Source organism: Talpa europaea, assembly GCF_964194135.1.
Source record: "Talpa europaea genome assembly, chromosome: 14".
Taxonomy (NCBI): Eukaryota; Metazoa; Chordata; class Mammalia; order Eulipotyphla; family Talpidae; genus Talpa; species Talpa europaea.
In genome coordinates, this window is record NC_140082.1 from 90,181,156 (window position 1) to 90,250,751 (window position 69,596).

The 69,596-nt window shown below is 57.5% G+C and overlaps 2 protein-coding genes across 3 annotated transcripts; one reads left to right on the forward strand and one right to left on the reverse strand.

Annotated features, from left to right (window-relative positions):
- Positions 1-22,118: 22,118 nt before the first annotated feature.
- On the forward strand, positions 22,119-50,004 carry ACAN (aggrecan; the record flags this gene model as incomplete). Of its 2 annotated transcripts, XM_084253057.1 has the most annotated exons (18): positions 22,119-22,188; positions 23,958-24,341; positions 25,146-25,320; positions 25,435-25,562; positions 26,561-26,854; positions 27,305-27,703; positions 29,162-29,336; positions 29,771-29,898; positions 30,698-30,991; positions 32,572-32,790; positions 33,388-37,263; positions 38,029-38,163; positions 44,733-44,846; positions 47,521-47,679; positions 47,980-48,062; positions 48,844-48,988; positions 49,416-49,598; positions 49,928-50,004. In XM_084253057.1, the coding sequence occupies 18 exons, from the start codon at positions 22,119-22,121 to the stop codon at positions 50,002-50,004; spliced, it is 7,038 nt and encodes a 2,345-aa protein (XP_084109183.1). The 2 variants fall into 2 exon arrangements, with proteins under 2 accessions (XP_084109183.1, XP_084109184.1); XM_084253058.1 differs by lacking the exon at positions 38,029-38,163.
- Positions 50,005-55,677: 5,673 nt separating this feature from the next.
- On the reverse strand, positions 55,678-63,693 carry HAPLN3 (hyaluronan and proteoglycan link protein 3; the record flags this gene model as incomplete). Its single annotated transcript, XM_084254076.1, is given in 6 exon segments — positions 55,678-55,964; positions 56,551-56,853; positions 57,336-57,591; positions 57,593-57,705; positions 58,444-58,600; positions 63,685-63,693. Coding segments are annotated over 6 exon segments (1,125 nt in total).
- Between the last annotated feature and the right edge of the window lie 5,903 nt (positions 63,694-69,596).

A 69,596-nucleotide genomic window follows, 5' to 3' on the forward strand; every position in this document is an offset into this window, starting at 1 on the left:
AAGAGATGATCTGCTGCTGAGAGGAAGAGCAAACACAACAAAAGACAGACCCAGGATCCAAGGAGGAGTGAGCTGAATTTAGGAGGGTAATCTTTAAGAGAGGCCAAGATAAAGTCCTGGCTTGGATTAGAATGACCTACTGTGCCAAGACAAGCCATGGGTGACACTGGGCCCCAGCAGCATATACAGATGGAAAGATCTGAGCTGGCTACACGTTCAGAATGAGCCACATTGCTGCTGCCAGAAAAGCACATAAATATAGGTTGCATTAACAGAAGTATAGCACCCTGACAAAGGAGGTGAGCTCACCCCAGGGCTGAGCACACTAATAGGAGTACTGTGTTCAGTTCAGAATGAGTCTTTACATAAGACACAGGCCCTCCAAACCTGCCCGAGGCAGAATGGGAGTGGACAGAGGTCTGCTGATGGAGACAGACGAAGGACAGAGTAGGGTGGGGATGCCTGGGCACCAAGGAGGAGAGGGGTGGACACGGGCAACATGATCACTGACTCCAAACACACAAAGATCTGTCCCATAACGGGTGTTTCAGGAGACAAGACCAAGAGGTGGGAAGGAGCCTGTTCTGTTCCCGCTGGACCCTGAGTGACACTCACCAGCAGGGGCTTCTATAAAGTCACAGAGCTGCCTGAATGCTACAAACACAGAAAAATGGGGTGTGGCCTCAGACAGGAGCCAAGCCATTGTCTGCTATTCTTCTCAGGGACACTCAAGGAGGGAACTGACCTATCCCTGTGAGAGCAGTTCTCCCCATGCCTGAGGCTCCCAGCTCTGAGATGCTCGCATTCTGTATTCTGTGCAGGAACGAGCTTCTCAGACTTTACACCGGAGCATCTTACTCCAATGCAGGTTCCAAGTCGGGGGGAGAGGGCCTGGGGAACCTGAGATTCTGCATTTCCTGCATGCTCCCAGCTGACGCTGCCAGTTTATAAACCACGCTTGAGCAGCAAGGGCTTTAGAACTTTCTTCTGGCCGTGGATGGGCTCAGGCAGCCTGGAAAGGTTGAGAATCAGGACAGAGGGCTGTCAGACCAGAGAGCCCACACAACCAGCAGACACCAGAGCCAATTGGGGGGTCCACATGCCACCGAGGGCTGTATCTTCCCAACCCCCTTCAATTTTCAGCGCCTTGGTGTGTAAACTGGCAACAGCAGCCACCTGGCAGGCAGCTGTACCAAACATGGGCTCATGGCACCTTCCATACCCTGGTTACAGAGCTTCATTGCCGAGATGGCCGGCCTGGTTCCTCTTTGTCCTTGAATGGACTTGTGCTTCCTGGTCCGGGATATATGGCAGACAGGGCCCCACTTTACAGGGGAGGGTGCAGTGTGTTCTCACCTAGGGCATAAGGCAAACAATGGCATGGGAATCTGTGACCTCACCTGCTGGAATTTTAAGACCTGGTCTTTTCTAGAAGGGTCATTTCCCCTGGTCCAGCCATCGAGATCAGTAACTAACATGACTTCACCCCGTTTCTCTGAGAGGGAAGATGCTCTTCTCCACGAGGGGCTTGCCAGCAGGTCAGCAGTGCCCAAAGTGGCCTGAATTTAGAAACCAACAGAGTGGGTAGAAAAGGGGGGAGCCAAGAACCACCAGCACTGGGACAGGGCAGTCAGGGAGGTTCCGGAACTGGTGGGCGGGGTGCTCCCCGCCCCTCCCCAGTGCAGGGAAGGGGGAGCTCCCCAGTGCAGGGAAGGCCAGACCTAACCCTGCCCACAAGCAGAGATGCCGGTAAAATACCCACACAAATCCAGAGCGGGTCCCCCAGGGAAACTGAGGCATCAGTGCCTTTAACCATGGAGAAGCTGGGTGCCTGGTCTCCCTAACAGGCAGCCCACAGAGGTGTCGCTTCTTGCTCTTCGTCCAGTCCTTGACCAAGGAGGCACCAAGCGGGTCCTGCCTGAGTCACTGGATCTTTGCATGAAGCACCACCCCTGTCCCCCAGAAGGGCCTCCAAAGGCCACCAGGCAGCCAGGACCCCTGAAAAGTGGCCCAGCTGAAGCAGCAGCCTGTGCAGCGAGACCCAGGGTGTGAATTCAAACCCACCTTGGGGGAGTGGGGCCGTAAAATTTACCCCATTGGGATCTGAGAAAATTAAATGAGAAATTCATGTACGGTCAGTAGGAGGCTCACAGAGGGCTTGCAAAAGTCGGGGTTTTTTCCTTTTTTTTCTTTTTTATTCTTTTGCCTGGAAACACTCACTCAGGAGGGCTGTCTCTGGCGCGAAGGTACCGGGACGTCCTGCTTCCTTTGCGATGTCCTTGGTCTCGCCCTGGTTTTGATGACCCCATCCTTTGGTCCCGGGGCTGCCAGCCCCCAGCGCACCTCCGCGGGGTCCCCTTACCCCCTTCTCCCCTCGCCCCCCCTTGCTGTCCCGGCGCACCCCATCCCCAAAAACTTTGGGTCAGCTCCTCGGGAGGGTCCTTCCACGGCGCGGCCGGGAGCAGGGGCCGCGGCCTCGTCTCCTCCCGCGGGTGTCGGCTGCGGGCCCCGCGCCGCGCCGGGGAGCCGGGTCCGCCGCGGGCGCTCCGGGGCGGCCGCTCGCGTGGCTCCGGGGCGCAGCCCGCCCGGGCCTCTCCGCTGCGGAGCCGCCGACCGCAATGCAGACGCGGGCCCTCCAGCCCGGCTCGCGCCGCCCTCCTGCCGCGGGCCCCGGGGCGGCCGGCGCGCCCCTCTCGCGCCCTGCGCGCCGGGCGGCTTCCCCGGGCGCGCGGGTCCCGAGCCAGGGTCCGGCGCGCCCCGGCCGCGCCCGCCTCCCCTCCCCCTGCCGCCGCCCCCCGGGCCCCCCGGGGGTGGGGTTTGCAGCGGCGCGGGCCCCCGCCCGCCCCCGCCCGCCCCGCGCCCTCCCCGCCCCCGCCCGCCCCTATGTATGTGTCACCGCGCGCCATGCCCGCCCACCTACCTCCCCGCCGCTCAGAAGGGGCTCGCGGAGCTGGGGACGCGCGCGCCGCGGCTCAAGGTCTCGCTCTCCGCACCCTCCGACCGGCCCCTGAAGCGGGCGCCAGCGGGTGCCAGGGCGCCTTCCCTCCGCCAGCCGCGACCCCGCAACCCGGCCGCTGCCGCTGCGGCCACCGCCGAAGGGGACCTGCGGACAGGACACCCGCAGGAGGAGGGGTGCGCAGCGCCCGCGCAGAGCGTCTCCCCCGCGGCGCCCCGAGACCCGGGCCTCCCGGCCCCAGGAGCCCCGGCGGCCTCGCCAGGTGTAAGGGACTGAAGTTCTTGGAGAAGGGAGCGCAACTCTTCAAGGTAACTGTCCCCGCGCGGCGGGGGCGCCCGGGCAGCCCGCGCGGCGATGGGGCTGCTCCCCTGTCCCGGGGCTGCGCTGCCTGGCTGCCTCCCCGGGACGTGCTGCAGGGGGCTCCCCACACCCACCAGCATCCGCAGTGAACTTGGGCAAACTTTCTGGCTGTTGCAGACTCACTGACTGGGGAAGGACACTGAGGGGTGCCTGCGCCTGTCCCCCACATTCAGTACAGCACTGGCGCCTCTGCTCCAGCTGCCCTTCCTGTGGTCCAAGCCCGGTCTGGGACCAGCCCTGCTTGCAGGTGGCCACTTCAGCGGCAGGGGATGTGGGTTCAAGTCCCGCCGAATCCACTTCTGAACCGGAGGAGCTGCTTCTCTCCATGCGCCTTGCCGGCGGGCCCCAGGTGCAGCAGCCTCCTGGGCAGGGTGAGGGCCAGTGCCAAAAACGTGTGCCCCGAGGCTCAGGTAGCAGCAGGTGTGGAAGCAGAGGTGAGGGAAGGCAGGGTGGGCGCCCTTGGCTGCTTGGTCAGCTCCAGGAGCCACGGGGCACCCCAAACGGTGGCCAAGAAGTCCAGAGGAACCAGCAGAACCCAGGACAGGGCTGCTGCGCCAGGGCTGAGCGCAGTGCCACCAAGAGGGGCATTCTCGGGCAAGAGAGGGAGTCGAGGACACGTGTCTGCAGACAGTTTCACTCTGGGTTGCGCAGCAGATGCCGTCAGTGATGGAGCAGGAGCCCCTTCTAACCCTGGGGCCGGGAGGACGGTTGTCAGTGTCGAGGCCACGGCCATGGAGGCCAGAGCCAACTGTGGGGTGAAGGGTGTCTCCTGTTGGCCTTCAGGGGCCAACCCAAACTTTTCCATCGCTGCCCTGCTTGGAGTTGTGGGAGGGTTGATGGCCTCCTCGGGCTTCGCCGCTATGGAGCCGGACCCTGCATTTTGATTAATGCTTAGATTCCAGCTCTGGGGCGCGGTTTCTGGAGGACGGGGGGAAGATGCCAAGGGGTGTTGTGGGGCTTCTGGTTCTGGAAGCTGCGGTGGGTGGCCATCCGACTGTTTGGGGGAACCCTGGACCTTGGAAACACCCGTCTCAGCTCAAGTTGAGGGAGAGTGAACTGGGAAGGTGCGGTGACTTTCTAAAGGTCGCACGGAGACTTCGGGCCAGGGATGGGACTGGACCCCGCTCCGCTGATTTCAGAGCCTGGAAGTCTGGGCTCGAATTCTCCCCTCTCTTGCTTGTCTTCTGGGTTTTTTTCCCCTGTTTCAGGGGAAAAAGGGCAATCGGGGGGCTTGCACCCCTGGACAAGGCAGTTTAGGAGGCTCAGTAAAGATCCATGTAGGTGTGTTGGAATGGACGGGCACTGGGGGAGAAAACCCCAAACCTTGTCGGGAGTGGGAGCAGTGTTGGGGTGACTCTAACCCCCCAAAATTACAGAACATAAGGTCCCCGCAGTTTAAAAGCTTTGGGATGAAGGAATTGTCAGAAAGAAGAAAAGCTTGCTCAGAAAAATGCTGGAATTTCCAGGTTCGTGGGGCTGTGCTGAAATCAGATGCGCATGTATGCCGTTTCCAGCCGCGAGGGTCGCCCCTAACCCCGCAGACCTGCTGAGCGGCCCGGGCGCCCCGCTCTGTCTGTGCTCAGTTGGGGCTGGGTGGGCAGCGACCATGGTGGAGGGGTCCCTGTGCCGGCCTGAGGCAAGCTCCCTGACGTAAGCCTGTTACTGACTTGCTCATTTTAGTAGGAAGTAGTTTTTCTTTTCCTAAACATTTCAATGAAAATCATCAAATTGAGTCTCTTTATTATCTGGTCAATGCGGAGCAAAACAGTCCCGAGGCTGAAATGAAGGAAATGTTACTTATCTGGGGGGGGGGGGTCTGGGTGCCTGAGTGGTGAAGTCCTGTCCCCACACTTTTCCTCACCCCCTCACCCCCCTATCCCAGGCAGCCTGCACCCCACCACACGGAGCTGGCAGAGCCCCAAGAGAAAGCTGGCTCCTGGGATGGTGAGGAAAGGGGTGCCAGGCCGCCCCCTGAATGCTCTACCCCTCTGGAGGGGTTTCTGGCTGCCCAGCTGCAGGCAGGCACCCTCAGCTCCTCTCTGCTAAGGGTTTCCAGGCCCCCTGGGGGTCACACACTGTAAGCTCAGGACAGTACCAGTTTCCACTGTTCTCTTAGCAAACGCCGTTCCTGCAGCTCTGGGTGTGGGTTTTTTGAATGATGCCTTCCAGAACCAGTTCTGCCTACGACACAGGCCCTTGCTTACGTCACCAGTCCCTCTGTCCTGTGGGCCCCCAACCCAGGACTTGAACAGCTGCAGGCTGTGAAGCCAGTTTAGTGGGGAGTTAATGACACAGGCAGGAACGAGCTCCTTGTGCCGCCGTGGAGTGGGCATGAGCCTCCTTCTAGATGCGTCCACGTGTTAGGTACATTGCAGTCCTGCGGAGTGCGGGTTTCCAGCATATACAGACACGCGCAGCCATGTGCGCCCTTGACATCGGGCCGTGCGCTACTTACAAAGAAGCTGGACAGACCCGACTCAATGCTCCTTCCACCCCAGAAGGCCCTGGCTACAGCCCGAGGCGCAGGCGAGGGCGCCCCCACTGGTAGGAACCGGACCTTAGCGTCTCCGCAGAGAAGGCGCGAGGCTGGCAGGGGCTGCTGGAGCAGGAGCAGGGACAGGCCTACAGGCAGTGGCCCGGCTTGAGATGTTGCCCTGGGCCAGGGGCCTGTGGGAAGAGCCCATCCTGGAACAGGGGCCCCTCCTACCATCATGGGGCAGGGGGAGTCCTCAAGGGCCTGCCCTGGACCCCAAGGGAGCTTCACTGCTGTGATCCTTCCTTCGGGAAGCCCCCTTCAGAGGGCGAAAGGGGAGCCCTCGCTGCGCCTTCTTCCCTGGGGGCGGCTGTTCTCCCCCCCAAAGCCTACTGGATACCCCTAGCCCTGGATGGAGTGGAGACAGCAGGGGGAGGCGGGCAAAGGTAGGGCTGGGGCAGGCGTGCAGCAAGGGGAGGACAGAGAGGGGGATTTGCAGGGAGAACGGTGAAACAGCTCCTTTTTTCAAAAGTTGAACCCAGGGCAAGAACGGAAACTGTGGAGTTTACTTTTAAAATCTCAGAGCGTCCTTGTAAGCAGGGGGGAGAGAGAGAGAGAGAGACTGTGTGTGTGTGTGTGTGTGTGTGTGTGTGTGTGTGTGTAGGGCGGCCCTGCGGCCGGCCTGGGTGTGTGAGAGGCCACAGCTCCCCCCTCTCAATGGGCTTACAGTGTCCCCTAAAGAAGTTTTTTGTTAAGCTCATGAATAGGTGGATTTGGGGGGTGTGATGCTGGGCATCACGAGTTGGGTATTTGGTTACCCTTGAGGTTATGTGTTTTTCCTTTCAAGACACACACCCAGAAAAGGAGCCAGCTCCCCGGACTGGGGCTTGCGTGGGGCGGGGGGCCATCTCTCCGTGATCCAGTGGACTTGAGGGGGAGGACAAGATGGGAGCTCAGGCCTGAGCAGCGTCCAGCCTGGGGACAACTGCTCCATAGCCCTTAGATGCACACCTCTGAGGTGACACGTGGCGGCTGCCAGGCCAGGACATCCGTGGCTGACAGGGCTATGATGACCGCACGTAAGTGATGGCGGATGGGACCAGGCCCAGAGGGGAAGGCGCATGCCCCCCATCAGCCCAGATCTGGACAGAAAGCTGGGCCTTCAGGCCCCGTCCTGATACACAGCATGTCTACTCAGCCATCCACCCAGCCATCCACCCGTCATCCACCCGCCATGCATCCTCCCGTCTACCCACCATCATCCATCCATCCATCCATCATCTACCCTCCCATCCATCCATCCATCCGTCATCCATCCATCATCCATCCTCCTTTCAACAGCACTCCCTACATGCCAGGCACTCTTCGTGCCCTCCAGCTGCTCCTCATCTAACAGGGGACACAGGCTATAATCCACTTGACCCTGATCCCCAAGTCTATGAAGAGTGGGTCTCAATGGGAGAGCTAGTTTTCCCCCCCAGGGAACATTTGATCATGTCTGGGGCATTTTGGGTTGTCACCAGAGGAGCCCGGTGATGCTATGGCATTAGCAGGTAGCGGCCTGGGGTGCTGCTCCCCACTGTGTGAGCCAGGACTGCGCCTGCCCCCAGCGGCAGAGAACTGCCCAACCCAAAGCCATCAATGCCAGGACTGAGGCCTCCGCTGCAGGCCAACACCAAGCCACTGGCCAGGCCCCACCCTGCGCACAGTCGGAGACGGGGGCAGAGGGCGGTGGAGAGGGACAGGCTGGTAGCGAGGAGTGGACAACAGATGGAAAAAGAAGAAAACGAGGGTTGCGGCGGTCAGGCAGACAAGACGTGCGCTTTACTGCTCCCAGCTGTGGGCTCACCCTCGCCGAGCCTCAGTTTGTGCAGCCGTGATGCGGGGCTTGGGGTTGAGGGGGCAAGGTAAGGCAGTCGAGACGCTGGCACGGAGGAGGCCCCGCTGGGGAAGGTTGCGGCACCAGCAAGTGTGGGCATGGGGTTCCGAGGGGTGGGGCTGTTTGCCCAGGTGACGCCTTCTGTTTGTGGGGGCTGGTGGGTTAGTGTTGCACCCCTACACACAGCTCCCTCGGGCATGAGAGGAGAGGGGACGAGACTGCTCGTACCAGAAACTGCGCGCTTGCATGTGCGTGTGTATATATATGTGTGTGTGTGTGTGTGTGTGTGTGTATCCGACAGCAAGTGCAGCGGGTGGGCACAGAGCTGTGAGACCTGGGGAAATGGCTCCACCTCTGCAGCTCGGGCTCCTCACCTGTCAAGCAGAGATGCCAGCTCCATCCCAAGTCCTGGGCGGCTGCAGGGCACTGCAGACACAGTCCTAGGCTGGGCCATCCTGGGCTGAGCCGCCCCAGGCAGTAGCTCCCCCCTGGAGGGGGCTGCAGAGCCCAGGTCAGGCAGCTGGCGTGAGGACCGGGGCAGGTGCCCAGAGGCTTGCCTCAGTGCAGGCACATCACTGGACACCTTGACTGTCCTATCTGTAAACAGGCCGCACACACACGCACACACAGCACCCCCTCCCTCCAAAGCCCTCTGTTGCAATTTCTCTGTAGCTTGTTGCTATGGAAGAGTTTCTGCCAGGCAGGTGTGCAGGTGTACTGGGGTGTGCTCGGGTGTGCAGGTGTGCACGGGTGAGTGGGTGTGCACAGGTGTACTTGGGTGGTGGGTGGGTGTGCTCAGGTGGGTGAGTGGGTGTACTTGGGTGTGCAGGTGTGCTTGGGTGTGCTTGGGTGGATGGGAGTACTTGGGTGGGTGGGTGTACTTGGGTGTGCAGGTGTGCTTGGGTGGGTGGGTGTGTTTGGGTGTGCTCGGGTGGATGGGTGTACTTGGGTGGGTGGGTGTGTTCAGGTGTGCAGGGGTACTTGGTGTTTGTATCCCAGCTCCAGCCAAACCAAGAACAAAGGCCACAGGGGCCAGAGCCGTGACTTCTCACCCCACATCCCTAACGTGCTTGGCGCCCAGTGGGTACCCATAAAGGTCTGTTGGCCACATGAATGCTTTCAGTCCAGTGCTCCTGGCAGTCAGGTTGGCCCACAGAGGGGAGTCAGAGGAGTGGGGATTTGGGGGTCCCATGCCAAATTCTAGCAGACAACTCTGATTTTGTGTCTTTTAAGATCTTTGATCGGTGCACTATGCTCTTGTCATAGAAAACGGGGACGTAGAAAATAGGTCCTGTTCAGGCCAGGGTGCTGGACGGTGTCCGAGCTGGCTCCTGGGGCTCTATCTCCAAAACCGGGCGGGTGCCCAAGCACAGTGCCTACTGTGCCAGTCTCATCACCCCAGCTTCCCGTCCCTACTTCAGGGGCCCCCCCACCCCACCAGCTCATCTTCTGCCACCCAAGGGAGATGCAGGGGACCCTGCTAGGGAGAGACATGACCACTGTTCGCTGCTAACTGCCCCACTTACCCTGCATCCTGAGTTGCTCCCGGTGATTTGCACATTGTGGGAGAGCAGCTGCTTCTAGGAGTGAGCTTCTGGGGCCTCCTACACCCCTCTTCTCAGACCACCATCCCGGCGCCACCCCCCCTCATCTGCACAGTCTCTTGGGGTCATCCCTGAGCCTCCAGCTCCAGCTTGTCTTTCTTTCATGATGGAGAGTCCAGCCCAGTCACCTCCATTCTCTTCCTAGCCCCCTTTCTGATGACATCAAGAGTCCATCAGGCCGGTCTCCCAGGAGTGGACACAGGACCCACTGGGTTGCTTCACCAACAGTGACTTTGACAGAACTGATGAGTCCTGCATGCCTCAGTTTCCCTATCTGTAAATTGGGCGTAACGACTTGCACCCTTGGGCAGGCACATGAGATCATGTAGCTAAACTGAGCACAAGGAGCTGCTGGCCACTGCAGGTGCCCATGTGCACCTTCCCTGAGAAGCTGGCCCAGGGGATGGGGTCAGGGAAGGTCTCCTGAGAAGCCTGGGAACTGCATGGGCCTGCAGTATCGAGGGCCCCCACTGCGTGTTTGGGGGGTCCCTCCGTGGAGGTCTGCGTGGTGTGCCTGGGTCTTATAGCGCAGCCTTGGAGCTTCCCTGCCAGCCCTGACTGTCCCCACCCCTCCCCTGGCTGCAGCCCAGTGAAGGAGGAAGGGGCAAGAATACTGGGTGTGCAACATGGCTGGAGGGCTGAGCAGCCAGACCAAGACTGGCTGCAAAGCAGAGGACAGATGAGAAGGAAAACCCAACCCAGCCTGAGACAGGAGCTGCCCCCACCAAGAGGAGGCAGAGGAAGGGTCTGGACTAGACAGGTTCTTCTCTGGAGTGACCCAAAGTCGACTGCCAAGTGATGAGCAGGAACATCCCGTCTTCTCAGAAGCGTTTCTACTAGCGGTAGTACCACAGTAAGTTACCCGTTTCACTAGTGTCCCAGATTTGCCAGAACAAAGTACCAAACATGGGTGGCTTAAAGCAACAGACGTTGATTGCTCACAGTTTGGGGCCACAAGTCCAGCCTCAAGGTCTGGTGGGCCATGGCCCCGCCAAAGCCTGGAGAGGAGCGGCCTGCCATGCCTCTGTCCGGCATCCATGCCAATCCACCCCTTTCCGGCCTGCTCCTCGCTCCGCTCCGCCTCCCTCGTCACATATGGTCTCCTGGGGTCGGGGTCTCCCCCTCAGTTTGGGTTAAACACCTGTGCTACTGAGTGTACCTTAACCTGACCACATCAGCAAGGAACCTATTTGCCGGGAAGGTCACATTCACAGGTACTGGGGGGCCTTCGAAGTGACTTTCCTTTTGGGGGTGAACACAATTCGACCTACAAGCCCTTGCTCCCAGGTCTCAGACCTGATCTCACCTGTGAGCCAGCAAGGAAGTTCTCCCAGGGAAGAGTGGTCAAGTAAACCACTTATTCTCCCATAGGCCAGTGCTTTCATGCTACCCCCAGGCTGGTGCCCTCGAACCACCCAGGTCCCTCTCCCCACATGCACACACTTCACGCTGAAGCAACAGAAAGTACCACAAAGTGGGGTTTAATCATCCCTATTTATCCCTGCAGGGACAGGATAATCACCCCTATTATCCCTAATCATCCCTACAGATGGTGGAATTGAGGTACATGGTGAGTGGTAGGAACGGGACTTGAACTCGTGACAGTCTGATTCCGAAGTTCATGGTCGCCTGGCTACTTTATGCTCTTTGCAGCTGAATTTCTTAGACTGGACCACAATAAAGAGAAGCAAGAGGACCTGTCAGACAGTCTGGGGCCCACCTCTGGGGGGCAGGGGAAGCCCTGCTTAGTCCTGCATGCTGCCTGTGAACTTCTCAGGGCTCAGAGTCAGGGCCGCCTGCAGGAGAGAAGACCCTGATGAGGAAGACCTTGGGCCCAGAGGTTGCTGAACCCCAACCGAAGGAGACCCTGGTCCCAGCAGACCCCCAAGTGCCTAACACATGGAGACTTTTCTCTCCTCCGCCCACCGGGCCGGCACCCTCTCCCCGGCCCTCACCAGCTGGGCTTTGCCGTGGTCACTGGGCCTTGGCTGCTTCTGACACACAAGCTCGCCTCTGGAGTTACTTTCTCCTGTGACTGTCTCGAATGGAGATTTTATTTTTTAAGTACATACAACTTTATTTTATTTTTATAAACATTTTTCCTTGAGAAAATAACAAAGGACATCCTAGAAAGTTTAGGAATAGAAAACTCTCAAAATGGTAAAAAGGGAAATCCACTAGGAACGCACCACCTGGAGATAACCGGGGGGATACCCCTCTCTGTCTCTCGGGTCCTCTTTCCACGCACGAATTGCAGCCCAGGAGTGACATGGCGTGGTGTCTGCGAGGTATTTTGCAGCTTGCTTTTTTGTGCTCAGGGTCCAGCCTGAACACGCCCAAGCCGGTGAGCAGTTTTCCGCTATTCAAATGCCCTTCATGCCAGGGTCCCAGTGGGACACAGCGGGATGCAGAGGAACAAGGCATCCTGCCTGCCCTCAGGGAGCGCCCACTCTCTGGCAGGGTGGGATGTCCACCCTTCAGGGTGAGGTGGCCCGTCCTGGACCCCATCGGCTGTGAGTGCAGATGTGGGTGCTCCCCTCAGGATCGGCAGCACTCACCCCCCAGCTCTAGCGAGTCGAGGTTCAACTTAATGCCGAGGTGACCCCATGAGTGAGAAATTCTGCAGGCCTCTACCCGATGAGCTGCGGCCCCTAAGCCAGAGACAAGAGATTCCTAGCCCGGCACCCAGAGCTGACCTCCGTTTCCTGTTTGTCTCATGTCTGAACATCTTGAGGCTCCAAACACGTGTCTAGAAGGCTTTTTGGGTTTTTTTAAAGATTTATTTATTTATGCATAGAAGAGCTGGGGTGCAGGCCAGAAGTGCGAGGGGTGAGAGGATTCACCAGAGACAGAGTGGGGAGCAGAACAGGCAGATCTACTGAAATCCACTGCTGGGGGGAGCAGCGGGGAGACAGGAGAGGTCTGCTGCGCCATGTGGGTAGCTCCCGGCCAGCTGGGAATCGAACTCATGCTGCAGAGGCTGTGGATAGCTTCACAGTGCTGACACTTAGCCCCTGTGCCACCAGGGAGACCCCCGCGTGTCCAGAGTGTAACAATATGTGTCTCTCAGGCCGCATGGCCCCCTAACAAGCCAGCTAAATTCCCCACCTCCCGGATAGAGGAGGGCCAGCCCGGCCAGGTAGAGGCCGCGTGCCGACGCTGGGGCCGTGTGGACGGTCCTAAGCAATATCCACAGCGATTCTGGTCACAGCCACTTTTGCCTCAGGTGTGGCTTTGGAGCCCAGCCACCCCAAGGCGTGGCGCCTCTAGGTGTGTGAGGGGCCCCAAGCATGGGGGCGACGTGGTGCCTGGGAGGTCCCATGGGGACGCGGGCTCCCTCCGATCGTTGAGCACTCCAGGAAAGATGGACCATGTCCGGCTGGAACGGCACAGAAAGGCCCCCAGACACGCTGCCAGGCAGGGACATTGAGTCTCTTCCTCCAGAAAGGTGGCAAAGCCGCGGAGACGGGAAGCAGCGGGGGGGTGGCAGGGCTGGGAGTCCAGGGGGTGTTGGCGGGCCCAGAGCTGCAGCTGTGCAAGAAGGAAGGGCCTGGGGGGGCACCCCACAGCCCCTCCGATGTCACTGAACCGTAAGCTAGACCAGCGAGGCGTGGCCTGAGAGGGCCAGTGTTTGTGACACGCGCGTTTCCTCTTCTTTTTAAAGAACAAATATCTTGAAGCAGGAAAGGTGGCTTCTGGCGAGGGCCGACAGGGAGGCGCCGGGGGCAGCAGGTGGCCGTCCCTGCAAGTTGCCTCCAAGGTGGGCCAGTGCTGCCGACCCCCACCCCACGCCCCTCGGCACCTGCTGGGAGGCTGAAGGTGCTGCAGTCCCGACAACCTTGTGCCGCAGGTGGCACAAGGACTGGTCAGGGACGCTGCCAGGCAAGGAGGGCAGAGAACAGGGGCGTGGAGATAGCTGGAAGGGAGGCACGGGGGTGGGGACGTGGCTTCCTATCCCTGTTTGCGGCCCTCGGCACAGTGGGCCGCTGTGAGTGCTGGTTCCTCCGGCAAACGGTGCTCCAGCCCGCACACCTGCGTCTTGGCGACCAGGGGTCTTACTGGGGTTTGGGCGTGGCGACCTGGCTGACCACCCCATGGCTGCCCTTAGCACCAGCGCCTTCAGAGGTCAGGACAACACTGATTGACCCAAGACTCTCCCCACAAGTCACACTGTGAGGGCAACCATCATTATGGCCCACACCCCCAGGCAGGCAGATACTCTGGTGGCAGGACGTCCCCGGGCTTGAGGTGACCCCCGAGTGCGGGAAACAAGAGCCAACCTTCCCTTTGGGCAAAACTAATCCATTACTGCCAAAGGCTAATGGATTAGTTAGCCCCCTGAAATGACATGTGAAACCCCATGAGTGTGGGGAGCATTTCCTGAGAATTGTGTCTATGGTGCCCATCAACTCTTGGCCAAGAGCTGGACCCCAAAGAGGCTGGGTGGGTGGTCTCTCTGATGTCCTCCCCTGTGCTACAATAGGGTCATGCAAAAAAATTGGGTTTGACACTTGTGGGGGGGCGGGTGGCGTGGTAAGGGGGTGGGTGTGGGGAAGCAAAAAAGAAAAAAAATCAGGTTTGACTCCAAATAACCCACCTCCTTTTCAACCCTGGATCAGATACCCCTGGCTCCAAGAACCTGGGTATCTGCCCCCAAACTTTGGAGCTGACTGGGCCAGCTGCCTCTTGCTTCCTTTCAGCAGCATCCTGGGTACCAGGTCCCCCTCCGCCTTCCCAGGAATCAAGCTGGACCCCCCAAACAGCTGTGGCCCTTCCTGGCCAGCAGGCATTTCCACCAGGACCTGCAGATCCCAGAACCCTTTACCCAGCTCAGTTCCTGCCCAGGGACGACAGTGAGAAATCAGTGGGGCCGGCCCTCCTCAGACGCCCTCAGATGCAGACGGGGCTCTCCATTGCCAGGCTGGGGGCAGGGGAACTCAGCCCTGGACCCAGATGCCTGCCTGGGGAAAGGTGCTTGTGCCTGATGGAAAGTTTGGGCTGAAGGACGTGCCTTTCCAAACCCCGGGTCCGATATTTACACGACGTCTGAAATTAATGCAGACAAGACGTCCAAGTGCCAGGGCTGGGACGCAGGCGGAGGCCAGGAAGGGGCGGGCCGAGCACCAGGCTTCTTTCCAGAGAGTCCCAGCGGCGGGTTGGAGCCCTTGCTAGCGCCCTGCACTTCTGCACTTCAACCTGGTTTTACTGGGAACTTGCAGTTGAGAGTGGGGAGAGGGGCGTGATGGGGATAGTTCCAGGAGTTGCGCGGAATTCTTCCTACAAGCGCCCCCCTGTCCAGGCAGACCGAAGCACTGGTCCTGGAAGCCCCACCCGCCGGCTTCCTGCCCAGCCCCATGGAGGTGCAGCCTTCCCAGGTGCCGGCTGGTCCCCAGTGCTGTCGCCGCAGCCATCCCCATGTCTGCGGGGCCCCAGGCCCCATTCCTGGTCTCCTAGCAGGAGAGGCGCCTCAATGGGCTCCTCTGTTTCCGTGGGCCTCATGTGTGCTGCCCCTGGCGACCCCAATATCCCCACTCAGAGTTCCCCACCCTCCCAGGGCCCCCCAAGCCCTCCGGGGCTGAGCAGGCAGAGCAGCTCAGAAGGGACTTAACCCAGAAGGGACTTAACCCAGAAGGGGCATGCCTATTTGTCAAGAGGTGCCTATTTGTCAAGAGCTAGCCATTCTTTCACTCAGCAGAAATTCATTGTGCACCTACTGTGTGCAGGCACGATGCTCGGCAGTGAGCAAAACAGATCAAAATCCCCGCGCTCGTGAGATACGTATGTTGTGGTCAGGCACAGGCAATGAACAAACAGAAAGGACCATAACTTCCAATCCTAATGATGTCAGAAAAAAACAATAACCAGGTGACATGAGAGGGAGCCCGGCCTTCCCCCCCATAAAGAGCGGGCTGTGTCTTTTCACTACTGGTCAGCCAGCTGGACCTTTATCAGGGGTCAAGGCCAAAAGACCAAAGAGGAAGAGAGGACTGGCTCCTAAAATATTTCTGTACCCCCAACTGGGTCTGCCCTCTCCAATTCCCCTGTTCCTAGCGCCCACGCCCTCAGGGAGGCCTCACTCAGCGTAAGCTTCCTGTGCGTCTGCCCCGGGGTCAGGACAAGACGCACTGGCAGAAACAGGTCTTGGGGCTGATTTCCAAAGACGAAGTTCAGAAAGGGCCTCCTGCCCTCACTCCCCTCTTCCTACGCCTCCATGATGGGCAGCAGGGAGGTGGCCAGTGCTCCGCCTGCCAAAGGGGCATCCCACGGGCTGGGAGGATACTCAGCCCCGCTCAGGGAGCTCCACCCACTTGGCTGGATCCAGAATCTCCCGAGCAGCACAACGCTCACCCGTGCAGGCAGTGGCTGGGGTAAGGCTCCCTTCATCAGGACTCACTCATCCGATCACCCCAGCAATCCATTCGAGCTCTTGACCAAACACCCTGAAACCCCTAGCAGGAAGTTGCAGGGGCGGTCACAGCCCAGGCTGCACCAAAGAGGGTTTGTGTAGTGACCACCTGGTTTCTTTTTTGGAGCCCTCGGGCAATTTGCCAGAAGGACCTTGGGGAGAAGCTGCCATGTCTCCATGGAACTTTTGGGGATGTGGGGAAGGCCCCACTGACGGGTCCAGCAGGGCTCCTGGCTCCTGATGGGAGAGCCAGGACGCCCCCTGGGGCTGGGACAGGCCAGCAGTGCACTCCATCTGGCCCGGGACCCTCCTCTTAAACACTGGGCCTGCGTTAGCCAGAGCGGGAGCAGAGACTGGGTTTCCTTCTCTCATGAGCAGACCCATCCCTAAAGCTCTCTGGGCCTGACGTTGCATGCAAACACCCCCTTTTTCCCCAGATTGAAATACGTTTGTTGACTAAATAATGGAAGAGTAAGACGAATGAATGTCGAGAGGCTGAGGACGTTGAGAAAAATCGTGGAATTTGTAGCTGTAAGACCTGGGTTCCAGACCAAACTCAGTCACCATCTGTGTGGCTTCAGACAAGTTACTTAACCTCTCTGAGCTGTCATCTCACTGGAAAACAAAGCCAGCCCTATCTTTGCAAGGTTGTTTTAAGGATGTAAAATGCCATGACGTGCAGCTTGGCACACAGTAGGTCCTTCGTAAAGGAAATCCTTCGAATATCCATGAGACCACAGTAGGAGTTGGTTCTGCCGTACGTAGGTTACTCTCGGGGCTGAGGGTGGAGAGGGGCCGGCTGCCCTCGCTCTGTGACTGGGGGCCCTTGTCACCCGTCTTGTGTGACCAAAGAGGCCAATGGGAACTTCAGAATCTTCCTTCTCAGTCCACGGTTTTATCTGAACCCGCATCTCCTCCCAGTCAGGGCGAACACCAAGAGCGAGCACTGAGTTAACCAGGCTGGGGTGGGCAACCCCATCATTTGCTCTCACCGCAGCCCAGTGACCACCGCATGGCGCGTTGCTGCAGATCTAGGCGTCCGTTGTACTGGGGAGCAGCTCTGCTAAGTGGGCACGTGTTGGCAAGGGGCCGCCGTGCAGACACTGCTCTCGGGGCCCTGTTAGGTGCTCCATGGTCCTCGCAGTGCGTGTGTGACGAGCCGCCGTGACCTCAGCCGGGAGGAGCCCATCAGACACCATTTGGGAAGGAGAGTCTGTTCTCTGTGGTAGCTTCTGAATTGTCAGCACTTTAGAATAGAATGTCGAGCCTCCAAGAAAGAGGTTCAAGAATTGGGTCAAGGTCATATGTGCCCATGAAAGGTGACCACATTGTACCGCCCTGCCCCCGCCTCCCACACTCCTCCCCCTCCCAAATCACAAGCTCATGAATAAAATGGTGATGGCAACAAGGAACAAAAGGGACAAGGGTAGCAAGATTGCTCAGACCTCCCCTGGGAGGAGATTCCAGGAGGGAGCATTTGCGCTGGAGCTCAAAGAAGGCTATGGCTAGGTCAGATGCAGAACCTTCTGGAAGGAATAAACTGTGAGCACAGGAGAGAGGGGCAAGGAAGGGCCAGACCCAAGTGGAGGCCTCAATAGGGCACTGTCAGGCCGAGTCCGCCTCAGCAGAGACCATGTTAGCAGAGATCCTCAAGTCCCAGGTGACACAGGTGACCTGTAGGTGTGTCACCCTCTGGGCCTGTGTCATGGCCTGACTTCTTCTCTTCTCCCAATTGCACACTGAGCCACGTCATCCCGCAGAGCCTCCTGGAACTCCTCAAAAACCAGGGCGGGACCCATACAACCTTACTGTTCCCCTCTTTGCAACCCACACCCCCATCTCTTCCCCAGCACATCAGGGCTGGGGGGCCATGCAGCCCCATGGGCTTGCACCTTCCCCGAGAATGTTGTCCAGGCTCTTGAAGCAGAACAAGGAGATAAGCTGGTCCCTAAATGTTAGGAGAGGTGAGACATGGCTCGTTCTACCCCGAGGTCACAGCCCCCCCAGCCCCCCCAGGACTGGAGCTGGCACTTAGAGACGCAGAGAAGCTTTGACAGGGCAAGTAATAAAATAGAAATGAGGACATCCACAAAATGGAAAAAGGCAGAGCGAGAATAAGGACAGGGGGGAAGAGGAGATACAGAAAGGGCTGGCACCTGCAGAATGACCTCAGGCTCTGGGTGGCGCGTGCACTGTGCAGTAGTTTACAGCCGGGAAGCTGGGGCTTTCATGAACCCCCAGTGAACTAGGTCAGAGCCAGGTCTGGAGTCTGCCTCCCGGGGCTGCCCCCTGCTCCATCGCACCAGTCCTGCTCAGATGTGTGGAGACCCAGCAGCCGCCGTGCGGGTCCCTCTGGCCACTGTGACGCTGGTGGGGGCCTGTCTCTCCCTCTACTGGGTTTAAAACCCCAATGTAAGTGCACAGGCCGCCGCTTTCATTCACAGATGTAGGGTGGACCTTGTCCTTGAGTCCACGAGGGACAAGAAAAGAGGGAGACGAGCCTGCAAATGAGTTTCAGGCTGGGGGCCCCTCGAGTCCGCTCCTGTTCTCTCTCCACGTGCTTTTCCTCACTGTTGATTATTTCCGCTCTCACTTGCTCCACTCTCGCCAAAGCTTCACCAAATGTTTTCCTGCCTTCTGGGCTACTGAGTCCACTAAAGATATCAAAAAATCTGGCCATGGTGAGGAGGGGGTTCCCGCCAATCAACTCCTAAGTTTGTAGGTGGTCATCTGCAAATCTTACTGGCTCACCAGCCCCCCAAATTCTAATACCCACCATTCATCCAACAAGTGGGAGTCCAATACCATTTTTCATTGCTCCCCGCACTGTGTGAGTTAATACAGAGGGATTTTGTCTCTAACTTAAGGCCTGATGTTCAACCTCAAGTTGCAAATGTGGTGCATCAGACGCGGGAGGAACGTCGTGCACTGAGTGGCTGTGGAGGCAGCCACCCTGGGGGAGCCGAGCAAGGCCAGGGGGTCTCAGAGGGCAGGGGGCCATACATAGTGCCCTGAGCCCGCCAGCTGGGGCTGAGCCTGCCCTGCCAAGCTGGGGCTGCCTGGGACACCCCAGGGGTGCCCGTGGCCTCCCTGCCCTGCTGAAAAACAACCAGGGCTTCAGGCTCAGCACCCGTGACCCCCCCAGGCCTCAGGCAGGCGGCGCAGGGAGTGAGGACAAGGCTTCATTGGATGGGGAAAATCTGCCTGTCGTCCTTTTCCAGGCTCACCTTTGTTTAGTCTTACATTTGACCTTGAACAATGCAGGGGTGAGAAGTGCAGGCCTCCCCAAAACTCCAACAGCCTGCTGCTGACCGGAAGCATTATCGGTCACACACACACTGGCTGGACACAGACCTGGCGCGTTCTGGACTAGACTTACAGTAGAGTCAGCTAGGCAGAGGGAAACATTGACAAGAAAACCCTAACAGGAGAAGACGCCCCAAGGCACTGGACGGCCTCTGTCACACCCCTGTCCACGGCGTCTGTTTACTAGAAAATCCTCATGGATGTGACCCCGTGGGGTTTAAGGGCCCAGTAGCGCATAGATCAACCCGGTCTCAGAAAGGGTGAAAAAACGAAGTCTGGCTCGTGCTCCCTGCTTCGCCGCCGTGGTTGTGCCCTGGAGACCCCTCCCTGTGGCGTTAGGGACACGGGGCTGGAGGACGTGTTGGAAGTTGGCTCTGGCCGGGAAACAAGCCAGCGGCAGCCCCCACACTCTCCCCAGCACCCCTGGAAGGCCCAGGCTGCTGCTCACACCTCTGGGCTTCCCTGTGCTGTCCTGACCCACCAGAGTCCGTAGGCACCGCTGTCAGTTCCCAAACCAGCAGTCCGCATCCTGAGATGCCCTGGCCCCTCAGAGGCCTGTGGACGCTGAGGTCAGTCCCTAGCCCAGCCCCACACAGGAGGCCCGGGTCGATGGTTCCTCCCTGGCGGCCCTCTCTGTGATGGACCAGGGAGACGGAGGAACAAGACGACGTGTGGCCCTGGGCCAGTCACGTCCCTCCCCAGGCCTCGGTCTCCTCCCCTGGAAGAGGAAGGTATTGGACTTGATGGTCACTGAAGTCTGCTAAGCCCTGACCTGTGGCTCCTGGAGGAAGAGCCATCTGGGAGCCACAGGGGCCAGTTGAAGGAGCCGGAATGTCTGGATGATGGAGCAGCAGGCAGGAGGGGGCCTGGGGCCCTGGAGGACACTCTTGGGTCCCAGGAAAGGGGAGTGGGCCTATCTGCATGGTCGCCGAGGGCAGGTTCCAGCTGGGGGGGCCCCCGCTGGGGAGGTTGGGATGGTGAAACCCCACAGTCATCGGTTCTGAAGGGCCCCAGGTTAGGTGGCAGGAGCCGAGAGGACACTCTGAACCACAGCAGTGGCCTCAGGACAGCCTAGAAGGAGACCCGTCGCCGCCAGGCACAGCTGGCTCAGGCTGGGGCATAGAGACCTGGGTCTGCTTCCCTCTTTCAAATGTTTGGTCACGCAGTGAGGCTGGTTTTGAAACGAAAGCAGTTTTGCCCCCTGTGGAAAGTCATCTAGTCCAACTCTCAGCCCAGGGCAAGAGTCCTCCACACAGCCACTGACTCAGCCCCTGAGGCTCACACAGGGAGGAGGGAGGCACTGCGAGAGCTGCTGAGCACCAGGCCCGAGCACCCAGAACCAGAGACGCTCCTGCCTGGGGAGGGCCGCCTGGCAGGCTCCTGCGTTCTGTCCTCCCTGGTGGAGGGGCCCGTGTTATTACAGCAGAAGGGATGGGCCAGGACTGGGCAGGCCTGGGGTGTCCTGCATGTTGTGCTGGAAGAGTTGCTCCAGGCAAGTGGATGAGCTGCCCATTCGGGCCCCTCGCCTGAGGGAGTAGAGACCATGGTCCACAGGGCTGGCAGCGAGGCACGAAGCCTGGCAGGCACGGGGTAGAAGGATTTCCTGTCCTGGCTCTGCAGCACGTGCACGTGCCTGCACACTCACACACAGGGGTGTGCACATAAACATGCACACTAGTGCAGACACACATGCACGGCTGCACGTGTTTGTACATGTGGGCACGCAAACACCCTCACACCTGCGGTGTACATACATGCCTGTGTGTACATGCCATACAAGCACATGGCGGTGTGTACACACTATACATGCACACACCTATGTGTACACACTAATCATGCCTGTGTGGACACGCTATACATGCACACACCTGTGTGCACACAACTATACACACACACACGGTCCTACAGCAGCTCCTTGCACACCCCGTCTTCACCCGGCGTCCACACCGTGCTCTCCCCCGTGCTCCTCTCCCCCTTCGTGCTGGGTGCTCCTGCCCCTCCCATGCTGAGCTCCACTCTGTCCTCCCCACCCCGCAGAGTGGGCCCCGACTCTGCTCCCTGCAGAGAAAGGGCCCCTGTGGCCGCCTGGCAGAGGCCACCCCTTGCATAAAAGACTCAGTGAGTCCGAGAGACGTTTGGACCCCAGACAGGGTGGAATTTCTCCCTATTTTCTTTACAGCTGAGGAAACACACACAAACAAGAGCATATTTACTGTGATATTTCTATCCCAAAGTTTATCTTTAAAAAAAGAAGAAATAAAAGTAGCTTCTCTCCCCACTCCACCCCTGCCCCAGCCCACTCCCTCCTCACTCGGCAGAGGCCGAGGGGAAAACAGCGGCCGAGCCCACAGAGCCAGAGGCCGCCCTGCGGACAAAGTCAGGCTTGTTCCGAGCGGGAAGGACACGCTCGCAGACACGCCTGAGCCTCCCGACAGAGGTGGGTGAGGGAGAACAGGCGGGCCTTGTGTGGGCGCACGGGTCCCTGAGGCCTGGGGAGAGGGCAGCACCTCCACCTCCCCTCGGCCCTGGGGCTGGTCGCAGGGGCTTGAAAGAGCTGCAGGCCCCGGCCCTCACAGTCCTCACATACAAGGTTAAGGACCTGGCTCCCGAGCGGGGAGACCCCGGGGGAGCTCGACCTGGAGAGCTGGCAGGGCCGGCCGGTGGGGATGGCCAGGACCTGGAGGAGTTCAGGTGGGGGCCAAAGGCAGGTGAAAGTCGTCAGGCAGGAGGCACAGGCTCTGCTGCAGGCTGGGCCTGGTGATGCGTCTTCACAGGGTGGGGCGAGGCCCACCCGCTTTCCTCAGTCCACCCGCGTGCCCACCTCAGCCAAAAACACCACCGCCCACACCTGGGAATAATGACTGGCCACATGCCTGGCCCAGTCAGGTGGACAAGGGCGACCCTTACAGGGCCGTTAGATGAGCCTCGGTGTGGGAAGTTGGGTCCCTGGAACAGCCAGGGCAGGCTTGCAGCCTGATGCCTGTGGCCTGCCACCTGCCACTCACCTGGGGCGCTTTTGCGGGAAGAGGATTCCTGAGGGACTATCTCATGAACCCCAGGCAGCCTCCCCACCTCTGCCCCCACCCCCAGCGCGTCTGGGCCTGATGTCTCTGCCCTGCCCCCACAGGTGAACTATGACCACTTTACTCCTGGTGTTGGTGACTCTGAGGGCCGTCGCTGCTGCTGTCTCAGTAGATGTTTCAGGTGAGGACTTGCCGCGTGTCCCCACTCGTGGGCGCTGAGTAGGGGGTTTGTACCGGGTCCCGAACTTGGTGCTGCTGCTCCAAGGGTGGGGGACCCCTGCGTGTCTTTTGCTGGCTCTGCCCCCCTCCTGTTGACGGCAGCAGCGCCCTGGTGGGAAAGGGCTGTGCCGTGGACACACGCATCCACCTGGGGGCCCTCCTGGCGGCGCCCCTAGGATGAACCTCGGTGGAGGAGAGCTCCCAGCGGGCGCCCGCCTGCCGCAGGTCTCACCTAGAACCGCCGCACGCTGAGCTCGGGGTTGGGGAACAGCAAAGGTCTTCCAGAGGGGTGCAAGGGTCCCCCCTGGAATGCCAAGCGAAAATCCCCAGAACAATCGTAAGACGCCCCAACAAATCAGACAGCCCTTGCCTTTTGGGGAGCTCCCAGCCTGGTCTCCTGCGTGTGGCAGACGCTGGGTCAAGGTCTGACCATTGAGCCCTGGACCAAATGAACAAACCCCACAGACCCCTAATGGGCAGAGGAGCCCTTGCACTGGGCCTCATGATTGAGAAGCCCCCCAGAAATCCTCTGAAGCTTGAAGAGCCAGTGTGCCTCTCATCTAAGCCCCCACCCCTTTAGACCGTACTCTAATACCCAGGATTTCCTGCCTTCCCTAGCCAAGTGAGTCCCAGCTCCTTCCAGTGGTCTTCTGGGTCTGGTCTTGTGCGGGGATCGCACCCAGATCCAAGGGACAAGTTAAAGGGTGACCGTTATGGGCGGTGGACAGCTGAGGTGGGAAAAGCAGGGGCCCTGGTTCCCGGCCCCCACCTGGTCCCCACATCCCAATGCAAAATGCTAAGAAATTCAAAAATTCAATATTTACATCTGGCTTTTCGTTCTGAAAGGTAGTGTTGTCAAGTGGGAAGAGATAAGAGATTTCATTTCACAATCTGTTGGTTTGATTTATAACTTCAAAATATTCACACGTGGGGTGCATGGGCTTCCGCAGGAACCCTTTGCCCAGCGCCCGCACATCGCCCATCCCCGCCTCTCACCAGGCCACTCGCCCCACTGGAAGGTGCTGTTTTTCCCAAAAGTCATTTCTTCCTTTTCCAGGAAGATCTTTTGCTTCTAACAGGATTTAATAAACAGGCTGGGTCTTCCACCCAGATGCCATGATTTTAGGGGCGTCCAATCTATCCCACCCCCACCCCCCCGACTAACCCTTTGCAGACAAATATCTGAGCACTGGGGCTTCTCCTCCAGGATCCCCAATTCCCAGACACAGAAGGGAGCGGTTTGGGGTGCAGCCTGCTGTTGACCTCCTCAATGGGCACATCTTTGAAGTCTTGTATCTGAGCTTTCCAAGTTGTGTGGATGTTTTTTCTTCTCCATCATGGTTTTCTCTCACCCACAAATCACTGTTCCCAAACTCTTGTCAAACTCCCCCTCTAGGAAGATGGTCCTGGTTACTCTATGTCCCACGTACCCCAGTTTGAGCAGTCATTTGGCTGCTGCAGTTTCTCTGCCCCTCCCTGGCAGCCACTTCTGGCTCCACAGTTTGTGTCTGGAGGTGGAGAGACCAGGGGTTCTTGGGGAACACTGCTCTGGAAAGGGATTTGCAAGGCTACCTGGGAGTGCCCTACGGTACAGAGCACCCCCTGGGGACTCAAGCACACACACTGGATGCGGGTCTCTCGGAAACCGCGTTTCCATTTCTAGAGGGGCAGATGGGCTGGGGTCCTCCCTCGGCCCTGACACTCTGCCCCCGACCCGCCTTGCCCCCACAGACCCTGAGAACTCGCTGAGCGTGAGCATACCGGAGCCATCCCCGCTGCGGGTCCTGCTAGGGAGCTCCCTCACCATCCCCTGCTACTTCATCGACCCCATGCACCCCGTGACCACCGCCCCCAACACCGCCCCCCTGTCCCCGAGAATCAAGTGGAGCCGCATCTCCCAGGACCAGGAGCTGGTGCTGCTGGTGGCCACGGAGGGGGAGGTGCGGGTGCACAGCGCCTACCAGGACAAGGCCTCGCTGCTCAACTACCCGGCCATCCCCAGCGACGCCACCCTGGAGCTCCAGAACGTGCGCTCCAACGACTCGGGCGTCTACCGCTGCGAGGTGGTGCACGGCGTGGAGGACAGCCAGGCCACGCTGGAGGTCATGGTGAAAGGTGAGGCCTCCCCTGCGCGCCCTGCAGAAAGAACCGGAAGGGCACCCTCGCCCAGGCAGCCTGCGGTCTGCTCTTCGTCAAGTGCCTTTTCATTTGGTGCCGCCTCTGTAACACGGAGCTGCTGATGCCATACCCCGCGGGCCGGCCACTCGTCAGGGGGCCTCAGAGCAGGCCTGCAGCATGGGGTGCCCGGTGGTCGCCCCACTTTATAGACAAGCAGCAGAAGGGAGATGGTGTGCCCGGAGTTCCCCAGCTGTGAGCCACAGCCTTGCCCTAACTCTTCATCCCGGGGTCTCTTCCCTCCCTACCTCCACCCCTTCGTTCCAGAAGCCAAAGGAAGCGATGATGACCCCTGTCCCCTTTCTCCCCATGGCCTGGGGACAAGGCGGGGTCCTCGGTGGGTTTCAGGACTTTGGCAGCGGGCAGCACTGGAGTTTTCCCAGTAGGAGGCTCCGTCCAAGACAGGCCCCTCCTGGGTGTGCCTTAAATGGTGCGCCCCCAAAAGGATGCTTGGGATTATAAGGACCTCCTCCCCTAAAGAAAATTGGAGGTCTGGAGTGACAAGGGGGCAGCTTTTAGCTCAATCCAAAGATCTCGCCTGCTCAGAATGAACCTGGCTGTTCCGAGCGGACGCGTTGAGGGGCCCTGAGCTTCCCACGCGGGCGTTCCGGCAGAGGCAGATGGCCGACCCGTGCGGGGAGGGGGCCCAGCCGAGGTCCCGGCCCGTGTCTCCGGGGTCCCTCGGACAGGGCGAGGTGTGGGGGCTGGAGCCAGGCGTGCTGACCGTGCCCGCGTGTCTTGCAGGCGTCGTGTTCCATTACAGAGCCATCTCCACGCGCTACACCCTGGACTTCGACCGCGCGCAGCGGGCCTGCCTGCAGAACAGCGCCGTCATCGCCTCGCCCGAGCAGCTGCAGGCCGCCTACGAGGACGGCTTCCACCAGTGCGACGCGGGCTGGCTGGCGGACCAGACGGTCAGGTGAGGCCTCCGGGCTTCCGGCAGGAAGACAATGGCCCAGGCGGTTGAGTCTTTTCTCGCGGGCGAGGGCCCTCTGTGGCCGGAGTGTCACACTCCCCTCTGGGCCCCTGGCAGGTACCCCATCCACACGCCGAGGGAAGGCTGCTATGGGGACAAGGACGAGTTTCCAGGTGTGAGGACCTATGGCGTCCGAGACACCAATGAGACATACGACGTGTACTGCTTCGTGGAGGAGATGGAGGGTGAGCCGCCCTCCCCACCCACCCTTCCTGGCCCTTCACCCCAGGCCCTTGGGCCCCACGGGCTGCCTCTGGGGCAGGAGCAATCCAGGACACCACTCGCGGCCCCCCTTGGACTACACTCAGCAGGGATCGAGAGGGAAGGAGTGGGTGTGGGAAGGGACCTTGGTCTGGCCCCCTCTGTCCACTCTGGAGAGGATCTCGGTGGTCCAGGTGCTGTCAGCTGTCACCACCGGGCTCAGGGGTGCTTGTCACGTGTCCTGCCAGCCAGGCCGCCCCCAGTGCTGTCACCCAGCCCAGCCTGTCACCCCCACTGAGGACACCCCTCCCTGTCTCCCAGCACCCTGCGGGCCATTCCCTGGGGCTTGGGGAGGACACTGGGTCCTTCTTCCTGTTATGGGGACTCTTGGGGTCACGGTCAGAGCTGCTCCTGTTGCCCAGTGGGCAGATGTCACCCCTTCTCCATCTGCACCATTCACCCCTTTTGCCTTTCCAGGCTCTGGACCCCACTCCCCACGGGGTTGTTTCTCCCAGGGCCGGGCAGGAGGGCAGTGGTGCTGACTCGTCCTGAGCCCAGGAGACAGCCCAAGCCCGCGCACGCCTTGCCTCACCCCCAGCCCGTCGATTAAGTAACAAGTCTGTGTGCCCTGTTTTGGCCAAGCAGAGACTCACTTTGGGAACCACTGCTCTGAAGGGTCAGCGTCCGATGAGCATTTGAATTTTTGGAAGGATTCGTCTTGAGCGGCGGCTTGCCTGGGCGCCCGAGCGCGGGAGGTCCCGGGTGAGCCGCGGGACAGGGCAGGAGCAGGAGCTCGCGGCCTCCCGTTTGCTCTGCCCTGACCCCGCTTCCTCGCCATGCGAGCTGCTTCTCTTGGCCCCTGCTCTGGGACACCAGCACAGCCCACAGCGGTGGAGGCAGGGCCGAGCTCAGACACAGGGCCAGGCCTCTCCAGGGATGCTGGGCAGGGGCGGAGGGGCCTCACCAAGCATGTCCTCCGCAGGTGAGGTCTTCTATGCCACATCCCCGGAGAAATTCACCTTCCAGGAGGCAGCCAATGAGTGCCGGCGGCTGGGCGCCCGGCTGGCCACCACGGGCCAGCTCTACCTGGCCTGGCAGGCCGGCATGGACATGTGCAGCGCGGGCTGGCTGGCCGACCGCAGCGTGCGCTACCCCATCTCCAAGGCCCGGCCCAACTGCGGGGGCAACCTCCTGGGCGTGAGGACGGTCTACCTGCATGCCAACCAGACGGGCTACCCGGACCCCTCCTCCCGCTACGACGCCATCTGTTACACAGGTGGGGCCCGAAGGGGGTCACGGCACGAAATGGCCCAGAGCCAAAGGTCTTGGGAAGGGGGTATGCTTGCCCCTCCAAGAGGCCACTGGCTGCCTGAACCTCTTAGCACCCCACCCCATTTTCCCGGGTGCTAACAAGAGCTCAAGTTTCTGGAGGCTTCAGCAGACCCAGCCTGTCTCACCAGCCTTGATCAGGCGGGGGTCCAAGTGTAAAGTCAGGTGTGTCTCCTGGAGTTTGAATCAGGCTCTGTACCCCTAGGGTGCAGTGGGGGAAGGTCGAGGCCCCCAGCCTCACTGGGGCGTCTCTCCATCTAACGGACAGATGCGGGTCCTGCCTGAGATACCAGGGCCTTGCCAGGTGCCAGGCTCACAGCTGCGCCCCCCCGTCCCCCACCAGGGGGAGTCCAGGCCCGGCAGACCCCCTAAGGCACGTCTCTGTCCTCCACCCTAGGTGAAGACTTTGTTGACATCCCAGAAAACTTCTTCGGGCTTGGAGGGGAAGAGGACATCACCATCCAAACAGTGACCTGGCCCGACCTGGAGCTGCCCCTGCCCGGGAACACCACCGAGGGGGAGGCCCGAGGCAACGTGATCCTGACGGTGAAGCCCATCTTCGAGGTCCCCCCCACTGTCCTGGGGCCCGAGGAGCCCTTCACCTTCATTCCCGACCTGTGGGCCACGACCTTCCCCGAGGCTGAGAACGAGACCGGGGTGGACAGCAGGCCCTGGGACTTCTCTGAGGAGCCCACGCCCCACCCTGCCACTGCCTTCACCAGCGAGGACTTGGTGGTGCAGGTGACCGCAGCCCCGGGGGCAGCCGAGGTCCCTGGGCAGCCACCACTGCCAGGGGGTAAGTATCGCCCTCCAGGGACCGCACTGGCAGGGGGGACCAGGTGTGTTTCAGGTAAGGGTGCTGCTGGGTGCAAGTGAAGGGGGTGTAGGACTGGGCCTCTTCTGCCCCAGGGGCTGGCCTCACCCCAGCAGGCTCCTACACAGAATGAGCCTCTCGAGAACTGCTGTCCGGTGTCTGGGCCTCTCACAGCGCTGGTCTGCCAGGTCGGGTCGGCAAACTACGAGGGCCCAAACCAGCTCAAACCTGTTTTTATTCAGCCTGTGAACTGAGAGTGGTTTTCATTTTCCAAACAGTTGGTAGAGAAAGTCAGGAGAAAATTATTTCATGGCATACAATATGTGAAAGGCAGCTTCGATGGCCACAGATCAGGTGTGACAGGCAGTCGCTGTGTTGGGATGGTGGCTTCTGTGGACACGAGTGTAGACCTGAGTGGCTGTCACAAGCCACAGCCCAAGGTCACATGTCCCCTCCAGCCCTTCCATTCCATTCTGGAATGATGATGCTTCCAGTGCTTCATAAATGTCTGGAGGAACGGGGAGCCCAGCTGCTCCCTGAATCAAATCCCCAAATAGGAACAGAATTCAGGGCCTCCGTGAGGGCCAGGAGGGCAGATGGGCATGGCTGTCCACTGTTGCGCCTATAGTGCCGCAAAGTGGATTCAGCCTAAATCGCCCAGATGAGTGTCGTGTAAGGGAGGAGGAATCTTGGGGGTGTTCTGGGGTCATGCCTGTGAGGGCTGGAGGCCCCAGATAGGCTCAGCACTGGAGTGAGCCCTCTGGCCACCATGGGGGAGGGTCCAGTGGTCAGAGGAGCATCCAACACAGGACAGGACATGAAGCATGAGACAGACTCACACTGGGGACTCACAGCTGGCCAGGGAAATGTCAGAGAGGGCAGTGCCCAGCCAAATGCGGCAGGTGGATGGCATGGGGGAGGGACGCTGGACCCAGGTCTCTTCACGGTATGGGTCCAGCTGCTTGGGAATCTGGCAAACGTCATACATCCATCCCCAGATGTGCTCAGTGCCCCCCACACAACCCTGCAGCCACCTCCAGGGGTCCGCTCCTGGGTCAGGGGGATGCAAAACCAAGGGGTGTTTCTTCCCTTTCCTTTCTGTATTTCCTAGATGCTTTGTAATGAGCATTTACCCTTTTTATAGTAAGAGAAAGGGCATTTGTTTTAAAGTGTAAGGGGGCGGACAAGTTCCAGCCAGGAGAGTTGGAGGGCAGATGAGTCCCAGAGGCTCTCAGGAATGTGGGATTCAGGGGAGCAGTTTGAACAAGCAGAGGGAGACAACTTGCTGGAAATAGGCTCAGAAGGAGGAAGAGGGGGGAGAAGAGGAGGCCGTCTTCAAGGGGCCAGAGCTCCCTCCTTCCCCATGAGGCCTTAAGAGCCAGGCCCCCATGCGGTGTCCCTGAGCGTGCTGTGCCTTCTCTCTTCGCCTCCCTAACCCAGGGGTTGTGTTCCACTACCGCCCGGGATCCACCCGCTACTCGCTGACCTTCGAGGAGGCCCAGCAGGCCTGCCTGCGCACGGGGGCACGCATGGCCTCGCCCGAGCAGCTGCAGGCCGCCTACGAGGCCGGCTATGAGCAGTGTGACGCCGGCTGGCTGCAGGACCAGACCGTCAGGTGAGGGGCTTGGTGTGGAGAGGCGTGGGGAGCAATGCCTGTCCCAGTAATTCACTAGTGAGTCCCTGCCTGCTCCTCCATCCCTCCCCAGAAGGGGGCCTATTCTGAGCGGGTGCAAAGGACCCCTGGTGGCATTAGTCCTCGGTCATCTCCCCCAAGATACAGGAGGAAGCCCCTCCTCAACCCTTCTGCCCTTCCAGCTTGCCTGAGTGCCTTTCCATGCAGCGGGCTCTATTCGGAAGCCAGGAACCCCGCAGCCACCCCCATCATCTGCCGGTCTCTGCATGAAGGGGTCCTTCCTGTTTTGAACCCCCTCAGACCACCAAAGTCCTGCCCTGCCCAAGCCCCTGAATGTACTCCCAGCCCACCCACCCCCCGGGGTTCTGCACCCCCAGAAGGTTCTCATCCACCCCTCCTGCCTGCTCCCTTTGCAGATACCCCATTGTGAGCCCACGGACCCCATGTGTGGGTGACAAGGACAGCAGCCCTGGGGTCAGGACCTACGGCGTGCGTCCACCATCAGAAACCTATGACGTCTACTGCTACGTGGACAAGCTGGAGGGTACAGGCTCTCACGTGCCGGCAGGGCTCAGGGGAGGCAAAGAGCGGGGATCTCTACCCACTCCCACCCCACAGGGAGGAGCCAGCATAAGAAAGGCACCCAGCCCCTCTCGGCAGAGTCCTCTCTGCCTCCTGGACCCCCAGCGCTGCAGGGACCCTGGGGTTCCTTTAAAAAGCAGTGAGCTCATGTACTCAGTATAGCTGTAATTTGCACCCTCTGTCTGGTGGCGAGTCTGGACCCCGCGCAGAGTCAGATGCCAGAGTCCTCCCAATTGCTGGACGGAGCGGCGCCCAAGCCTCCTGACCACGGGCCTGGTTCTATTTCATTTCAATTAAAGTCACCAAGTTACTATCCACTGGTTCCAGGGTTGGGAATGCTGGTCAGACGATCTCAGCACTGCCCTCGCTGTGTGAGCCCAGAGCAACTTATTTGGCCTTGCTGGGCCTCAGTTTCCTCCTCTGCAAATGGAGCTGGTTCATGTTCCTATTATAGATGTTTTGGGTAGGAAATTGCATGTCTGAAAGCACCTGGTACAAGTAGGTGTTCAATCAATGTGCACTTCATTCCCCCAAATCACACAGTTCCCCAGTGCATTTCTGGGACCCACCCCCTCACCAGAGGCTGTTGGCCCCACCCCGTGGGCTACAGGGAGTGGGAGGCTGCAGCGCTGCCAGAAAAGTGCTGTGGTGTCAGGGAGCGCTGGGGGCTGGGGGTGCCTGTTGGCGGAGAGAGGCTGGGTGAGCAGAGGCTGCTCTGGCTGTGGGCATGAAGGGTCACCTGCCACCTGCTCTTCCCCCAGGGGAGGTGTTTTTCGCCACTCGCCCGGAGCAGTTCACCTTCCAAGAAGCACTGGAGTTCTGTGAGTCCCACAATGCCACGCTGGCCTCCACCGGCCAGCTCTACGCCGCCTGGAGCCTCGGCCTGGACAAGTGCTATGCTGGCTGGCTGGCGGACGGCACTGTCCGCTATCCCATCGTCACCCCGAGGCCCGCCTGTGGCGGGGACAAGCCGGGCGTAAGAACCATCTACCTCTACCCCAACCAGACAGGCCTCCCGGACCCTCTGTCCCGCCACCACGCCTTCTGCTTCCGAGGTATGTGCCCCCACCCCTCTCCAGCCCCCTTCTGCCTGAGGGAAGGGGCAACTCCTCTGGGCTCATCCCTCCTGTCCCCCTCCAATGTCCCCATCCATCAGGGCAAGAGGGAAAACATCTGTCCCTCTGGGGCAGCTCTTGAGCTTGACCTTGAAGCTTTGACCTCAAGGCAAATACATCCTTCTAAAGTTCCCCAGAGGCAAGTGGAAAAGAGTAAGAACTTTGGCTCTAAAATCAGGCAGAACTGAATTTGAGTTATGTGGTGTAGTAGCTGTGTGACCCTGGGCAAGTGATTTAACCTCTCTGTTCTCGGCTACTATGACGTACTGATACACTGTAATAGTCCCTACTTCAGAGGGCAGGTTAACTTAGATAACACTTAGCATAATGTCTGGGACATGGTAAATGATTGATGAGTTAGTTTTATTCTAGATAAATAACACACACTTATACATACTGTCTTAAGATGTATGTCCTTGTCAAACTCCCACTATTGAATATTTGGGGGATGAATTTAGAGTATTCCATTATTCTTCATGAAGCACCAGCAATTCGCATTTTTAATTGATTGAGGACGCCTGCAGCCATCACTACCCACCTGGAGCTTGAGTGTGACCTTGTCAAGGCCCAGCAGGCGTGGCTAGGGTGTTGCTGGGCTCTGATTGGACAGTTCTCACAGGGGCTCGGTTCTGTGCACTCTGTCGGGACCATGGGTTATAGTGACGACGTGTGCTGTATTTCACGGGCTAGATATCAACACTGAGTGCCTTTGTAATTTCCTGTGTATCTGTCATTTCAAAATAAAGCTACAAAAGCCCTGAGCCTCCAGGCTAGCAGGGTCACCTTTTAAAGGCCAATTCAAAGAAAATTCCACTGGCTCCAAGGCCAGTCCCCAAGGACAATTAGGCTCCTGCCCCAAACTCGGCCTCCCAGATGCGAGCAGAGAGCAGACACCAAACCAGTTACCTCCCAGGACTCCCAGCCCCTGCACCCCCAGCCCCTCCACCCCAGGTGAACTCAGTCTCGTCTCTGTATAATGGGAGAAGCTGGGCTTCCTCCCCCTTCCCCATTTTGCTGGTTCCCCTAAACTGGAAGGGTTACCCCACTCAATGAAGCCTGCCTTCGCCCCTCCCATGCGGGCGGCCTCCTGGATGCGCCATTTTCATCCCCAGGAAAGGCCGCAGCGCAAGCTGAGGGCATGTGCCTGGAGCTCAACACTGAATCAAAGACTAGGCCGCTACTGATAAGCCACTGTCCTGTGCCCCCATCTGCAAATGAGATAGAAACAGCCTGTCTCAGGCGGCTTTTGAGAGACAAAGTGGTTTTCTGCGCATATGCCTTTACACAGAGCCTGGCCAGGCCGGTGGAGCCTGAGGTGGCAATGCCAGCCCTAACGTGCATGAGCGGCCAGTGCCGCTGGGGCTGTCCAGCTAGCGGGAATGACCAGTGAACAGGCCAAGAGCCACCCCCATGGGTATGGGGGCGGAGGGTGGCCTGGCAGCCCCTTGTCTCCCTCAGGAAGGGCCAGCCGTTGTGGGCCAGTTGGAAGGAGACACCCTCACCCTCCCGTGTCCCCTCAGCTGTCTCCAGGCTGCCTTCTCCAGGAGAAGAGGAGGGTGGCATCCCCACACTGCCCCCCGACATGGAGGACCGGATTGTCAGCCAAGTGGCACCAGGTGTGGCTGTGCTCCCCTCGGAGGAGGAGATGACAACAGTACCCCTAGACTTCTCCACTGAGCCAGAAAACCAGACGGAGTGGGGGCCAGCCTACACCCCAGCGGGCACATCACCACTGCCAGGTTGGTGTCGGTGGGCTCTGGGGCGGCCCCGGAACACCCCACCTCCCCCGGGTTCGCCCCAGGGCACAGTCCCTGCGAGGTAGTTTTTAAATTCCAAGGGAAGCAAGGAGGAAGGAAATAATGGGGTCACGCTTATCTAGAGGGAGGAGGTTCGCTCCTCCTCTGTCTTCCAAACCCTCTGCCCAGGGCTCTCGGAACTGAGAGCTGGTGGGCTGACTGACAGTGCCGCCTTCCTGATCCTGACCGGCTGCCAGACACAGGCGTGGCTGAGCCCCTGCCGAGTTCCTGTTAGTGCCACGGGGGCTGGGATTCGCTTTCCTATGGCGTCCCAGCTGATGCGGCTGTGAGGCCCCTGAGTCTCCCAAAGCACAGCCTGAGGGTAGTGGGAGTGTCCGGTCCTCCCTCCCTGCCTGCCCACCCCCCTCCTTGCCTTCCCTCCCCAGAGCATGAGGTGCCACTAGACAATGTCTGGATCCGTTTCTGCTTTGAGAGAAACGTGCTCCTGTGCCAGGCACGGAGTTCAGCTCACCCATGTGAACTTGAGATGGGGCCGAGCTTCTAAATCCACACCCTGCCTGTCTCCCCCTTTTCCTCCAGGAATCCCTCCCACGTGGCCTCCCCAGAGCACAGAGGAAAGCACAGAAGGACCTTCTGCAACGGAATTGCCCTTGACCTCGGAAGAGCCCACCCCGTCTGAGCAGCCGTCCATACATTTGCCCCTGGTGCCCAGTGGGACTGAGCTGCTAGGATCTGGGGAGCCCTCTGGGGTGCCCGAAGTCAGCGGTGACCTGGAAGCCAGTGGAGAAGCCTCGGGACACCTGGACTCTAGCGGGCAGGCCTCAGGGGTGAGTGGGAGTGGACTGCCCTCCGAGGACCTTGACGCCAGCGGTGTCACCTCTGCCGTGGGCTCAGGCCTGCCTCTGGGAAGTGAACTGGCCTCAGGGGATGGAGACAGAATTAAGTGGTCCAATACTTCCGTTGTCGGCATACTGCCCTCTGGAGGCAAGGGCCTAGAAGGTTCTGCTTCTGGAGTAGGAGACCTCAGTGGACTTCCTACTGGAGAAGGCCCAGAAACCTCTGCTTCTGGAGTAGGGGACCTCGGTGGACTTCCTTCTGGAGAAGGTCCAGAAATCTCGGCTTCTGGAGTAGGGGACCTCGGTGGACTTCCTACTGGAGAAGGCCCGGAAACCTCTGCTTCTGGAGTAGGGGACCTCGGTGGACTTCCTTCTGGAGAAGGTCCGGAAACCTCGGCTTCTGGAGTAGGGGACCTCGGTGGACTTCCTACTGGAGAAGGCCCGGAAACCTCTGCTTCTGGAGTAGGGGACCTCGGTGGACTTCCTTCTGGAGAAGGTCCAGAAATCTCAGCTTCTGGAGTAGGGGACCTCAGTGGACTTCCTACTGGAGAAGGCCCGGAAACCTCTGCTTCTGGAGTAGGGGACCTCAGTGGACTTCCTTCTGGAGAAGGTCCGGAAACCTCGGCTTCTGGAGTAGGGGACCTCGGTGGACATCCTTCTGGAGAAGGTCCGGAAACCTCTGCTTCTGGAGTAGGGGACCTCGATGGACTTCCTTCTGGAGAAGGTCCGGAAACCTCTGCTTCTGGAGTAGGGGACCTCAGTGGGCTTCCTTCTGGAAGAGAGGGTATAGACACCTCTGCCTCTGGGGTAGGAGACCTCAGTGGACTTTTCTCTGGAGGAGAGGGTGATCTAGACACCTCTGTTTCTGGAGTAGGAGATGACCTCGGTGGATTGCCTTCTGGAGGAGAAGGTCATTTGGAGACCTCTGCTTCTGGAGTAGGGGGTGACATCAGTGGACTTCCTTCTGGAGGAGACAGTCACTTAGAGACTTCTGCTTCTGGAGTAGAAGACCTTGGTGAGGTTCCTTCTGGAGGAGAAGATCTAGAGATCTCTGTTTCTGGCATAGGGGATGACCTCAGTGGACTTCCTTCTGAAGGAGAAAGTCACTTAGAGACTTCTGCTTCTGGAGTAGAAGACCTCAGTGGGGTTCCTTTTGGAGGAGAAGGTCATCTAGGCACCTCTGCTTCTGGAGTAGGGGAAGAGTTTAGTGGACTTCCTTCTGGAGAAGGTCATTTAGATATCTCTGCTTCTGGAGTAGAGGACCTCCATGGAATTCCTTCTGGAGAAGATGGTCTGGAAACCTCTGCTTCTGGAACAGGAGACCTCAGTGTGCTTCCTTCTGGAGAAGGCCCAGAAGCCTCTGCCTCTGGAAGAGAGGACCTCAGTGGACTTCCTTCTGGAGAAGGTCCAGAAACCTCTGTCTCTGGAATAGGGGACTTCAGTGGTCTTCCTTCTGGAAGGGAGGGGCTAGAGATCTCTGCTTCTGGAGCTGAGGACCTGAGTGGGGTGCCTTCTGAAGAAGACCTGGTTGAGTCTGGTTCTGGAGACTTGGATATTGGCAGCCTGCCTTCTGGAACTCTAGGAAGTGGGCAAACTCCAGAAGCAAGTGGCCTTCCCTCTGGCTTTAGTGGTGAGTATTCTGGAGTGGACCTTGGGAGTGGACCATCCTCTGGCCTGCCTGACTTTAGCGAACTGTCATCGGGGTTCCCCACAGTTTCCCTCGTGGATACCACCTTGGTGGAAGTTGTGACAACCACCACTGCTGAGGAGCTGGAAGGGAGAGGAACTATTGGCATTAGCGGCACTGGAGAACTATCTGGGCTGCCCTTCAGTGAACTGGACATTAGCGGGGCACCCAGTGGACTCCCTTCAGGAGATGAACTCAGTGGCCAGCCATCTGGGTCCCCTGACATCAGCGGGGAAACATCTGGACTCTTTGGTGTCACTGGACAGCCATCCGGATTTCTTGACATCAGTGGGGGAACATCTGGGCTTTCTGAGGTCAGTGGGCAGCCATCAGGGTTTTCTGGGGAAACATCTGGAGTGACTGAACATAGTGGATTGTCCTCTGGACAGCCGGATGTCAGTGGAGAAGCTTCTGGAGTTCTTTATGGCAGCAGCCAACCATTTGGCATAACCGACCTGAGTGGAGAAATATCCGGGGTCCCTGATCTCAGTGGGCAGCCATCAGGGTTGCCAGGGCTCAGTGAGACAACCTCTGGGCCCCCTGACCTGGTTTCCAGCATCACGAGTGGCAGTGGTGAGTCTTCGGGCATTACCTTCGTGGACATGCATTTGGTGGAAGTGACCCCAACGCCACTGAAAGAAGAAGAAGGCTTAGGATCTGTGGACCTCAGCGGCCTCCCTTCCGGGGAGACAGAGCTCTCAGGCACATCTGGGCTGGTGGATGTCAGTGGACAATCTTCTGGAGCAGTCGACTCCAGTGGGTTTACATCCCAGCTTCTAGAATCCAGCGGCCGACCAAGTGGAGTAGCTGAGATCAGTGGAGACTCCTCAGGAGCTGAGATGGGGAGCACCATGCCCTCAGGAGCCTACGATGGCAGTGGACTTCTATCAGGTTCCCCCACCATTTCTTTTGAGGACAGAACTTTGGTGAAATCTATAACCCAGGCTCCGACAGCCCAAGAGGCAGGAGAAGGGTCTTCAGGTGTTTGGGAACTCAGTGGTGCCCCTTCTGGAATGCCAGATGTGTCTGGAGACCACTCGGGATCTCTGGACCTCGGTGGATTGCAGTCCGGGCTGGCAGTGCCCAGTGGAGAACCATCTGGTGCTCCATTTTTCAGCGGGGACGTTTCTGGCACCGTCGACGTAAGTGGGGACTCATCTATACACACGAGCACCAGCGGGGAGACCTCATGGCTTCCAGAAGTTACTCTAATCACGTCTGAGTTTGTGGAAGGTGTTACTGAACCCACTGTTTCGCAGGAACTTGGCCAAAGACCACCTGTGACACACATACCCCGGCTCTTTGAGTTCAGCGGCGAAGCCTCTGCCTCTGGCGACCTTAGTAGCGCCACCCCAGGGTTTCCTGGTTCTGGGGTCGAAGCCTCACCAGCCCCAGAACCCAGTGGCGAGACTTCTGCCTATCCTGAAGGTGAGGTGGGTGCATCTGCTGCCCCTGAGGCCAGCGGGGCAGCTTCCGGGCCCCCTGACCTGCCCGAAAGCACCCCCTTCCATGAAGCTGACTTGGAGGGAGCCTCAGGCCTGGGACTGGGCAGCAGCCCCTCGGCCTTTCAGGAAGGCCCTGGGGAGGGCTCGGCCATCCCGGAAGTGAGCGGAAAGCCCATGGTCACCGATGACGGGAGCGCAGAGGCGTCGGGCTGGCCTTTGACCACACCGGTGGCTTCTGGAGACAGGACTGAACTCAGTGGAGACCCATCCGGTCACCCCTCGGGGCTAGATGTCGTCATTGGCACCAGCGTCCCAGAGTCCGAGTGGACCCAGCGGACCCAGCAGCCTGCAGAGGCGCTTCTAGAAATCAAGTCCTCAAGTCCCTTGCACTCAGGAGACGAGACCCAGACAGCAGCCACAGCCATCTCCCCGACAGATGCTTCCATCCCGACTTCCCCCGGAGGGACAGACGAGTTGGAGGCCACAGGTATTGTCGGGTTTCTTCTTGCTTCCTTTCAGCGTGTTTGGGCCGTCTGGGCTGTGTTCAGACTGCACGGGTGTAGATTCCAGGCTCCAAGCACGGCTCTGCCACAGAGAAGCTGTGCAGCCTCAGGCAAGTTTCTTAACCTCTCTGAGACACGTCTCCAAAAGGGGACTAGACCCGGGGAAGAGAGAGCAGGCATAAAGCACTCACCGTCATGCTTGCAAAGAGTGCATCAGGGTCGGTGACTGTCAGTCACTCTGGCGAGTCACATCACAGGAACTGGGGTGACTGGCGCAAGGACAGAGGGCCACTAGAGAGGCTGCAAATTCTGCTCCTGCCCTACCTCCCCCCGCCCCCCGCCCCAGAGAGTGAGTGTGAGAGAATGAATCCACCAATATTTACCTTGTGCTGGGTTAAAACTGGTCCATTTGAGGGACTACTTTGTGGCATTTGGACTGTGTCCTGGTGTGAGATGCTGTGTCCCCCCCCCCCCCGCCCCCTCTGGACTCCAGTGCGCTGTGCTCTGCAGTGACTGGCTGGCCACACCGGGCCCCAGGGCTTGGGGCGTCCCTTGGCTTTCTGCTTTGGGATTCCTTGTACCTGTGTGTGTGGAGAGACCTTCTCCCGTCAGAGGCACCCCCAGAGGCTAGGGCCCGCTGCCCAGGACAGACAGAGCCCCAGTAATGCAGACCCACAGCCGGTCTGGGGCTCAGTTCCCGCGCCTGACCTGCGGTCCTAGCCTCGCTGTCCCCGAGAGCCTCGCTCTAGCGCTCAAGCTCGCGCCGGGGTGCAGCCCCGCCAGGCCCTGTGCTGATGAGCCCTGTGGCGCCGGGACCTGCCAGGAGACGGGGGCACATCGTATGCCTGTGCCCCCCGGCCACACTGGCGAGCACTGTGACATGGGTAAGACCCTCATTGGCTGTGCGGGTGCGGGCAGGGAGGGGGCTGCAGAAGGGGCTTCAGGGGGAGGAGGCATCAGGGCACCCCAAGACCCAGGCTTCTCGATCTGGGAAGGAGGTAGAGGGGGGAGAAGCCACAGGATGGACGTGGACCATCTTTCTGTAGTGTCTATTCTATGTGGCATCTGGGAGGAAAAGGTCAAGCAATTAAACCATTTTTTTTGTCCAGCCGTGATGGTTACATGAGTAGGATGCAAAATCTCTGTTGAAGGTAAAACTTGAGGCTTCAGAGAAATGCTGGTCTGGAGGTGGCTGCCTCGTGGACTGGTCAGGCCTGTGGCCCCAGGAAGGGCAACCCCCCAGAAACACCCTTCTGCCCCCTCCGTGTTTGGGTCTGGACAGGGTCTGGGGGCCCTTCCCACCCTGAAGGAAATGACACAGACAGCGCCACACCCTGTCTGCAAGCCAACTGTGGCCTGAGCACCCTGCCCCAGCACCTGCCCCCCGAGGGCCACTGCCTCAGCTACGGGTGAAGCAGAGGGCAGGGTGGTGAGAAACCTGGGGTGGGGGACAGGCCCCCAAAACAAGATAGCTAGGAGCCACTTGTTCCCAAACATATCTGCGTGCATCCTTCTGACATCGCTCCCCAGAGGGGAGAGATGTCGGGTAACCCCAAGCCCAGGTTCCAGAGTCACCCTCTCCAGTCCCCATGCTTACCCATACTCTGCCAGGCCCCAGGCCTGGGGCCCTTCAGGAAAGGCCTCTCTTGCTGAAAGGAGCAATGACTCTTGGGGAAAATACCACGTCCAGGCGCGCTGCACCAGCAGCTGTCTTCAGGGCCTCTGTGCCCTGCCCAGAGGAGGGTGCTGAGTTTATATATATCAATATATATGCACATTAACACCCCTGCTATGTTACATGCTCATATAGTATACACACGCTGTATGCTGGTACTGACACGTAAATATGTATGTGTATATAAATCCTCTTTATCTCCACTGGGCCGTTCTTTGCCATTGTGTGGGGCCTAGACCTGAGAACACGGGACACCCCCTGGCCAGAGAGGGAGGGCCCCCCTAAGAAGGTCCCGGCCTCACTGCTGAGGGGGCAGTACCTATGCTGGACTGCAGGCACCGTATCTACACCGACTGGGCACTGCCTCAGTCCCTGGAGAGCCTGGCCCTGGAGAAAACTTGGGGAGCCCCTGTGTCAGCTTTGCAACCAGCAGGGGCTCAGGGTCCTCCCAGAGCACAGGTGCAGCTCTGTCTGTCAGGGGAGAAACGCTCTGGTTGACCCCTCAGGGTCTCAGGCGCCCGCCCCAATAAACTTCGTGCAGGCCTTGGACACGGACCTCAGCCCAGCTCCATCTGGGCCAGCGAGACAGACTCTGAGCCCACTAGGGTTCCGGAACCCGCCCCCACTCTCCGCATCTCTGACTCCGTCCATCTTAGCAGCCCCTCCCCGAGTTGGTACTGGAAGCCGGAACGTGGCCTGACTCACTCTGGGCAGCTCTGGCAGTGGACATGGGGGACAGTGGACGTAAGGAATCTGCTGTAATCTCAAACTCTATGTCTGCTGCGGGCACTGATGCCACCTTTTCTCCCCAGGCAGCTCTCTGAACAGCTTGGAAACAAGTTCCATTTGAAACCAGAGCAGAAAAGGCTAATTCTCCTAACTCCACTGAGTGAGTCTAATCAAGAGCTGGGCCTTGACTCACTTGTTTAACCCCCTTAGCAAAATAAGAAACTGCCAGGGGATCATAATGCCAGTTTCTGATGGCAGAGCCAGATCTTGACTTTGGGGAGGCAGAGCCCCCCAGGGAGGGCTGAGAATCAGACACACACACACCTGGTAAAAGGGGTGGTGATGCTCGGCCTTAAAAAGCCTGGTGTCGGGTCCCCCGGCCCCCTGCACCCAGATTCTGGTTGAACCGGCCCTGTGACCTTTGTGCTGGGGTGTTAAAAACTCCCCGGCAAGTCCAATGTGCAGTCAGAGTGGCAACAGCTATGGGCAGGCTTGAGCTCATGGGTGGACAGTCCGGCCAGATTGGTTCCCCCACCCCTAACTCCACCAGTTAGGAAAGCTTTATCAGCTCTAAAGAGTGGGTGGCAAGGGTCAGCTATAAAACCTGGGTTCTTGTTGCCTGTGACTGTACCCCCGGGGTCTCAAGCCTTCCTGTTCAATTTAGCTCAGGATTCGGTGCTTCCAAGGACCTCAGTGAGTGTCCAGTTTCCACAGGTACCTCACTTGCTCTCCAGCCATGAGCCAAGGGTTGTTCACCGGCCCTCCCCATCAGCGCCCTCCACGCGGCAGAATGCAGCGTTATTTATTCCCACGCAAATCCCAACACTCCGCGGAACCACCCGCCCGGGAGGCAAGGTGGGGATGTCTGGTCCTAAAAGTAAACACTAGGCAGTTGCTGTCATTCCGTTTAGTTGGCATCCTATAAATAAACAATCACAGAGCTGCCTCAACTTAGCAGATGATCTCTGCATAAGCATCGTAAATGGAAAATATCATGAGCTGAGAAGTCAAAATGCTGTTCGCACAGTCCCGCACCCACCAAAGGTCACAGCTCAGCCTCGCGCTTGGGTCTGCTCAGAACACACGCCCTCCACTCAGGCACTCCTGCCAACACGGGTCTGCTTATAAAGAGTTGCCGTCTCAGGCCCAGAGGGGAGTAGTGGAGACGTGATGGCCTCTGTGAAAGCTGCCGCAGGCAGCAGCCAAAGGTGGTGGCTGTTTGTCCTGGGGACCCCGGGCTTGCTCTCACTGCACAGCATCCCGCAAGAGTGACCCGGGAAAATGCCAGAATCCCAAGGACAGTTCCCACTGCGTGCATGGAACTGCTGCACCCCCGTAAAATGGAAGAATCACAATTTAAACCGTCATAAGTAGGAGAGTCTGTATTAATTGATTAGCAATAATTATTATAAATTTTTACTTTTGACATCAAAATCACATCTTTTCAAGAATACTCAGATTCTTTCAAATGAAAGACAAGACTCTCCTGTTAGGATCTCCTTTAAAAGCAGCAATACCTCCTCACCTCCTCCTCCATCACCCGGATGTCCTGTGGGAGTTAATTGCGGACTCTGGGGTTCAAGCTGGCACTTTAGAATCTCCTGGGGCATTTTCAAAAGTGCCCTGCCTAGGGGCCCGCCTGAGATATTCTGATTCCGTTGATCTGGAGGGGGACTCTGGTGCTGGGTGTTGTTTTTATTTAATCTTTAAATTTAGGAAGAAAAAATTTAACTACGGCCGTGATTCTAATGTACAGCCAAGGCTGAGAAATTCGTTCTAATCAGATGTCACCGCTGGTTTTCCTGCGGGCCATGGGCATGTGGGTTAAAGGGCCTGAGCTTAAACCTCACCAGTCTCTTCCGCTTCTGCCACTGTCCACTTCAGAGACTGCGGCTCTGATCATATACTGTCTCTCCCCACAGAGGGGAGCACTTTGAATTTCAGTGAAACCTTATCGCTGGCAGAAAAAAAAATGTCTTTGAAGCAAGGGAAAATACAGGGTTACAAGTGGAAACACAAGTGCCACCTTCTTGACTTGACTTAGCCAAAAAGTCCGTGGGCAGATGTGAATAGACAACCAAGCGTATTTAAGAAGTAGGATGTTGGAGCAGCCTTCCAACCTTCAAAAATATACAAGCTTGGAGAGTATAATGATAGCGTACTTTGAACTGGGGTGATGTTTACTTTATTTTTTTAAAGATTTATTTGTTTATTTATTTATACAAGCACTGGGTACAGTTAGGAGTGTGGGAGGGTGAGAGAATTCACCAGAGCCAGAGCTGGGGGCAGAGCAGGCAGACTGACGAAGCACACTGCTGAGGGGAGCAGCGGGCATGGCAGGAGAGGTCTGCGTGCCATGCGGGACCCTCCTCCGGTGGCCGGGGAGCAGCCGGGATCGAACTGGCACAGCAGAGGCTGAGGGCAGCTTCGCAACCCAGAGCTCAACCGCTGCGCCACTGGGGAGGCCCGGGTGATGTTTACTTTAAAAGCAAATTGCCGCTGGTGAATGTGTCCGTGCAGTCCCCGTTCCTTGTAGCACAGCAGAAGCCAGCGTGTTTGCTCAGGTCTGTCCAGACACCCACGGAGTGGAGGAATCATCTCTGCTTCTTGAGGGGATTTCCCCTCTTCATGTCTCAGGGAGTCATATGCCGCAGCACTGCATACAGCTGCACAGGCTGCGCTCTGAACAATTTGAGCATGCCTGTCCATCCCGGTGGCCACCCCTTTAATCGGGTACCACTTGAGTAACAGCACCTGCTGTCACTCTCCCTCTGGCCTTTCTAGGCGTCAGATATACTCACGCTGGCATAGAAGCCCGGGGCCCGGCACACACAGCACAGGACCTGTTCAGGTGGCGGCCTCAGGTTCCTTATCCAAGTGTCTGCCCAGCCTGCCTTGACTGGGGCCAGGGCCGCCACCAGCAAGGGCCGTCACCTCGCTGCTCCCCCACACTGCACAGCGCCAGAGCTGCCGGGAGGATAACCTGTGTGAGCGACGAGGGCAGCACACGGGTCTCGGGAGATGCTGCTCCCTCTCAGCCCAAAGCCCTTCCATCCTCCACCTGCTGTCACCTTCTCCGGGGTCCCCCTCTGTGCTCAGAGCCCACCCAAACCCACTTGTGGTTCCAGAAGCCAAGCAAGGTCCTCGTGGGCCTTCCCAGTGGAGGTGGACAAGGCAGGGCCAGAGCGGCCCACCTTGGGGGGCTCTAAACACCCCGCCCCAGCTGCTCGGCCCCCTTCCCACCGCTGAAGGGGAGGCAGCCCACGGCTCACAGGTCTTCGGGGTCGTGGCCTTCCCTTTCTCCCTCTGTGAGTCCAGGGCCCTGCCAAAAATAAGACAGCTCCATGCCCAGGAAGTGGCTCTTGCACGTCCGCCCCTGCGGCCTGCTCAGCCCTTAGCCTGAGCCAAACAGAAGGAAAACAACGCCAGCCTCGGGCCCCGGGCAGCCTCGCGGCGATGGCTGGTGTTCCCTGTCTGCTGGGACTCCTGGCAGCCACTGGCCAGCCTCCCCGGGACTGCCAGGGCCCAGGGCTGGGCTGGCGCTCCTCCCACAGGCCCCTGCTCTGCCCAACTGCTTTAGCACCTACGTTTGCTTAATACCCCCGGCTCAGGGCTGTCCGGCTCCCGCAGTGACACTAACGGACGAAGAGAACTCTAGCTCCCGAGCAGGAGAGCCGCCCCAGCTTCCGCCTGGCCCATGGCCTGACCTATTGCTGCTACTGCTGCTGCTGGGAATCCAAGTGCATGCAGGGATCGCAGCCAGTCCTCCATGCATTCTGGGTTTGCTTGGAGCAGTTCCAGACTTGGAACTGTGGGTTTCTAGTTCACGGTGCACACTCCCTGGGATGAAAGTTAAGAACTTCGTGGGAAGAGAGAGATGCCTGAGAAACGGAGGCTCCAGGCCGCCCATTGCAGGAAGCCCTGGAAGGCGCCTGCTGTGTGTCTACGGAAAGGCCCAGAGAAGGGGCTTTGCCTGCATAGGGTTGGTGTTAAGGTCTAGTCTGCTCCCTCGAGAAGCAAGAACTAAGTCCTGGAACAAACGTAGGCTGCTCGTGTGAGGCCACGCACGCTCACAGTGGGTCCTGGATTTGGCGTGAACGCCCCACAGTCACCAAGGCCCAGCATCTCCGGCTCACGCAGCAGGAGCGCCAGGAGCCAGCAGACGCGCTCGCTCGCTGGAAGGGGCCTCCCACCCACGGACGCACCATGAAAGAGATTCAGAGATTCAGCTCCGACCCCCATGATGGATGAAAGTTTGAGGCTTAAACTAACAACTTGCCAATTCAAGTCTCACAGAGACGTTTCATCAGAAAGAACCGCTTGGAGGAAGAGGAAGAGCAGCCCAGGAAGAACAGGCTGGTGGGGACCGGCCTGAAGCCCAGCGCTGTGTCGGGGTGCCTCGCCAGCTTGCCATCCCCTCAGAAGGATGAGGCGTCCTGGAAGTTATGACCCCTGGACACAGGCACGTTCTAGAGTCTGAGGCTGGAAAGAGATCACCCGGAGGAGCGTGGGGCTGGGCCGCTGTCCATCGGAGAGAAAGTGCTCTGATGTCTTCGTTATCGAAGACAAAGGCGTGTCTGCAATCCAAGAAAGCGGTGAGCCCCTGGGGCTGCCACTGCCTCGTGTCCCAGACTCTGCAGACCGTGCCCAGCGTGTTGGCCTGGTATGTACGCCCGCGCCCTCCACGGAAAGCAAGGGCTCTAACCACGCTTCCCACACTGGACTCATGCCAAGTTCAGAGCCAGATCAGACCCCACTGTTTCTCGAGACATTTGGGAGAGAAGGCAGCGGAGGAGCCCTCGCCCTCACAGCCGCTGCAGACTTGCCGCTTGCCGCAGGAAGCCCCCTCCGCTCCCCACGCCAGTCCGGAATCACGCACATGCAAGAAAACCCGGTTGCCCCTTTGGCTCAGCACGCCAAGGCGGCGGCAGCAGCAGCAGCAGCAACAGATCTTAGGAAGCCCAGCCACCCTCCCGGGCTCTGGAGAGCAGGGGCCGGCCCAGCGCAGCGCCCGGCGGCATCCTAATGGTGGCCCTTGGTTTCTTGCAGACATTGATGAGTGCCTCCCAAGCCCTTGTCTGAATGGAGCCACCTGCGTGGATGCCATCGACTCTTTCACATGCTTATGCCTTCCCAGCTACCGAGGGGACCTGTGTGAGATCGGTACGGCCGTCTCGGCTTCAGCTAATGTCACTAACCGCTGCACCCCTCTTCCTCCCTCACCTCTCCTCTAACCACTGGCTCTCGGCCCTCGCTGGGGCTCCCCAGGTCACCCGGACACCACGGCAGGGATCACCACTGAGATGTCCATCCCACTCGCCCATCCTCCTCTTGCTGTTCCCCTGGAAAACCTGCCTCTGGGGGACCGGCTGACCCGACCTCGGGAAAGACGTGCAGACCCAGTCACCTACCCTCTGGAAGGTGGGGTTCTGGGGAGTCTGTAAAGCACTAACCTCCAGGGCTCTGGCGGCCCCATCAAGGTGGTACTTGGATCAGACTGAGGACAGAGCTGCCTCCCTGCATTTGTCTTTCGCGAAGGAGCAGTGGGTGGGGGTCCCGGTTCTTGCTCGGGCTGACTGCCATAGAGCTTCCCCCCAAGGCTGTGGCTCGTGTGCCCTCTGCGTGGCCCCGGTGTGGGCCCTCCAGCGAGAGTTCCGACTTGCCTGCCTGCGAGCCCCGCTGCCAGCATGCTCCGGCGGTGCATGAGCCGGCCCCACTGCATGTCACCTTCTTGACACCATGCTCTCCCCCACGGCTGCCCGCCAGGCCACATCTGTGGTGCTTCCTTCCTTCTGCCCTCTCGTTGAAGGTGGAGGTGTGGCGGGGTGCATGGTGCCGCCTCCCGCTGGGCCAGGAAACTCCTCTCCTGGCCCCGCCAGCCCTCTGCTGCTGCTCCTGGACCCAGCCCTGCCCCTGGTGCGCGTGCCAGGGTCACCCCAGCACCAGAATGGCCTCCTAGACTCCCTCTGCCCCCATGCCGAGAGCCCTCCCGCTCACAGGGGGAGGCCAGGATTGGGGCCACGTGCATCACTGCAGAGCTGGGGCAAGCAGGGCTCAAAACCATCTTCAGTGAGCTCAGGTTGGACACTCCACAAACTTCCAGAAAGCATCTGCAGCCCCTGGGAAGTCTCTCTTTGGTCCTTAGCAGCGTGGGGTGGGAGTTTGGAGCTGCATGTTCCGTGGGGGGCTGTTCAGGCTGCAGGCGGGTAGAGGGATGGAAGAAAAGGCCTGGACCCTCTCCTCCCGTACAGCTCCCTACCCTCACGTCTGCCCCAAGATCCCAAGAAGTGGGTGCGTGGGGTTGGGGCTGCGGTGGGAGGAAAACTACAAGGATTTCATCCCCAGGGTGCTGACATTCTTGCCACTTGGGAAGCAGGACCCAGCTGTCCACACAGACGGCAGCTCAGCCCTGGTGCCGCTCAGGCGGGGCAGGGCCCTCGTGGGTCTCTGATGGAGCAAAAGGGGGGACCATGTTGCAGGGCAGGGTCCTGGGCCTGGGCACCCACTCAACAGGGCCGCCTGTCTTCTCCAACCCTGAGCCCCACCCCCCACGATGCCTCATGCCTGGGCTGTGGCCCTGCTTTTCTTCCAGTCTCCCAGAATCTGCCACTGTTCCCCAGAGCTGCCATCCTGCATGGCCTGGCCCCTGCCCAGCCCAGCTCCAGCCACGGGCCAGCCCTAGGATGTGCGCTCTGGCCGCCTCACGGGCTGGCAGCCACAGAGGCCCCCCCACCCCCACCCCGCCCAGGTCTTAGTCTCAGCCCTGGGGAAGAAGGCACTGGCGGCATCAGTGCACCTCCCCCTGCTGCCCCTCTTCCCTCCCAGGCTGCTGGCCTCCGACTCTGCTCCCCCAAGCGTCTCTTCTCCAGCCCTAAGCTTTGGCCCCTCAGGGCCGGGCCTTCCTTCTCGGACAATGGGTGGCACCGGGCCTTGGAGAGGCCACCCTGCGGCCTGAGGGCTCTTGGCCTGTGTCTAAGTTGGAGGCCCAAGAGGCTTGGCCTGGGAGACCCCGGGGGAGGAGGGAAGAGAGGGCCCTGACACCCCTCTCACTGCTGGGCTGGCAGATGCTAGTGGCTGTCTCTGAGGGGGAGCCCTGAACGTAACCCTGCCCCCAGCGTGAAGATTCCACCGGGCCCGCTCAGGGGCGCCTCTGAGTGCGTCAGTGGGGCCCATGGAGACTCTCCACGCCCTCCCCACGTCTGTCCCCATTTGTGGCTCCAAAGCTCCACGCGCCCCTCTCCAGAACGGAGACCCACTCCCCAGTGTGGGCTTGTGAGGAGAGTTGTCCCTTCCCCCACTCATCTGCCACTAGGAAGAAAGGAAAAAGCCGGAGCCTCAGGTTGGCCTGTGGCTGCCCTGCCCTCCTGGGACTGCGGACTCGAAGCTTCACACCTTTCAGACTCATCTGCCCCACCCAAGGGTGCCCCACCCAAGGGTGCGGCTCATGCCCCAGCACTGCCTGTTGTCTGCTGCTCTCACACCTCCCCTAGAGCCCCTCGAGCCCCCGAAGCACATTTTGCCTTAAACCTCAGAACCTCCCCCTTCCCACCTCTTTCTGCCTGGCCTCCCATCTCAGCCTGTCCCCACCCCAGCAGGCGTCAACAGGCAAAAGCTTCGGGGCGAGAGCAGGGAAACCAAGGGGCAGTAGCATTGCCTGGGGGTGGAGATGCACCCTAAGGCTCCGGTGGCCAGGCCAGGCCCAACTTGAGCCTCTCCCCTTCTTGGGGGGCACAAGATTGAAGGTGGGGTGAAGGCAGGAACGGTGCCATCAGACAGGCGGCAGCCGCCATCCCCCGGTGACCCAGGCCCCTCTTCAAGCTCCTGACCTGTATTGCAGACCAGGAGCTGTGTGAGGAGGGCTGGACCAAGTTCCAAGGCCACTGCTACCGCCACTTCCCCGACCGCGAGACCTGGGTGGACGCCGAGAGCCGGTGTCGCGAGCAGCAGTCCCACCTGAGCAGCATCGTCACCCCGGAGGAGCAGGAGTTCGTCAACAGTGAGTTCAGGGGTCCTGGGGGCGGAGAGGAGGGCGGCGTCCCTGAGGATGAAGGGGCTCACTTGCAAGGCCCGAGCTCCCCGAGGGCAGGACCCAGGTCTTGGGACAAGGCCTCTGGCTGCGCCCAGGACAGCTCACTGCCTGTGACCCTGTGGCTGTCACCCGCCCAGCGTGCCTTGACAGAGTGCACGCCGGGCCCAGGCACCGGCTCCTAAGGGCCCACCTGCCTCCTCACAAGCTCAAGGTCCGCGCACACCCTTGGGGTGCCCGGCACTTGACCAACACCAATCCTCTCTCCAGACAACGCCCAGGACTACCAGTGGATAGGCCTGAACGACAGGACCATCGAAGGGGACTTCCGCTGGTCTGATGGACACTCCCTGGTGCGTTCCCCTGGGCACCAGGAGGGCGGGGTGCAGAGGAGGGCATGGAGCCCTGGGAGATGCGCTCACAGCCAGAGCAGGCAGGGGTGGGCTGGCATCTGAGAGAGGGGACGTGTCTCTGTGTCTCTGGCTCTGGAGACCATAGTGGGAGGGGGAGGGGGTGTTGAGCGAGAAGCAGGAAGGAAAGAGGGGGTGAGGCAGGCAATGGACAAATGAAGGCAAACTACAGGAGGAGCCTCGGAAGCTTAAAGGGGCTCCTTGCCCCAGAGGGCTTGAGTCTACTCAGGAGAGAGACAGACAGACAGCAACTCGGGTGACAAGTGACTGATCCTCGCGGTAAATGCTGCAGGCCAGCGAGACCTGAGGGTCTCGGGAAAGGCCCTGAAAGAGGGTGATAAGGGTTGTCGGGGAGGGGCAGAGTTATCGCAGAGGGAAGTGGGCTCTGTCCTGAGCAAAGCTGCGGGCGTAGCCTGGGCGCGGTGGCCTGGCCCGCAGGTGCCCCAGCCAGGCAACCTGTGTGGGCCCTGCTGTCCCAGCAGGAAGACGGGGCATCAGCTCATTCATGGGCCCTGTGACTCCTTGGGGCTCTCGGCCCTGAGATCTCCCACATGTGGGCGGTATGACCAGTTAGTGGAGGGTCCGTGGATCCCACAGCGCCAGGGTCCACCCGACCAGGCTCCCTGCAGCCTTTGTGGCACTGCCAGGAGAAGGGAGACCTGAGGGGCTTGGTGGAGAAGAGCAGGGGTCGGCTCTCCTCATTCTCCCCCACTCCCACCTGCAGCAATTTGAGAACTGGCGCCCCAACCAGCCCGACAACTTCTTCGCCACGGGCGAGGACTGCGTGGTGATGATCTGGCACGAGAAGGGCGAGTGGAATGATGTCCCCTGCAACTACCACCTGCCCTTCACCTGCAAAAAGGGCACAGGTGAGCCTCGCCTGGGAGAGGCCAGTAGGTGGCGTCAGAACTGTAGGCTGCCAGCGAGGCCCTTCTGGCGCCAGACAAGCAGGTTGAAGCTGCCCGGGGCGGGGGAGGCTCTCCGGTGCCAGCACCCCAGGGCGATGGTCAGGGCAAGCCCATTTCTAGGGACAGGGAGAGGGAGAAAGGCACGGGCCGGGGGCCAGCCCTCCCGCTCCACTGACACTGGCACAGGGCCTCACTGCCAGCGGTGCCAGGGCGGGAGCCGTTCTCCCTGGAGTTCCGACTGGGCATCCAGCCCAGAGTTCCCTTTCGCATGGTGCCTGGGGCTCTGGGTTGTCACATCTCCACCAGGGTGGCCACACCCTCTCATCGCTGGTCCTGGTCATCCCAGAGGCCCCACGAGAGCCCTCACTGATGAGTATTTGCCCCCCAGTGGCCTGCGGAGAGCCCCCCACGGTGGAGCACGCCAGGACCTTTGGGCAGAAAAAGGACCGGTACGAGATCAACTCCCTGGTGCGGTACCAGTGCCACGAGGGCTTCGTCCAGCGCCATGTGCCCACCATCCGGTGCCAGCCCAGTGGGCAGTGGGAGCAGCCTCGGGTCACCTGCACAGACCGTGAGTGAGCACCCCGCTCCCCCTCCCTCGGCTCTGGGTTCCATTCTGCCAACCCATCCTGCTCCCCACAGCGGTGACTGGCCCCCTCCCCGGGAGCCTGAGGGCCGCCTCCTGCCGGTCCTCGGGGCGGTGAGGCCAGGGACCAGCTCCCTCACAGGTCCCTGCCCCTGCCCCTGCCCCTTTGACCAAAGAAAAACCCTGGAAGCACTCAAGCCTCAGGCTGCCCCACAAGCCCGAGGTATCTGCAGGGGGCCCCGGGGTGGGGGCAGGCTTGCCCAGCCCTGTCTCCTTCCTGAGGGTCACCGGGATCATCCCACCCCTTTTCTCAGCCGCCACCTACAAGCGGCGACCACAGAAGCGGAGCTCCCGGCCCCCGCGGCAGAGCTGGCCCGGCACGGCCCACTGAGGGGACCCCAGGACCACCCGGGATGCTGAGCCCAGGAGCCTCGCCAGGCCGCGCTGCACACACGGTGTCCTCTCCTTGTCGCTTTCTGTCATATAAGGAATTCCATTAAAGACGGCAAAAAACAAATCCCACATTGTGTCTGCGCCCACCCGCCCAGCCCCCAGTCGCCAAAAACGCATCTAATTCCCCCCAATGCCAAAGCAAAGCAAACATAACGTAAGCCATGGACTGAGCTAGAGACATTTCTCCAACCTCCCGTTGTGCCTTTCCAGAGACCCGCGCAGGGACAGGGGAGGGGCGGGGCCGAGTTAAATAAAGAAGATATTTTTGTTTCCCGACTCCATGGACAGCAGTGCAATGGCCATTCATTGACCTCCAGGTAGAGCTGGGGGAGGGAGGAGGGCTCCGCCGAGGCCTGAGGCCCGGAGGCCAGAACCGCAGCGAATGTACTGGAGGGAAATGAGCTGAGGGCGCCGCCTGCGTGTGCTCCCCCGGACTGGCCCCAGCCACCGGGGGTCCCAGCTGTGTGGGGGCGGTCCCTCTGCGGGTCCCCCGGCCAGCACCTCTCACCAGAGTCCGCCACCCCAGCAGGTGTCGATCTCGGCAGGGCTGGGTGGGGGACCCGTCTCTCCCAGTGGGGGTGCCCCCCACCCCTCCCCTCCCCCCACCCCCGGGACCGTGCAGGCACCAGGGTTCCGCACACCTATTTATATTTTTGAAAACTGAAGATTATGATAATTATAATAATAATAAAGACATTGGAAGAGACGGATTTCTTTTCTTTTCCCTTCTTTTTTTTGGTTGAAGGAGCAGGCAGCCGTGGGCCGGGGCCCTGAGCGCCCCTTGGGAGGGGTGGTGGCAGGGAGGCACCCCGATCAAATGCCCGCGTTGGTGTGAACCCCATCTGCACAGCCCAGACAGCCCCAAATGCTGTCGCGCTTTTCCAGAGGGGTTGATGGGTTCTGTGTGTGCGTGTGTAAGTGTGCGAAGGAGTGTGTGCACATGTGCATTTGGCACAGGCGAGGAACAGCTGCAGAAGGTGGGTGACCGCTATATAGTTCGTTCTTTGCTCCCCCAGTTTGCCATTCAAAGGGAAGTGGGGGTGGGGGCAGACTGAGCCCAAGGACAATCGGGATGTATAAGGGGGATGCAGCTGCTGCCTGAAAACAGGGTCCGGCTTGCATGTCCTGGGGTAACCGTCTAGCTGGCCGCTAGCGATGGCTGTCGGGTGGGACCACAGGGCACCAGCCATGCTTCCCCAGACTCACATACCTGCGAGAGAGGAGGCCAGGTGGGCACCACCCCGCCCTGAGACTGAGGGGCTGAGTCTGCCCGTGTGAACATGCAGGGGCGCTGGTGAGTGGGCCGGTGAGTGGGTCAGCACCTTTCCAGGAGCGCGGGTTAAGTATGGGGCAGTGACTCCACATGCGCCCAGGTTACCCACAGCCCTGAAGCAAGAGTGGAGGAGCGAGGGGCAGCGAGGGGCAGCGAGGGGCAGCGAGGGCGGGCCCAGCAGCCAGCTAACCAATCACTAGTGAACTGGTCACTGGGAGCGCCGCTGTGTCCATGGTGTTCAGACTTGAGCCTGGTCTGAATCCGGAGCCCTGTGCTAACCTGGAGGGCAGGTCCAGGGGGCCCAGGAATCTGTGTCGCCCCCAGGGAGGTGGCTGCAGCCCGCCATCTTGGGAGGCGCTGGGCCTCCTGCAGCAGCGACTGAACAGGTGACTGTCAGGGGAGCCTCCACGGAGGCAAGAGCCCCAATTCCTGGGGCTGGAGGGGAGGCAGAGAGAGAGCTGGACCCGAGACCCCTGGCCTCCGAGATGCTCTGGGGCACAGCCACATGGTTAGGGAGCGAGGACAGTGGGGAGCAAGCTGGGGTCGGCGGGAGGGAGGGGAGGCAAGTCCAGAAGCAAGTCAGCCTGAAGGTGCTGTCCACGGGGTCTCCGGTCCCCCCAGAGATGGACCCCACCCGCCTGTGATGTCTGGGGTCAGACTGTCCCCTGCGCCCACAGGGAGGGAGCTGGGCCCTGGGGCTGGAGGAGACAGAGGAGGCCGGGGAGGGGAAGGGGCACAGCACCATTTACTGTCCAGAGCGTGCACACCTGAGCCTGCTCCCCAGCCAGGGGGAATGAGAACACCACTAAGGGGAAGCAGGAGGGAAGGGGGTGGGGTGGGGAATTCCTCCCCAGATTCCACAAGTGCCAAGGGCCTGCTGCCATCAGTAGCGTGGCAAAAACGTAGGAGGGGGCCAGAGACTTAAGGCCCAAAACCCAGCCTAGAGGCACTTCCCCACCCCTGGGCCAAGTCAGGGAGCCCACTCTGGCCTCAGCCCCCTGGGGTGGTGAGAGGGGCAGGACTCAGGGACGGCAGAGAGCCCCAAGGCCCCATCAACCCCAAGTGCCATAGAGGAGAGAGGCAGGCAGGCTCCTGGAGGGGGAAGCTTTGGGGTACCCAGCTGAATAAAAGGAGGGTTTGGGATCTGCTGGATGTACCAAAAATGGTAATTTTTTTTAAAGATTTATTTATGCACACAGGTGTTGTGGTACAGGCCAGAGATACAGGGGGTGAGAGGATTCACCAGAGACAGAGTGGGGAGCAGAACAGTGGGCGAGACAGGAGAAGTCTGTTTGGCCATATTGTTGTAGAAATAAATTCTAGCCTTGCACCCAGGCAGAGGAAGAACAAGCGGTACTTCAGGAATGGTGAGGCCACAAGAAGCTTTATTACTCAAGCATGAGGTCCCAGACCTGGGGAGCCCTGTAAGGGCTGAGCAGCAGTTTAAAGACCAAGGGTTCCTTTTATACACAACTGTTACCATATTTGTTACAGTGACAGCACCGTGTTTCGGCAGGCACAACCATTTGTGCTGTTACACTCTTATTCCTTTATACTGGAGAACTCATACGTAAACACGTTTTGTTTCATACCTTTAGGTGAGATAATAAAGTTTAGTTTTTCTAAAGCAAGCAGCAAAAATGTACCAAAAGCTCATCAAGTCAACAAATTTTCGTTATTAAACTTGTACATCCTCAGTTTTATAGAACTATACTATTATTTAAATAATGATAAAAAGAACACATTTAAGATGGAGATGCCAACTGTCACTGTGGTTATAACCATATCATCACTCCTTTTCCGGGAGTTCCAAGGTTCCTGACCAAAACCAAATGAGACCCTTGAGGCCTCCCTGAGACGTGATCAGCCTCTCCTTCTACTACTCTGGGTAGGCCACATGGGAGCCAGGGTCCCAGGACCTCGCCTGATCCGACGTCGGCACCAAGTCCTGGCCTCACTCAGCCCTTTGGAGGTCAGGCTGGGACAGCATTGTGGGGGCTGGGCAAGAGTAACCAAGTCAGAGTCCAGGCTTCTCCTCCTTGGCTCTCCTTCCCCTTCCCCACTCCGCGTCCTCCTGAGCTGATGGCTCAAAGGGCCAACACACCAAAATGTTGTAGAAATAAATTCTAGCCTTTTACCAGGCAGAGGAATAACTAGCGGTACTTCAGGAATGGTGAGGTCGGAGCAGCTTTATTACTCAAGCATGAGGTCCCAGCCCTGGGGAGCCTGAAATATATGAGCCACCTGTTTAAAGACCAATGGTTGGGGCCTCCCCGGTGGCGCAGCGGTTGAGCGCTGGGTTGCGAAGCTGCCCGTGGCCTCTGTGGCGCCGGTTCGATCCCCGGCTGCTCCCCGGCCACCGGAGGAGGGTCCCACATGGCGCGCAGACCTCTCCTGCCGCCCGCTGCTCCCCTCAGCAGTGTGCTTCGGTCCTTCTGCCTGCTCTGCTCCCCGCTCTGGCTCTGGTGAATTCTCTCACCCTCCCGCGCTTCTGACTGTACCCAGTGCCTGTATAAACAAAACAAAAAAACAAACAAACAAATAAATAAATAACATGCCTCTATTAAAAAAAAATATATAAAGACCAATGGTTGGGACCTCCCTGGTGCTGCAAGGTTTAAGAAGCAACCTATGAAGCTGTCTGCAGACACTGCAGCATGAGCTCGATCCCCTGCCGGCCAGGGAGCAACATACATAGCATGCAGACAGCTCCTGACTGGCTCGCTGCTCCCCTCGGCAGTGTACTTTGGTCAATCTGCCTGTTCTATTCCCAAATATTTAAAAAATAAAGACCAAGAGTTCCTTTTACACACAAATGTATCCAAACCTATTACACTGACAGTACCATGTTTCAGCAGGCATAACCATTTGCGGCAAAGTCCCCAGACAAGGGGCAAGGCAAGGGGGGAAAGATGCAGGCATTCGGGGATGGCCTTGGAGAGAGACCAGCTTGGCCGGCTGCCCGACCTAGTAGGTAAGAGGGCTGAGCCCCTGGCCGTGAATCTTGAAAGGGGAGGAGCTGTAAGTCAGCAAACTTACTGATGACGCCTGCGTTGGAGTGTTCATTGTACCTGGGCTGGCAGTTTTGTTGGCATCTTTATCATATTCATAGTGCTGTGCTTAATCCCTTGCGTACCAGGGAGGCCCCAAAAATAGTAATTTTTTTTTTCAAGAAATGTCTGAGAAGTCTAAAAATCCTGAAACCAGTCTAAAAATCTAAAAATCTAAAAACCACCTGCAGGGTGAGGTAAAAGATATTAGACTTTTCTGTCCTCCTACTGTAACAGGGGGGTCCCCAGGAAAGGGGAAGGTTCCAGGTTTCCTGCCCCACCCAAAAGGAGGGTGGAGCTGAGCAGGGAGAGAAGAAACTGCAGAGGAGACTGAGGAAGGAAGGAAGCAGGATGGAGCCAGAAGGAGACCTGGGGGAGGCACATGAAATGGAGTGACACGTGAAGAATCTGCACTCGGCTTTTGGTTGTGGACTGGGTGACACAGATGTGGGTGAGACCCATGGGGAGGCGACAATGGCGGGTTTTGTCTTGATTTTGATTTTACTCTTTTCCCTTCAGACTTGTCTGGTTGTTTCTGATCCTTTTCTGTGGGTCCCCACTGGAAGGTGCTTTAGACTTGGGGCAGGCTTTGGGGCCTTGCTCTGGGCCAATCCTGCTTGGGTGGACTTTTACCCACGAGGGGACGGGGAACTTTGGGTGCTTCATTTAGAAACTAGATTCTTTGCCTTTCCTGTGTTGTTTCCTAATTGTATTAAAGTTCCTTCCCACTAACGTCTCATATGTTTTGTGTTGATGCAGCAGATGGCAGAGCCTATTTAGAGCAGGCAGGTTTGGGGGGTCTGGGCTGCGCCTCTCCTCTCCTGTAACACCGCCCCTAGGATGGATGACGGAACCCTGCGATCCTGAATGCACACCTGATGGCGGGCACCTGGAATAGGGGGTGGGCATAGGTAGATGGGATTCACCCGGGCTTAGACTGGGATTTTAAGGGCGGCGTCACGGGGATGCCAGCAGAAACCGAGAAGCAGAACCCTGAGAGCAGAGAGAGAAGCAGAGACCACCAGAGAACGCCGGAGAGCCCAGAAAGAGTGAAGACTTGCTGGGGGGCTGGGAGGCCTGCCAGACTCCCGGACCCCCAGAACTCCTGCCTGCCGTGTACCTGGAAAATCCCAATAAAAGCCTGCGAAAGCCACCGAGGGCTCCAGGACCCTCTCCTCCTTACCCCGTCTGCTGGATCAGAAAACCTGCCCTGTGTCTTTCTGCCATCTACATCACCCAACCCAGTAAACAGGGCCCAGAGGTGGCGGGGGGTGGGGGGGCAGACGGCCTAGCGGGGCCGGTAGCAGTACACCCCGTAACGGTGGCTCTGTGGGTCCGGGAAGCCAAAACTCCGGACGCCGGGCTCCAGGGACCCGCAGTTGGGGCGTGGGTGAGTCACGGGGTAACGGACACTGCAATCCGCCAGCCAGCCAGCATCACAGCGGTCCAGGCCCTGGAAACGCCAGGCGGCGAAGAGCTGGCCCACTTTGGCGATCTGGGCATTATCTTCCCGGCAGGCCTCCCCAGCCTCCGCCAGAGTCAGCTTCTTGGGGTACTCCAGATAGTACACCTTCCCTGCAGGAAAGGCGGTGTGAGGGCCAGGCAGCAGAGAGGGCAGCTGAGATGGCAGCTGGGGCAGGGGACAGCTGAGCCTATCATCAGTGCAGACATCACCCCTTTAGCTGGCCCCCTAATGTCTGACAACTGTCTGAGCCTGAGAGCTGCCATGCTAAGTGTCTTAGTGGGCACTTTGGGGGGGTGACCTTCCCAGTCCTCATCCCCTCTCTGGGGGCTCCATCCCTCCAGCCATGGGGTAGGGAGCTCTCCAGTCTCGTCTGGGTCCCCAGTCCTCCCCTGGCTGCACTCTGGGTGGCATCCCACCTCTGACTGGCAGGACCGATCGAGCAGGTGTCTTGTCCTCACAGCCACCGCCTAAGCACCTACTGTGTGCCAGCGCATGTCTACAGCTCTGGGTCAATTTGCCTTTAACTAGTTTATCACCCATGGAATGCAGCTCTTGGTGATGCCGGGATTCTGGTCTGGCCCAGAGCAGGCACAGCAGCAAAGCACACAGAGTTGGGGGGAACTGGTTTCACCATGGTGGAGCCCCAGACAGACCTACAAATGGAGGTGGCCCGGCGCAAGCAGGGCAGCTGCTCACCTTTGAGGGCCACAGCGAAGCAGAAGACATCGTAGCGGTGCAGGTGGGGGAGGCGGGGGCCGTATCTGCGCAAGCCGGGCGCCAGGCCCAGGCCTCCACAGGGTTCCCGTGGCCGCGTGATGGGGTACTGCACCGAGGCGTCTCGCAGCCAGCCTGCGTTGCACCAGTCCAGACCCTCCTTCCAGGCACGGAGCAGCTGCTTGACGGAGGCCACCACCGCCCCCTGTTTCCTGCAGGCGCGCTGGGCCTCGGGGAAGGTGAGTTGGTAGCGTCCCTGGCAGGGCTGGTATGGAAAGACCACACCTGGGGAGGGAGGGAAGAAGGGCCCTGGAGGTCAGGGAGGTCCTGGGGTGGGGGCCAGGGTTTGGAGTCACAATTCACCATCTGTGTTTGAAATGTCACCCTCATAGAAGGCTTTGAAATCTCTGGGATGCAGTCCTCCTTGGGGTCTGGACTGCTGGGACTCTCCTCTAAGCAGGTGGCCAGGGGTCTGAGGAGATCCTGGCCTCGCACCCCAACCTCACCTGGGGAGGGAGGCAGGGTCCCCAACACAGCCAGGCTACGGGCCAGAGAGGCCTGTGGGCCTGGACAAGCAGCCCGAGAGGTCCTGTGTCTCCAGCGCAGTCTATGCCTAGTTTCTTCCCCATCCCAGTCCTGGCAGCCCCAGGAATGGGGGGAGGGTGCCCCGTTTCTCTGGCTGCTGCTGTGTCCCCACACAAATGATTCTCACAAGCTCAGGGATGTGCTCCCTGCAGCCCCCTGGCCCGGCCCCAGCTAGGCCTCACCTTGCAGCTCCAGCTCCAGCAAGCCACTCTGGTCCTCCTGCCTGTCAACAACCTCGCAGCGGTAGCGCCCGCGGTCCTTTCGCCGCAGGTCCTGGATCTCCAGCGAGGCGTCCCCCTGGCCGCCCTGCCGCAGGCGCACCCGGCCGTGGTAGTCCCCAAAGGAGAGGTATCTTGGCCCGACAGCCACCAGGACGTGCTGGTCAGGGGCTCCATTCTCCGACAGCTTCCACCACTTGATGAGTACAGGCTGGGGGGGGTGCCAGGGCCGGCTCATAGTGGTAGCAGCAGGGCAGGGTCACGTTGTCCCCCGGGTGGAAGAACCGGGGCTCCTTCGGGATTTCCAGTTTCAGGTTTTTGCTGCTGAGGGGGTCTGGGGGGAGAGTGGGGTGCAGGTGAGGCTCTGCTGCAGTGAATGCATCCTCTGAGCAGGGCCACCCTCCCACCCCCACGCCAGGCTCCGGTGTTGGATTGCACAGAAGACTGAGACAGGAGTGGCAGGGCCTGTGGCAGTGGAGAGGCCGTGCCCCCACTTTCCTTAGCAGAGATGTCTGAGGCCTCCAGCTGAAGTCGGTGTCCCCCTAGGTCATAACCCAGACAGCACTCCACAGCCACGCAGGCGCACAGCCACCACCAACTCAGAACACTGTTCTACGAAGTGACTAGGGTGATCAAAAGCCACACCAAGCACAGGAGGAGGGAACCAAGGGTCTTAGGGGCTGCCCCCTGCAGTAGGTGCTCGAAGCCACAAAGCTCACGAGAGGCAACATCCAGATCAAAGTCACATCTGTCTCACCCTGCCCTCCTTTCCCCTTGGGGAGACCAGGGGAGGTCATGTTTAAACCACATCTTGAAAAGTGGGCAGGACTAAAAGGCACCAGGGCTTGTCCTGTAAGGCCGGGGGCGCCCTGCCCAGGGGGTAGCAGACTCAGGCACGGAGCCATCTCCTGCACTGTCGTAGAAGGAGGCTGGTGCACAGCCAGGGCCCATGGGAAGGGGCTGCCGGCTTCACGCCCCATCCCAGTCCAGGCCTGGAGCCTGCATTTTTTGGCAGGAGGCAGAGGAGATCTTAGCACCTTGCAGAGCTGAGCCTGGCCCGGAGGCCACCCACCTTGATGGGGCTCAGAGGGCACACCCTGGCCAACAGAGCTGTTGCGGCTACTTAAGTCCCCAGAGTAGGCATCGGTGGCCAGGAACAGCAGCAGCAGGGGCAGCAGCAGGAGCAGCAGGCACATGGTGTCCTGGGCAGGCCAAGGGTCTGGGGCAAACTGGGAAAAGGGGAAACATAAACCAGTAAGAGAGCCCCGCTACAGGGGCTGGGACCCCTGGTCCTTCACCCATCTGGAGTAACCTCTGCCTTCCAGGCACACCCAGGGAGCCAAGAGGATGCTGAGAAGAACTGGAGGGACTCCCGTGCCAGGGGACTGTACCCCCCAGACTAGGGGGCGGAAGCAAACCAACAAATCCTCAGGAGGCGTGAGGAGGCAGCAAGGGACCATGGAGAAAACTAACCAGGAAGGTGTGACGGTATCAACAGTTTAAAGCACAGGCTTGAATGTGACGGTTATAAGCAGCGTTTGCTGGGTGCTGCCTGATGACTCCCGCGTGGCCTGTTTCATCAGCTCCAAGGCAGCTGGCACCAGAAATCAGGAAGCTTTTGTAGTAGGAGGCTGCCGGGTCCCACAGAGCACCTGACATTTAAATATCCAGAGTTAGCGAGGGGCCAGGTGGTGATGGCCGTGCCTCCTGGCATGTGTGAGCTCAGGTGTGCATACCCACATGCACAAGCACACACACACACATGCGAGGTGGAGACAGAGGCAGAGGCTGGTGTGGTGTGGCCACAACACAAGGGTGTCAGCAGCCACCAGAAGCTGGAAGAGGGGCCTCCCTGGTGGCGCAAGAGGTTAAGCACCGCACTGTGAAGCAATCCACAACCTCTGCAGCATGAGTTCAATCCCCGGCCGGCCAGGGAGCAACACACATGGTGCAGCAGACCTCTCCTGACTCGCCCGCTGCTCCCCTCAGCAGGGTATTTCAGTCAGACTGCCTGTTCTGTTCCCCACTCTGTCTCTGGTGGATCCTCTCACCCACCCCCCGCATCTCTGGCCGGTACCCCAGCTCTTGTATGCATAAATAAATAAATCTTTTTTTTAAAGATTTATCTATTTTTATTCATTTATTTATACAAGCACTGAGTACAGTCAAAAGCACGGGAGGGGGAGAGAATTCACCAGAGCCAGAGCGGGGAGCAGAGCAGGCAGAAGGACCGAAGGACACTGCTGAGGGGAGCAGCGGGCGGCAGGAGAGGTCTGCGCGCCATGTGGGACCCTCCTCTGGTGGCCGGGGAGGATCCGGGGATCGAACCAGCGCTCAAGAGGCTGCGGGCATCTTCGCAACCCAGCGCTCAACCGCTGCGCCACTGGGCCCACCCAAATAAATCTTTTTTAAAAAGAAGCTGGAAGAGGCAGGTAACAGGCTGCCTGAAGGTGGGGAGGGGCGCTGGCCCTGCCAACACCCTCATTGGAGCCTCGCCAGGAGTTTGTGCATCAGACCTCCAGGGCTGGGACTGTCCATTTCTGTGGCTTTGAAGCCAACAAGTTGGTGGTACTGGTGGCCCTAGTAATGCCAAGGGCATGAGTAGGGGAGTGGCATGTTGATGTGGGGTCCCCTCCACTGACCCCTCCACTGAGGGCTGGATGTTGCTGGTCCATGCGGGCTCTGCCTGTTTCCTGAAGTTCGTCTGTCCCAGCCTCGGTTTTCTTTCTGGTGGTTTTCGCCCCAGGTGCACATACGATGGTTAAACGGGGGGAGCGGGGCCTGGTGTCATTTAAAAACTCCTCGGGTGGCTCTGATATGCAGCGGGTGGGAAGCTGCCTAGACCAGCTTCTTCATGGACACTGGCCCATCCTCACGATGACCACCAAGGGCCTCAGCTGGCCAGTGGTCAGTTTGCATCGACCCTGGAACAAAGGGGACGGGGGTTGAGGTGGTGGTGAACAACTCCCCCACCGCCCTACAGATACCAAAATGCCCCATGCTCCGATCCCTCTGGCACCATGGGTGTGAATCCATGGGATTCTATAGGAACTCATACTCACACCCATGTGTCTGCAGCTGTAGGAGACAAACTACTTTTTTTTTAAAGATTTATTTATTTATTTATACAAGCACTGGGTACAGTCAGAAGCGCAGGAGTGTGAGAGAATTCACCAGAGCCAGAGCGGGGAGCAGAGCAGGCAGAGCGACCAAGGTACACTGCTGAGGGGAGCAGGGGGCGGAGAGGTCTGCGTGCCATGCGGGACCCTCCTCCAGTGGCCGGGGAGCAGCCGGGGATTGAACTGTCGTTGCAGAGGCTGCGGGCAGCTTCGCAACCCAGCGCTCAACCGCTGCGCCACTTGGGAGGCCCCCCGAGACAAATTACTTTTACCGTTTTGTATAAAACAGCCCAAGAAGTTCTGTAGTTGCTGCAGGGGGTCTTGCTGCCCCAGCCAGAAAAGACACTGGCAAGCAGCTAAGAAAACAATCCAGTCAAAAAATGGGCAGAAGAGCTAAAAAGAAACTTCTCTGAAGAAGAAATGCAAGTGGCCACCAGGCATATGAAAAAATGTTCAACATCACTTGCAATCAGGGAAATGCAAATCAAAACTACAATGAGGAGGGCGGAGCAACATGGCGGCGAGGAGACGCTGCGAGTAAGATCTCCCATTAAACAATGTTAATAGGGAGGAGAAGCGGCAGGTCCCAGTGAGAACTGGGACACGGAAGATAAACGGGTGACTCCAGCAAACTGCCCGAAGAAGAAAGTTGCCATAAAAGAGGACCAGAAGGGAGGGAAGCGCAAAACCCTGCTCCCCTCCCCCGCCCACAGAGGCGGCACTCTCCGACCCGCAGAGAGGAGGGAAACAACAAACTAAAACGGCCAACAAGAACAACGGACGCAGCAAGTGGGACTGTGAGTGGAAAGGAACTACTGCAGCCACCACACCCCGTGAACGGGAGCTGCGGAGAACCCTGCAGGATTCGCCGCGGAGGTGAGCTCCGGGCGCCATTAAACAGAGACCCCGCCCCCCAGGAGGAGGCCAGCACCAGCACACAGCCCCGGCCGCCCGGTAAGCTTGCGCGGAAAGCGGCGCGCTGGAAAAGCAAACACGGATCGGGATCGCGTGGAAAATGGGCGCGCTGGAAAAGCAAACGGGGATCGGGATCGGGATCGCGCGCGGAAAAGCAGCGTGGTTGAAAAGCAAACGCGGATTGGGATCGCGGCTGCCCAGGTCCCCGCGCCTGCGACCTGGGCTTGCAGGGAGACGAGCGCGAAGACCCTCACTGAGGTGAAAGTCCCTCACTGAGTAAACAGGAACCAGGCACCCAGGCACAGGAGCGGGGTGCAAAAGACACCATTCTGTGGACACTGAACTGGGCTACAAGCAGCGTTCTGGACCTGAGGGCTTTGGAACTGAGATCCGGGGCACAAAATTCGGGGCATGGGCATATGAAAAAATGTTCAACATCACTTGTCATCAGGGAAATGCAAATCAAAACTACCATGAGATACCATCTCCCACCAGTGAGAATGGCACATATTAAAAAAACTAGCAACAACAAATGTTGGCGAGGGTGTGGAGAAAAAGGAACTCTTCTGCACTGTTGGTGGGAGTGCAAACTGGTCCAACCACTATGGAGAGCTGTGTGGAGATTTCTGGACCTACTAAACATAGACCTTCCATATGATCCAGCAATTCCACTCCTAGGTATTTACCCAATGGACACAGAAACATCAATTCCAAAGAGCACCTGCACCCCTATGTTTATAGCAGCACTGTTTACAATAGCTAAGCTTTGGAAACAACCCAAATGCCCAAAATAGATGACTGGATCAAGAAGATGGGGTACATATACACCATGGAATATTACTCAGCATTCAAAAAAGATAAACACATGCAATTTGCAGCAACATGGATGGCGCTGGAAGGGATCATGCTCAGTGAAATAAGCCAAAAAGAAAAAGAAAAATACCGGATGGTCTCACTCATAGCAGGAATCTAGAAAACTTAAATAAGGGACCAGGAAAATGAATAACTATAAGAAATTGAAAATCAAAATCAACAAAAAACTATGAACCAGAGACATTTTTTGGGGAGTGGAGGGAGGGAGGGGAGGGATTGGGGTGAGAATGGGGGGGGTTGCAATTGTATGGGGAATATAAAAATAAAATTATTAAAAAAAGAAAAAAGAAAAAAAAACCTACAATGAGATACCATCTCACACCAGTGAGGATGGCACATATTAAAAAAACTAGCAACAGGGCCTCCCCGGTGGCGCAGCGGTTGAGCGCTGGGTTGCGAAGCTTCCCGCAGCCTCTGCAGCGCCGGTTCGATCCCCGGCTGCTCCCCGGCCACCAGAGGAGGGTCCCACATGGCGCGCAGACCTCTCCTGCCGCCCGCTGCTCCCCTCAGCAGTGTCCTTCGGTCCTTCTGCCTGCTCTGCTCCCCGCTCTGGCTCTGGTGAATTCTCTCACCCTCCCGCGCTTCTGACTGTACCCAGTGCTCGTATAAATAAATTAATTTTAAAAAACTCTTTAAAAATTTTTAAAAAAGAAGAAAAGTAGGTCCTTCCTGGCCCCTCCTGAGCCCTAAATCCCTCCCTTAGCAATAGAATCGCCCACCCAAGGTCCGGCCCGCTGCCCTCCCCATCCCTTCTGCTCCTTCTTGCTCATCCCCGAAGGCAGAAAAACCCCAGTGACGCTGGGCCCTCGGCCCTCGGGCACCCATTGTGCAGGCCTAGGCCTACGCCCAGAGCCTGCTAGGGGAGCCCGAGAGGTTCAGGTGCCCCGGCCGCCACCACGCAGGTGTCCCCAGCCCCTTCCACGGTTCCCGCAGCCCCTGGAGCCTGCCACAGACTCCCCGGGTGAGAGGACGAGGCAGCTGGGGCCGGCGTCTGCAGGGCCGGGACCGGACTAGGCAGGCGGGGTGGGCTGCGGGTCCCGGGGCGGGCGCCGGGCCGCGGTGGCCTCAGGGCTCAGGATCTCATGGGATATCACCTTCTCCCCGCGCACCGGAGGGTCAGAGTGAGTCGGTGCCCTGCACGGCCTTGCTGCCACCTCTCAGCCTTGGGAGTCTTCTGCGGGGGGCCATCAAAGATCGGCTCAGCTGCCGATGATGAGAGAACTCTAAGGGGGCCACGTAAAGGAGAGCGGCTTGGCGCCGCCCCCATGTCACACCCCCTGGGAGGAGCCCCGCGGCGAGGAGAGCGCCCTGCATCACCCCATGTCACGCCACCCAGGTCTCCTATAGGAACCCATAGCGAGGAGATCGGCCTGGCCACGTCATCGGCCACGTCCCTCCCCAGGCACCTCCTCCATGGCGCGAGCATGAGGGTGGGCCGGGGGCAAGGAAGGTTGCAATGTGTTGGGATCCTAGGATTCAGGCGGGCTTGACTGTGAGAATCAAGCTGTTGTAGAGCAACCCCGGTACAAAACGGGGTGCCTGACTGCGGGTCCTCACCCGCGCGCTTAAAAGGACTCATCAATGCTCCACTGCAGGCGCACGCGAAAGGTTCATAAAAGGTTTATTGACAAGGGAAGGGCAAATGAGGAAATGTCCAGCTCTGGGAGAAAAGCGGGAGACAAAGTTTTAAATGCGTCCTACCCGATCCGCCGATCTGGAATCCCAAACGCCACTGCGAGCTGGCCGCGAGCCAGGAGCCGTGTAGCCAGGAGGCGAGCCACAGCGAGCCCCCCAAGGCCCACGTGTTTGGTTTTTATACCCAACCTGGCTGCCCAACTCCATCCGCAGGTCCCAGCCACCCTCCCTTTGGTGGTGATGGGATTTGTCTTTCCCAGTGTCTTCATAGCTTTGGTCTGGAGTGGGGGTGGGGTCCACAAAGCCTGTATGGGATTAGCTCAGGACATCCTTTACCCCTAACAAAGCCAGGAAGGAAGCACGCACGCTGAAGGAAGCTGCTGTCTCTCCCAGACAGTTTTATTTAGAAAAACATGCTGTCCCTACATGGCCCCCAGGGGCTGGGTGCAAGAGAGGAGTTCAAAAAGTCTCAGTGTGGGCGGCATGGATGTGCAGGGCCCCTGTGCACCCGAGGAGCTGCTGGCCCGCCGAGGGAGCGTGGAGGATCGCGGCTGCCGCGCCGGGGAGGTGAGTTGGAGATGCTAGAGGAACACTGTGGCACCTCTGCTTTACCATCAAGCTTTACCTGGCCAAGCAGGGGAGGCCCCCCTCCAGCCCTCTGCAGGGGGCTACCACCGACCTCAGAGGGAGAGCTCCCCACGCCCTCCACCCCCCACAGAAGGCGTGAAGGCAGCGAGGCTCCTCCCGCCTGGTGTGGCCACCAGCCCATGCCCGGGGGGCTCTCTGGGGTCAGGCAGTGGACACTGCCCCTCGTAGGGGGAGAGGCATGAGTGGGGTCGCCTACCTGAGATTGAGAGTGTTAGGGGGAAAAGGATGTCCTAAAGCTAATTCCATATGAAAAATTGCCATGCTTATACAAGACATTTTTTTTTCTGAGTCCTCTTAGACCACGACCTCTGAAAATCAGATGCTATTTAGTCGGCAAGAGGTATTATTTTTAGTTATAAATGAGAATTACTCTGCTCAAACAAGGGATTTCTTTTAGTTAGTCAGTCACAGAGTTATTTATCTGGTCACTAAACATTAGCTATTGAAGAAAAACAGGCTGTCGCTCATCAGTCTTAATGCTAACCCCCTTTTTTTTTTTCTTGCATAAATGAGTCTCCTGCCCTAGTTAAACCACTCTTCATTATTACCTGAAGGAAACTAAGGCCAGTGTTAACACATTTCTTTAGTTGTCTTTATTTTTGGACCCTTTTTAAACTCTTTAGAGGTCCCCTCTTGCACTGTCCCTAAAACTGCCTAATTACCCTAACTTGTCCTATGTTTTATTTTTCCCCTTTTGCAAATGGAGGCCCTAACTGCAGTCAGGGAAAAGAGCGTCGTTTTGATCAGTAACTGCTTCCTGCTGAAAGTGGGCGATGAGGGGAAATAGTCAGGGCTCCACCGCAGGACGACGATTTAAGGGACATCGAAAGGACAGTGGTGGCTTTATAATTTGATGGTCTCCAGGCGAGAAATGACCTCGATGAAGGCATTGAGGATGTAAGGCCCAAGCAAGAGAAAAACAAAAACAAAAGTTTTTAGAAGGAGGTCACAAATTTTTTAACTCTAGCCATTAACAGGTCTAGGCCTTTAGGGTTTTATACATACTTAATCCTTCAAGATGAAGACTTAGGACATCAAAACTTTGATTATTATTGCACCTATTTTTTTTACAGAGAAATAGAAATTTTACATTATAATTTTTTCAAATGTGAACAAACAAGTTGCAAGATCACAGACTCACTGGTACCAACCAAAATTTATACTGAACAGTTCCTGTGAACCAATGCTCAACATTAATGCATTGGTTCCTGTGAACCAATGCTCAACTATGATTATGCAAACAAAAATCCTTCACAATTATATTTTTATGTTTTATGAGACGATCTTAAAGGTATACTTTTATAAACATTTTTGGTGCAATTTTGTCAATGACAAAAAATACACAAACAAGTTAGTCTTGTAGCGAGCAAGGTAGCAGTGCTATAAAGTGTCCTGGCTCAGGCTGACCATCTGCACTAGTGAGGGGGACAATCGACCAGTAGGTCAATCCAAAGAATTGGAGTAAGGCAGAGCAAGTGGCCCCTTATTTACCAAAAAGGTGATTTTTTTTTGTCTGCCATTTCTAGGGTCACCCTAGGCTTATCCATATAATCAGTAAACAGGGGAGCCTGTCTCACCTCTGGGCTTCTTCAGAGAAGGTCTTCTCCTGCATGGGTTCTTCATCAGAGGCAGCTGACCATCAAGCCTGTCCTCCCATCCTGGCCCATGGTTTGGGCTGGTCCCCTCCCTCTCTGGAGAGTGGGACAGTCCCTCTTTTCAGTGCCCTGTGTGATGGCACTGAAGGCATGGCCCTGGGGACAGCTTTTTGCAACTGAGGTGTCCTGGTTGCTGGCAGTGGAAGCAAGCTGGCAGCCCATTGAGAGGTTGAGGTCCCGAATGCCCTAGGGCTCATAGGGCCTTGGGTGAGTCTGAGGTGGCAGAGTACTGTGATGGCAACTGCCATTTATTTGGCCTTTTTTTTTTTTTTTTTTTTGTCTAGCCAGTCCCCTCCATATTACTGTAGGCCTTGAAGGCCGTGTCTAAAAGTGTTAAAAGTATTTTAGGCCCTTGATTTAGTCTCTGGAGCCTGCACCTGATGTCAGAACAAGGCTGGCTAAAAGATACATGTTTTAATTATACAATTTTTTAGGTTTATACAGTCTCTATATAATAGAGATTAGAGACCACTTGGATATTAAGTAATACCAAAACAGTGAATAATATTTTTCCAATTTTGAACAATCAAACATTATAACATTTTTTTACATAGTGTCTAACATATAATACTGGAGAGAAAAAAATACAGAAAACACAAAAGTTATCATGCTGCCTCTGTTGTGAAGAAGCTAACTAGTTTTTCACCATTCCTGTCATTAACTATAAAGCAGGTGGTTGGTATAAATTATTTTACTTTATTTTGTTTACCTGTCCTGTGTCTAAAATGTTATTATTTGCCACATACATACTTTTGCATATAACACCTCTTTGTCAGGGGAATATGGGATAAAATAGTTGTTTTTTGTTTTTTTTTAACCAAGTACTGAAAAGGCAATTGCCAAAATCCAGCAATGCACTACCACAAAGGCAAGGGATTTTATAAAATACAGAACTGAAACTTTTAAATTTACTTAAGAAGCTAAAATTTTTATAATAATTTTTAAACAGAGTCCAGACTATTAAAAACAATTAAAACATTATACAGTTTATAGAGTCAAAGCCAAAATAATGAAATTAAGCAAAACACAAATTGAAAAATTACATATAAACATTTAAATTAAATGATATTTAGAAAAAAGGAAAACTCTTTGAAGGCTGAAATGAAGATACAGAGATACAGGACTCCTGGGGAAAGAATTTAAAACACACACAATAGTATAAGGCACTACTTTTACTTTACTTGTATCCAGAATTATTACATCCTAGTTTTTAATTTTTGCATTGTAAGACACCATAATAGCTGTTACATTATTATCTTTTTAGACTATACAACTTAGACACATTTTTTTAATTTTTTTTAGTTGAGATGACACTAAACTTTAGTTTTCTTGCAATAAGGAACAAAATGTGAACCTGAAAGTTCAGTAAATGGTTAACAAATTTTATTACTAAACTTAGCAAAACCTTAGTTTAGGTTTATTTTTTTCTTAGAACTGGAATTTTAAGTCAACTTCAGAATTGTCACTGTAACAATTTTATATATTAATTTTTTTTTTTTAGGCAAGCACTAGATAGATTGACAAAAGCAAGAAAAAATTAGACACCTAATACCATAAGCATTTCTTTAGTAACTTGTCCATATGGCTCTAGATGTTACCTTGAATTTTGCAAAGAAGTCTAGTCATTTACTGGGAGAATATATATATAATGTTTTCTCCAAGCGGAAAAGACAAGTAGATCAGTCTTCCTGGAACAAGATCTTATCAAGAAAAGTTCAGATAAAAGCCTAGAAGTAAGTTTGTTTGTTAGCATAGGCCAGGTTAATTATTATTTCCTTTGTATAGCATAAATAAACACATTTAAACAAAGTATTAATAATACCCAACACTAAAACCTTAAGGCATGTATGCTTTAAACCATTAGATTTTGACTTAGTAACCACAATTTTAGATCATGATTTTAAAATTTAGGATTTTTTTATAGGCACCATTTATAATTAACCCTCCAGAGGCAAAAAGCAAGAACAAAGAGATCTCTTGATTTCAGTTATTTTTACCAATATTTGCAAATACACTAAGAAACTACAATTTAATAAACTTTAGTTTTTTAGTAACAATTTTTTAAGTTTAACACATTTATTTAACCAAATGTTTAATGTTTTTTTTATTTTAAGCAGGTTTTTTAATAACATAGAAGTTACAATCCTTACATACGACAAGTATTTAATTCTAACCCTTACTTAGAACCTAGGGTCCAAGACCACAACAAATTTAAAGTCAAGCAGTTTGCACTAATTTTCTTAGATAAGAAAGACATTTCGAGTTTGCATTTTTTTTTTCTTTTTAAGAATTATTATTTAGCTTTACATTGTTTTAGTTCTGTCTCATTGAGACCAAGCACATTTTTTAAGACAAAAGACATTTTTTTTTCCTTTTTGGTACCATATATGGGGAGGACAGGAGAAGAGGAAGAATAAGATCTTTCTTTACAGTTTGCCTGTTTTCAGACTCTAATCAGAAATTAATTAGTCTTAATAAGAAACTAAACTTTTACAGGTCCAATAAGCAACTTAGAAGTTTTTACTCAATCAAAAAAATTACCTTTTATGGCTCGTTAGCAATTCCAAAGTAACTCAGCAGTTTTTACCTTAAACAATCTAGACTTTAAAATCAGAAAAACACAGGGAATTAGAACTTTTTTCCTACAATGAACCAAAATAGTTTTTCAAGGTGGACAAAGGGAGAGTTCAATTCCCCCACAGCTGGAAGGCAGCAGAGACATACCAATGGTCTTAACACTGGAGAAAAATTCCATGCAGCTGCTTGCTGAGACCAGAGGCAGTCCCCACCAGCCAGCTGTAGTGGGTCCCTTATTTTTTTTATTTTTTTATTTTTTTTTTTTTAGTCCCCCAGCATTTTACTTTTTGCCTTGACTGTGACCAAAGATAGTGGGGTAGACATTGCCTGACCCATGATTATGAACACAAACGCAACAAGGACCACAGACACCAAGAGACACGGACAAAAGACTACAGAAAACAGAAACAGGCCCACGGGCTTACCGGAGAGGACAATGATTGTTTCCCTAATTTGCCTCCACATCCCGGCCTGTGCCTTGGGACGGGTTCCGGATTCCTCGTCGGAATTAGGCATTGCGGGTTCCGGATTCCACGTCGGAACCGGCTCCGGATTCCACATCGGAGCCTGGCCTTGTACGCCCCAGCTTTCCGGATTCCTCGTCGGAACTGGGCCTCGTATGTCCCAGAAAAATCTGAATTTCTCTGGGCATCGACCGTCGCGGGTTTGAAACGTCTCTCCTAAACCCATTCCCCTGGCGCGTCCGCCCGACACAGGAAGCCCATTCATGTCCCGGATTCCACATCAGGACCAAGTACCAAGAATCAAATGTCCTCCTCCAGCCTAAGCCTTACTCTGGTCAC